At 33.3% G+C, this 71932-nt stretch overlaps 5 protein-coding genes across 7 annotated transcripts; 1 reads left to right on the top strand and 4 right to left on the bottom strand.

Annotated features, from left to right (window-relative positions):
• Positions 1-12: 12 nt before the first annotated feature.
• Positions 13-4737, bottom strand: LOC110636115 (L-ascorbate oxidase homolog). Its single transcript, XM_021785667.2, has 8 exons — positions 4266-4737; positions 4064-4173; positions 2805-3075; positions 1842-1944; positions 1408-1753; positions 876-1241; positions 708-786; positions 13-507 (listed from the first exon to the last, which is right to left on the bottom strand). The coding sequence occupies exons 1-8, from the start codon at positions 4416-4418 to the stop codon at positions 295-297; spliced, it is 1641 nt and encodes a 546-aa protein (XP_021641359.2). The 5' UTR covers positions 4419-4737; the 3' UTR covers positions 13-294.
• Positions 4738-11298: 6561 nt separating this feature from the next.
• On the bottom strand, positions 11299-14102 carry LOC110636118 (uncharacterized). 2 transcript variants are annotated; one of them, XM_021785671.2, is made up of 2 exons: positions 13531-14102; positions 11299-12693 (listed from the first exon to the last, which is right to left on the bottom strand). In XM_021785671.2, the coding sequence occupies exon 1, from the start codon at positions 13887-13889 to the stop codon at positions 13557-13559; it is 333 nt and encodes a 110-aa protein (XP_021641363.2). In that variant the 5' UTR covers positions 13890-14102; the 3' UTR covers positions 11299-12693; positions 13531-13556. The 2 variants fall into 2 exon arrangements, with proteins under 2 accessions (XP_021641363.2, XP_021641364.2); XM_021785672.2 differs by lacking the exon at positions 11299-12693 and adding an exon at positions 12882-13211.
• Positions 14103-14523: 421 nt separating this feature from the next.
• LOC110636107 (ubiquitin-like domain-containing protein CIP73) lies at positions 14524-24065 on the bottom strand. 2 transcript variants are annotated; one of them, XM_058130758.1, is made up of 18 exons: positions 23811-24065; positions 22531-22681; positions 22091-22208; positions 21790-21897; positions 21451-21569; positions 21252-21335; positions 20434-20622; positions 20281-20350; positions 20061-20206; positions 19277-19441; positions 19125-19196; positions 17964-18084; positions 17564-17890; positions 17353-17477; positions 17061-17282; positions 15586-16224; positions 15269-15424; positions 14524-15098 (listed from the first exon to the last, which is right to left on the bottom strand). In XM_058130758.1, exons 2-18 carry the CDS (start codon positions 22657-22659, stop codon positions 15027-15029), a joined length of 2862 nt encoding a protein of 953 aa, XP_057986741.1. In that variant the 5' UTR covers positions 22660-22681; positions 23811-24065; the 3' UTR covers positions 14524-15026. The 2 variants fall into 2 exon arrangements, with proteins under 2 accessions (XP_057986741.1, XP_057986742.1); XM_058130759.1 differs by having other exon boundaries at positions 17564-17857.
• Positions 24066-37037: 12972 nt separating this feature from the next.
• LOC110661325 (alcohol dehydrogenase-like 7) lies at positions 37038-43987 on the top strand. Its single transcript, XM_021819912.2, has 10 exons — positions 37038-37240; positions 37324-37460; positions 37548-37594; positions 38577-38902; positions 39747-39829; positions 39934-40009; positions 40129-40193; positions 41801-41896; positions 43205-43369; positions 43607-43987. Exons 1-10 carry the CDS (start codon positions 37192-37194, stop codon positions 43721-43723), a joined length of 1161 nt encoding a protein of 386 aa, XP_021675604.2. The 5' UTR covers positions 37038-37191; the 3' UTR covers positions 43724-43987.
• A 21074-nt stretch (positions 43988-65061) lies between these two features.
• LOC110661324 (phosphoprotein ECPP44) lies at positions 65062-66429 on the bottom strand. Its single transcript, XM_021819910.2, has 2 exons — positions 65844-66429; positions 65062-65698 (listed from the first exon to the last, which is right to left on the bottom strand). Exons 1-2 carry the CDS (start codon positions 66093-66095, stop codon positions 65330-65332), a joined length of 621 nt encoding a protein of 206 aa, XP_021675602.2. The 5' UTR covers positions 66096-66429; the 3' UTR covers positions 65062-65329.
• Positions 66430-71932: the final 5503 nt, after the last annotated feature.

Here is a 71932-nt window from a genome sequence, read left to right as displayed (position 1 = left end):
TGCCTTATATAATAATAATAATAATAATAATAATAATAATAATAATAATAATGCAAGAAAATATATAGAAGGGAATACAATCATTAGTGGAAAAGAATGTGACCTCGAGCTGAAGTCATTAAAGAGTTCTAATCGTCCGTTCTATATGTTCCTTCGTATTTAGCCTAAAGCGAAGCAGCCAACAAGAAAACAATTGGCAAAAACCTTTCTCTTCATTATCCGGAGCTAGCTAGCTAGACGACAGGCCAGGCTTCCCCGCCTTCAATGATAAACGGTAAACACTGTTTCAGTAGCTTAGAGAGGTCGTGTGCTCCGACCACTTGCTTTACCACAAAGAAGTGCATTCTTTGGAATGGGATATTCATCTCTAAGTGAAGTTGATGTAGTGTAAACTCGCAAATACAGCTGCTGGCCTAGGTATTGGCGAGCCCAAAACTCCGACCTTAAGTTCCACATCCCTACGTTGTCAAGTGGCACGTAAATAGCAGTCCATGAGTTGGGATACACCTGCACTCACCATTCAGCAATCACCACCCATGCATGAGAAGACAGAATATGTATATTTCATTTCTGATATACTGAAAAGTTTTATGGTAGTGAAGTCATTAGTCATCTGAAGATATCGTGAGATTTATAGTTCGAGATCTAATCGGAGCTTAATGAATCAATGAATATTGAAATGACACAGGAGGAGGATTTTATCTCACCTGAGTGGTGCAACGTGCAACTGCATCACGAAGGTTGTATTGGTTCCTGCTATCTGATGTCCATTGTCCTCCGTCCATACTGCATTTCAAAGTTGTTGCTTGTCAAACTCAAAATAAAGAAAGGGTCCTGGAGAACAAACACTTGTAGATTGTTAACTATGCGCTTACCCAGCAACAAAGAAACTGTAACCATCAAGATGCCAGCTCTGGACCATGTCTTCGCTGTTCTCGAACACAATTTCAATAAATGCTCTATAATCAACAGTCAAGATGGATGTGTCAAGATAAATTCCTCCCCCATAAGGTTTGTCTGATATGCTGTTCTCGCGGAAAACTCCCGGAATTTTGAAGTAGTCTGCAAGCTTTAGTGGGGTGTCTGTTGGGACAAAGGACACACTGTTCACTGCATATCTCTGTTTGCCATTGACTTGGCCAGCAGAATTTGCGAACCTGATAGTTCTGGTTGTGTTGATCATACCATAATGGTATGATCCTTGTGGATTTGGTCTTGGTCCACTTGCAGTAAGATTGGTCCTGAAATTATAATTAAGCACGTGCAATATGGACCATTATACACAGGAAATTTTTGTGGCTACTTAGGAAATTATTAAAGGACACTAAATTATCCAATGTACTTGTCGATGGAAGAACAGGCCACGCCCAAAAAGAGCATAGAATGCTGGGAATGATAAGAGCATACCTAATGGAGCGAGCCTGGTTGAGAGACCAGTCAACCTGAATGGTGGGTCCACCAGGGGGTGGGCCAGAGACAGGGCCAGCAGAGTTGCTGTAGTGAAGAACACCAGTGGTGGTGAGGATGGGAGTGGTGAACCGAGAAGAAACCACAATGTAGTAGTCTTGTCCAGGCTGGTCAGCTGTTACTAGAACAGAGTAAGATTGGCCAACATGAACGTCAAGTGAAGAGTAGGTAGTCTGGAGAGTGTGTGTGCCCTCCACTTCTACCAACTTCATTTTATGATTCTGAATGCGAAAGTTGAGTGAATGTTGCAACCCAACATTTGATATTCTGAGCCTGTAAGTTTTTCCTGCAATTGATGCACTTAAACAATTTGAGACTCTTCTTTTTTCAATTTTTATTCCATAAAATTTGGTTGGATGAGGTTGATTATTTACCTTGTTCAACAGCAAGTGAATAACCATTAGGCCCGCGACCATTAATGAGAATTCCATCAGGGAATGGTAGCCTGTTACCACCATCCAAAATAGCCTTCAAATCCTGTATGTCAGAGAATTAGAAAGTGTTTCGTTTGGCTTATAAATGATTAAATTTATTTATAAATATAAAATTTTAAATAAATTAGTATTTGATTTAATTTATAAATTAAAAAAATTATTTAAAATAAATTAAAAATTACAAATAAAAATATTTTATTTATAATTTATTTATATATTTTAAAATTAATTTTTAAATAATTAAAAAATTATATTATTTAAATTATAATTTATTTAAATATATTTTATTAATTTATCATTGCATATAAATCATCCTGCATAAAATAACAGGGCAGCATATGATTTCCCACCAGCCACGAAGTGCAGTTTATACAGACGTTGACTACATTAATTCCTGGACAAGTGGTATTCTCACTGGATTTACTGTGGATTGGACAGAGTGTAAATATAATATAGGCCCATGGGCAAACTGGACAACATCTCACACGATGCACCCCCCACTTTTAATAGATAAATCATATACATATAAATTAGTGATGGAACTAAATTATTATTAAAATTATTAAAATTTTAATTAAATTTTTATTTTTATTTAATTTATACTCACACATTTCATAATTAATGTGAAATTTTGAAAGCCAGCTCTGGCTAAGAAGACATTCAATTAAAAATATTTTAATCATATTAAAATTATTTTTAAATTTATAAAATATTAAATTTAAATCATAATTAAAAATAAATAAGTAAATAATTTAAACAAAAATTAGGGCATTTATACCAACGAATTGTGTTTTTAAAGTCGCCTTAAATAATTTATTTAATTAATGAATAAATAATAGTACATATTTTAAAGCCATATTTTCATAAGCAAGCTAAGAAAAATAGAAAGGCTAAAATGGTTACCGTGTGATTAGACTTGTACCAATCTCCAATAAGAATAGTGTAATCGCCATCGGGATCCGAGAAGGGAACCGGAATTCGTGGGCGGCTAAGGATTCTGATTCCTCCAAAACCACCAGCAGCCTTGTGGAATCCAAGAGAAGGGAAGTAATAGAAGCTCCCTATTTGGTCCTTCACTTGGAGAATGTATGTGAAGTTCTTTCCTGGAGGAATTGGGCATGTGGTTCCATATACACCATCCTCGTATGAGTTTCTCCTTTGTTGAATTCCATTCCTATATTTAAATCACACACACAGATTATAATTAAAAATAGTCATTTGACATGACCCAATATGAGAATCAAGCTTTTTAGTAGGATGGCTGCCTACTTATTCATTGCTTGCCTTAACAAGGCAAGTGTTTTGGAAAAAAATTTTGCTTAAAATAGTCACATCACATAGTTGTATCTAAATTTATAATTAATCAAGTTTAGATATAAAAAATTGATGCAATTAAATAGAAAAAATTAATATATAATAGTGCAATGTGTTATAAGTGTGTAAGAAGCGACTGAGCTCATTAAACTCCCAACTAAAATTGAAACCCAATAGTTAAAGCGCTTGAATGCAAAATAAAAGTCTCAAGATCAAATCAAGAAGACCATGACCAATTAAGTAGTCCATCCCACTTCACCATGGCTATGGCCTATCCTAGGTGGAAGACAGCTAAAACTGACATGGACAGCAGATTTATTTCTGAAGTCTAACAACATCAAACATATCTTCAATTGTCTCCCTTAATGTAAGTGATAACGACACAAATGTTGTGACAATAACAGAGTCTCACATTAAGAAAGAAAACATACACCCATTAATGATGGCGCAAATCCCTGCGCTAGTAGCAAGAAAAAAAAATATAAAAATATTATAGATTATTTTATTTATATTCATATGTATTCACTCATTTAAAATATCATAAAGAATTTCAGATCTACATTACTACTCAAATGAGCATTTCACTGACTCGCAGGAGCTTTTATTAAGCATTTTATTTATCTAAAGAAAAAGAGAGTATAGCATAACTAAAAAAGAGAAAAAGAAAAGATAATGTGAAGCAGACCACTCCTTAGCAATAGCAATCAGGCATTCTGTTAATTAAGCAGGGTAGATTTGTCCTTTGGACGAAGGGCGCGCAAATCATTGCGCATTTTCTGTTGTTCTTTCTAGATAGGGAAAGGGAGGTTCACGGGGAAGAAAAAGAAAGAAAGTGATAGAGATGTTACCAGGAGATAAGAAAAGGCTCATCTAAGCTGTTGAACACATTGATAATAAGATTGTCATTTGTAACTGAGTGAATATCAGGGCCTGGAAATTGTCCATTGATAAGTATACCCTGTGAAAACAAATGTATATGATCAGTAAGAAAAGATCCATATAACCCAGATCAGAAGAAATTAATGAAAGGAAATTGGGATTTGGACACACCCGTTGACGAACGCCGAGTGGGTATATGTCTCCATAAGTAACATTCCAGTTGAAGAATCTGTATGGATCATCAGCTCCAACAACGGCGAAAAGAGAGACGGCGACACATAACAAGGTGCAAACAGCACTTTTTCCCGCTAACCCTAGCGGCATTTTTGTTCTATAGCAAAATCAAAAATTACCAATAGAAACCGGCCTTTTGGCCTCTCAATATTCCCGCGTAGCAAAAATGAAAGGCAGAGAGAAAGGGGCAGATAATGACTTTAAAGAAGAGAAGTGTGAAGTGTAAGGATGGGAGAAGAAGCAAGTGAATGATTAGGGATGGCTCAATATTTAAGTGAGGTACAGAGTATACGTGTGAAAGTGTCTACACTGTAGAGCGTATTGATTTCGACTGTAACTGTGAACTCGGCTTACAGCTCTGAAAACAGTAATAAATAATAATAATAATAATAAAGATACGGAGATTTGAGAAGAAAAGAAAAATAGAAAAATGGGAATGGAGAGTCGGTGGTCGGTCCGCGCAATATATAAGCTTACAAATTGAACTGTATTTCGCGTGTAATTGTCTCCCACATGGGGTAGAGGTTTTGTTTTGATGCATCGCACTGCGTATGCATGTGATGAGGATTAGTAATTCCTTTTCTATTGTTATGTTTTTATGTGAGAAACCTTCGCAACACCAACGCGGGAATATGTCTCAAGAAATGACTCTCTATTAGAAATCCAACGATTTTGGTTTCTAAAATTAGGTCTTAAGTAAGCAAGACGCGGTTGCAGGTTAGTTTCATTCTACTTTTAAATTATAATTAATAGTTTTAGTTTTTTTCTTTAAGTTAAATTGAAACCAATCTTATAGATTTAATTCTATATAGTTTAGTTGTAGAGGATTTTTGTAATATCTCATTTTTTTAAATAATTATTTTATGTATAGTTATATAATTTTTGACTGATTTAACGGGCTCAGAAAATACAATATAAGTGTTGTTTGAGTTGTCTTACAGGTTGGATAGGTCCCATATACAGATAAAATTTTATCAAATTTTTTACATAAATTAAAACGTCTTTTGTCTCTTTAAAATCATGTTTTAAAATTAGTATTGAAAATTTTATAATATAATTATTTAAATGATCAGTGTTAGTTAATTTGTGAATAAATATTAATTTTATTTATAATTTCAATATTATTATACATACAAGGCATGTTCATGCATTCATTTATAATTATATGTATATAGCTATTATAGGCACACTTTGTGTTGCATTATTATTTGATAAAATTGATGTGAGTGTCGCCTTAGGGTAATTTGAAGTCATGTGCACGTGTCGGCGTGCTTGAGGTGTGGTACTGAATATGGGTAGAACAGGCAGATCGGCTTGAGCTAGTGTCGCTTGGGGCCCGATCCTTTTTATGATAAGTCAAGATGAGTACAGCATTAAGTTGATCTCGCTTACAGAGATTGAAATTAAGAGAGTTGTATAGAAGATCAGCCCCCATATATATATATATTTGATTGATGTGACACACGAGTATGTGAATGCTTTAAATTATTTTTTTGTGCGAATATTGTTTGAATTTAGTTAAATTTGTTGATATATAATGCATTTCATCTTTAGGGATGCATTAGCCTTAAATAGTTATAAAAATTGTATTTAAAATCAATATCTGTGACACCCCTTACCCGTGTACAGTATACCCGAGTAAGTAATGCCACACGGTGTACCGGCACACTCTAATATTCCTCAATTAATTTATACAATGCTTTTACATATAATTTATTAAATATAGTTTATTTAACCCATTTATCAAAAGTATTATTCATTTAAGGTTCCGAAAATTTTAAAGAAAATCCGGCGGAGTACCGGCTAAAAATGGAGAAAACCGTTCCTCGGAACCTGTGAAAAATACTTCCAAATAATTTTTCAAACAATTCCAACTTCAATTCATCAACAAAGTCTCAATATCAAAACTCAACAATATTTCTCAATTTCAGTTCTCAATAGCCTTTTCATTTCTCAGAACATCCCTTTCTCAGGGTTCTCATATATAAACAACCATTTAATACTCAAATTAATACCATACATGACCATAAATCTTTATTATTTACATGAACCTCAAAATACATTACATAATCCCAAATACATATGAGAAAATAAAAATTTAATTACAAAATGACAAAATGACACCTAATGCCCTACCGATGCACTGCAGGTAGTGAGGTGACACTGGACACGATCTTGAATCGCCGGATGGACTCACCCAGTCTGTGGTCTACTGGGCTCACGATCAGGATCTCCAGTACCTACGCGTGGCAAAAGCAACGCGCTAAGCAATAATGCTTAGTGGTGCAGTAATAAAATAACAAGAAATAACAGATATAAATATGTATTGCATGTACATGTTTTGTTTGTCATGTATTTGTATATCCATTCATTTATTTCTTCTACATTGCTCATTTTCATTCATTTAGTTGCCCAAGTAACCTACACTAGGCAGTCGGATGGATAACGGTAAATGGCGCTTTGGGTATCTAGTACCTCGGCGTCACACCATCGTCGCATATGCATCACCGGTGTGCAGCAGCGACTACCAAGTGTAAATAATATCGAGCACAAGGCCAAGTCTCAATGCAAAGTCGAATGGCTAAAAGCCATGAAATCAGAATGGCATTTTTGCCATATGCGATCGCTAATCGAACCCTATTGGCATGCCAAACTATCCAAACCAATCTTGTTAGGTATATTAGGGCATTTGAAACTTTTAAATTCTTCAATTTGTGAATTTCAAATTTTTGGTGTCACTATTCATCATTGGTCAACAAAAATGTTGACTTTTAGAATAAAAATGTGTACATTGACTTTGGCACTCCCAACATACCACATTTGGTGTTTAAAACTTGTTGGCATTAAGTGTTAATACCATTCCAAAGTGTAACTCAACACAAGCAGAATTTTCAGTTTTGGTGAGTCAACTTCACTGTTCCATTGGACACTGTTACTGTAGGAATTTGAAGAAATGTAAAACATGAAAGTTGTTCCTTATTTTGTCTAGTTGAATTTCCTTTTTTGAATCACTCCATTTGGAGTTTTATAGCTCTAGATATGGTCTAAAAACCCAAGCTGGCCGGATGTGCATTCTGCAGAAATGACCATATCTACAGTAACAGGAACAGTAACTAGAGTCACTTGGTTGGATGGGTTCTGGCCATAATTTAGGGTAGGTTCCTTCATGAAAGTTGTTTGTCTATGTCTTAACTTGTTGCTGTAAAAATTTCAGGTCAATTGACCAAATCTACAGTGAGTTATGGCCAAATGAACAGTTGGTCAATTCTGCAGAATCAGTTTCAGGGTTCCGGATTGGGGCCAAGTTTTGGTCCTCTTGCTTTGGTCTTTTGGGCATGGTTTCTTCAGCAAAAATGTGCCATTATAAACCTAGTTTCATGTCCAATTGGCCAAACACCAATTGGACTAACACAGCCAAAGTTATGGCTGTGTAATTGGACTGAATTTTCAGTCACCATTCTGCACCCTCTAGGCAGCACACACCTTCCCTTTGCCATGCTTTATTCCAGTCCCAATTAAGGTCAAATTCCTTCAAATGGTCACTAATTGACCATTAGGATGTACTTAAACAATTTCATAAGCCAAGCTAATTTTTACTCCCCAAAACCCTAGCTTCACATTATAATTTATACAAGGTGCCTTAGTTAGCATACCAATTCATCACCTATATATATATATATATATATATATATATATATATATATATATATATATATATATATATATATATATATCCTCAACATCATTTTTAGTCCACTTTAAGACCAACAAAACACTTATTCCTATACCTTCAATAGGGCTGTCGAATTCTATATTGGACATACACATGAGTTTGGTTCATTTCATTCACAAATACTTGTTGGTTTCAAGTCCTTAACATAGAAATTAAAAGTTTTAAATGTATATATGCACTAACCTCAAGTGGCAGAATTTTTCCGCACTCAAAACTTCAATTTCCTTCTTCTTATTGGCTGCCAAAAGCTCATGCAAGGTGCTAGGATGAATTTTAATGAAAGTGACTTAGGGTTTTGAGGTAAAGCTTGAGAGTTTCTTAAGCTTGAATGAAGAGAAGAAATGGGGTTCTCCCTTGGCTATGGTGCGGCTGGTTTTGGGGAAGAAGGAGCTGCTCACGTTTTTTTTTTTTTTTTTTAATTCCTTTAGTCTTTATTTATGTCTTTTATTTGTTAGTCAATTGATGGCTTAATTTGTGATTGGTCAAAATTTTTAAATGATGTCATTTTTGCATTATTTTGCATTTTCTTTTCTTTTCTTTCACTACTCATTTCAAATTTCATTTCTAGTAATGTTTATTCATATTTTATGTTATATTAATTATTTACTCAACTGGACAAGTCGGCTAAAAATCACCTCGGAAGGCGAAATGACCAAAATGCCCTCCATTTGGCTTAACGGGTCAAAATCGTCTGTACTGATTGAAAAATTTTTCTAGGTATTTTCTTGGCATTCTAATGCCATGGGAACCTCAATAACCCTTCTCTGGAGTCCCAAAAATTATTTTATAATTTTTCTCCCGGGTCTAGGGCTCCTAGTTGCGAAAACCGCAACTTCCCTCCGGTTACCCATCTCTTGGGCACCGGCTCGTTTGACTTGGTTGTATTTTATTTCTAAAATTTTTACTAAATTTTTCTTATTAATATTTGAGTTAATTATGGTCCCTGACTTTAGTTTAATTATTTTTTCGGACGTTCTAGCTGTCCGGACCGACACCGGTCACCGGAACAGTAGAATGTACGGAGTGGTTACCGGGAGGGTGTTACAATATCATACTCTATGAATCGAATGCTCACTCCTATTCATCATATTTTTTTAGGTTACAGGATGATCTCCTTCTTGTGATTAACTTATTTCCTTTTTCACAGGTTTTTTAGCAACAATATCAGTATTTCATAGTATTAATTAAAAATATAGGATTCTGCATGTATTATACATATTTTATTTGACTTGTGTTATGTTGATGATGTGAGGATGAGCTGAGTTCCTCAAACTCCTCAAATTGATATATATATATATATATTGTGATGATAGATCGGGTGAGTTAAAAACTTCTCGTTTGATAGTCCAATTTATAACCGGACTCTGATTGTTTGTCTTTTTTGCATTCAACTACAGTAATGTGCCTTAAGTTTTGATTTTAAATAGTTATACTTACTACAGGCTTTGAGAGCTTATACCGATCAAAGTATTAATGTCGGTTCAGCCTATAATTTGAGTCATTGCAATTTTTAACTCAGTTCTAGTGATTTTGGTTCGGCCTTGAATGTAATGTGGCGTGTCTCTAGAGTGTCACTTTTTTTTTTTTAATTTTCTGATTTGAAATTTTATTTTATTTTATTTTTCCCATGAACTTGAGAACTTAATTTTTATAACAACAGCTACAATTAGATGCGAATTAGGTGCGTGGATCTAAGAAACTAGGTTCTGTCTTCTCTGGCAAGCCAGCATGAGTAATTTGAATTATATCAATTGTAGAAGATTAAAGAGACACAGAACAATAATATAAATGAAATGTACATGAATGGCTGTGTTCTGGGTAATGACAAACAGTCAACACGGTTATTTTGTTCAATGTGACAATATATTGTCACATTTGTTATCCTCTTCTCTTCAAGCAATTCAAGCATATTTTGCTTACTATTTTTAATTTTTCCATCCTCAAATAGAACACGGAAACAGGAATTGGCGGGTTCTTCAGCTCTTTTTGGGATGCCACAAACTTGAAATGCATATGCAAAAGGCCAAGGCACTAATACTATGAATTTATTCTCATATAAAATAAATATATAATTAAAATAATAAATATATTAATTACATATAAATGTGATAATAATTAATTAATTAATTAATTTAAGAACTATTGAATTATTTTTTTATATATAAATAGGAATATAATGAAGAGTTAAGAGTAAATTCATTTTTGAGGAGAAGCAAGAAAATGAGTAGGCAATTCGTGGCATGCTTGATGGCTGATGCTTCTTTGAGAAGGTTGCTTTTCATCTATATTCTTTTTTCCTTTTCGCTTTTCATTTCATATTTAAGGACCCGCTAGTTGCAAAGATCAGATTTTTCAACTTTGACTCTCTTAGTTACTTCAATAGTATAGAGGTGCAAACCAAATGATGAAACTATGCCTCTGGTGAGACGAGTTTTGAGAGAGCGATCCATTGGTACCCACCACAGGAGGCCCTTTCCATTGGTAATTTCGACTGCGATGAACTGGAAGCAACCCATAATGTGTCATTATCCTCTTTTTAAGATGAGACCTTATCATTATCCTTTAACCGTACGCCAAACGACAGCTGCGGCTCAGCCTTTGATGTCTTCGATCTTATTCGGGCACTCCACAAAGCAGAATGGCCTAGGTGGCACCAACTACTACCAGGCAGGGCTGCTGGTCGCGTTGAAAACGAAATGGATCAACGTACTTGTTCGGATTGAAATTGCATGGGACACGCAAAGACGAGAACCCATTAAAAAAAACCACTTTGACAATAGATATAAACCAACATCTTCCAGACAGGATAAACTGCCAGGAAATCCCAAAAGCACCACAAATGCTGTGAAGGCTTTCCACGCAAATGCACTCATAAAGGTTTCCAAAGCACATGCCATGATTGCAATCCACGTTCCACGATTAATTTGGTTCCTAATTTTAAATTTACCAAATTCAGGAGTCAAATCACGCATAACCCACCAACTCCAATAGTCCCCACTTATAAAATATTACTTTCTTTACGCGTTTTAGAATCATACTTCAGAATGCAGCCAGAAGCCAAGAAATTTAATTATGGGCGTTTTGGTTTCGTTAGGAAACTCCACGAGCTAATAGGACAATTCAACCACAATTTGCGGGCCAGTCATGCTGAACCTATGGACAAAGGAAAAGTGAAGGTAATGTTTACACAGACACAATTTCCTGGCAATACTTCGTAACAGACTAACAGCATTCCCATTTCACAGAATCACAGTAGCGCATAACCGAATAAGTCGACACAAGTTAGCAAACAGTACATTTCCATTCCAGAAAGCCAGCCATACATGCTTCTTATACATCAAAGTGTTTTACGCTATAAGTGTTTTCCGCTATTTACATCCACTGAAGTGAGTGTCTTTCTATTCAACCAAAGCTTTTCCGGCCACACGTAAAAATCAAACCTTAAAAAATGTGTTACTTGCACCTATAATGATCAACCAACACATGTCAATTGCGATAGAGTCCATGAAAACATTAAGATAGACCAGAATTTAAAATTAAAATAGGAAAGTCCAGGAACACCAACCAAATCAAATTGAATTTCCTATTTTGGTTATTTACTGCAACAACAAAATGATGCTATTCCTTGTCATCTACCTCTCATCTGCAACCACCCTCCTCAGCCTAGGAGCAATGCCTAGAGTGATTGACATTCCCCATCAATTAGAATCATTTTTTCCATTCTAAAATAACTATATCAAACAATTACACAATAGAAAGCCTATAACATTTAAAAAGGCTCTTTGACTCAGAAACTAAAGTGGGAATTTCATTACTCAATTGTTCTGAATAGATGTAACTGACAAGCAATGATCCCACTATAACGGTAATTACCAGGCTTTTATTTCTTTTTCAACACTTCATGAGTTTGTTCTTGGGCTGTAAGGAAGACAGGCAAGGCAGTTTGGATAAGTGGGGCGTCATTAGGTTCTCATTCATTATTTTGAAATTTTAATCTACAGAGTTTTAGCCAAGTTGATGATACATGATGTCAACTTCTAAGATATTCATGAATACAATCACCTTTGTCAATAGCAAGTATTAACATCAAATAACAAAATATAACTCACATCTACCTAGTGATGAAATAAAGACAATTATGAACTCCCTTAATCAAACTGGCAAAAAAAAAAGCTGCTAATTCCAAGCTGGTGAAAACAAGTTAAACTTACACAAAAGCATACTTATCAATGAAAACATCCATTAATCTCAGTGAGAAATTCGTGTAAATGATAGTCTCCCAATTGCTGAGACAACGTGTATGGTGAGATACAATTTAAGGATCATGGAAACCAGCATTGACTTGCCAAATGCAAAGGCTAACCAGACAGCAGACACATAATTTGTTTACCAAAGGATTGATAATGAGCACTGTTAATAATGTTACCTGGACGTCATGCACATCCAAAGATTTAGGAATGTGTCCAGCTGTTGGACTTGTTTATTTCCAAATTTATACTTTCAACTAATTTAAAGAGTCAGAGCATGCCGACATCCAAACATCGCTATCCGACGGCTATACTTTAGGGTAATTGATGAGTCAAAATAACCAAGGGTAGCACAATAGAAGGTCCACTACTGTCAGCCAACAACCTGCTCAATATATGAAGACAAAACACCAATTGTTTCTCCACTCACAATCTCCTCAAAATGAAATCCCACCTTTTCAGAAGGCCTTTATTTTACAATAATTTGAACATACCAAAAAGATTAGATGATAATGATGGAGAAAGAGAGAGAACTGCTAGGAGACACCACTCACATTAGCAATCTAGGCCCACAATCGAAAATTTCCTTCCCTTTGCAATGCAGCCGAATAATCCCTTTATCAACACAAAAACACATCTAACATCTGAGATAAAATACAATCTAGTGCTAACAATTTTAAGTCAGCAACGCTAAAACCAGTAAACCATCAGAATTAAATCCTCAATTCAAAAGACTACGATTGAAACCTATCAGGACATTGGAATTGCAAGATTTTCTAGTGTCAGAAATCATGCACTCAGACAAAGACTACCTCATTAATTCTGTCAGCATGATATGCATATCATAATTAATGTGCTACCTAACTTGCCAAGCATTTCAAGAGAATCACGTATGTCCCAAACCTAAAATCAGAAAACAATCACTTAAATAGAAAGCACATAGCCAAAATCCACAATCTTGCCTCACAAAATTCAAGGAGAAACCCTAAAGAGATACTGTGATACAACAATATATGAGTAGCTGAAACAATAATCTCAATTGATATTGATTCATTTTCGTCCACACTAACAGAAAATAAGCAGAAAACAGCATTATAAGCACTTGTAAGACATACTAAAAGTATGAATTATTCAAAATCATTTAACAAAGCGATATTTTTTTTGCCTCATAGACATGATATTTTTTTTGTCAAATCATAGAAAGAGGTAGAAAAGAACTCACATGGAAAATTAACACCAGCTTTCATTTCAATCTTCCTCGCCGAATAGAACGCGAAGGCGAGATGCGAAGAGGCCGGTAGGGTCGAGAGAGGCTTCGTGGAGTAGGCCACGCTTGATGTTATTCAATCGATCGGTTAGGGTTTGCTGCTCTTGCTTAAGAGCTGAAGTGTCTTCCTGAAGGTCATGGAGACGGTACTTTTGACCTAAGGATCTGATACTCAAAAGCAGTATCCCTGTCATTGCGAAGAACTGGATGAAACTGTCTTTGCGCTTCATTGCGTTTGCTATAAACCCTAACGACTTTCTAGAGCTTTGGGCGGCTGTGGTATTGGCTGAGCCCGGCGGCACTGAGGATGCCATGTCGCCAAAATACGTCTGATAAAGCACTCAATGCAGCGAAACAGAGAGTCAGGAGAGCTGTGGTTCGGCTATAAGCGCCCCACGGTGAAAATAGAAAAACGACGCCGATGAGTGCGACTGTTGAATATATTTTTCTAACGAGACAAAAGCGAAATCGGTCCAATTGGCTTTTTGATTCAAGGGATCAAAATTACAACTGTAAGTCTGCATTCTGTAAGGTCTCATCAGTTCTAATTTTAATTTGATTTGAACTCTAATTCATTTTAATTTGATCTGAACTCTAATTCATTTTAATTTGATCGAATATAATAATTAATTTTTTAAAAAATATAATTATAATTTTAATTAATTGCAACATAATTTCGATTTAATTTAAATCAACCCGGTAAAAGAAAGCTTAAGTTCTCAGATTGCCATGAATAATTTCTCAACATGAATATCAATTTTATTTAAGATGGATAACAAAAATTTTAAATTGTTTTTCTCCTTTCCATAGCCTATATAGCCCACCGACGATGGATCCTTAAAGAAGATAGAAGCTGGAATTTTTATATGCTAGAACACAAAAATAATTTTACCGACCATGTTCATGTTCGAATTAGTAATAAATTCAATAATTTTAAGTGAAATCAAATACCAACCCAAGCAAGATAATTGCTATTAGTTCGAAGCTAGATAACTACATCATTCAATTGGATTGCTATTAGTACAAAGCCGCCTAGGATTTATCCCCTGGATGACTAAAAAGAAACAAAACGAAATACTAAGATCTCATTTGAGTCAAGCTCTTTCTTTACACTTTTTAGGAAGCAACGTATCTTCATGGAGGTAAAATCACCTTTCGGAACGTCACTTCCCAATAAAATATCAACCAAATAAGTTGAATTTGTTAACTTTCTGGGAACTTGCCCCCAATCCCTCGAAACGGGAAACTTAAAATATTGAATTTATATCATAAATACTAATTCACAATAAACCGAAAAATCATATCGATGTTTGCTTATAACATGGAGCGTAGAGCTCCATGCCGATTTGTACAAGCTGAAATCATTTTCAAGGTAAGCCTGGCTGAGATAATAGTCTCTGGCGAACCATTTCTGGACGCTTGAAATCATAAGAAACCGCCTCTCCAAGAAATCAAGACTCATCCTCCCCAGCGTCACTCTGAAGCAGCTGATGTATATCACGCTGTAGCATCTCTATGTAATCCTGCATAAGCCAAATGTAGTCTCAAGTCTATTATATATATATATATATATATATATAAACAAAACATAAATGCGCGATGGTGCTTCAACAAATATCCACTCCATACAGTAAAACTGGTTCGAGTTCAAGGTAGAAGAATAAAAATTATGAAGATCAAAAGTAAAACATACATGGACTAGATCCGCATTGTTGCTCAACTCCTGCACAATATCTAGGGATCCGCTTTCATTCCCATTCAACCTCCCTGCATTTTCAGCTACAGCTCGGAAAATATCTCCAGGTGCATTGAAATGTCCAATTCTCTGAGCCACATCCTGGAGGTCGATCTAAAGACAAAACAGGGAATCAGTCGCATCGGAAACAATGAGCTTCCTAGTCGAAAAATTAATTGCTTCCTGTTCCTAAACATGAGAAGTAGGCTCATAAATAGGATTTTACTTCTATTAAATTCTCATAGTGCTTCATTTTTCTTTTCAAGTGTACAAACCTGAACATTTTGATCATTGGGTTTTTCATTTCCACTTGATCTCCTCTCATTATACTGCTGCTGAGCTTCAGGTTCTACATGAAAGAATGGCTGAGCAGCTGACCCACGACTGAGAACCTGGGAAACTACTGGCATCATCTGTTGGACCATCCTAGAAAGATCAATGCCACTGCCTTGGCCACTTCCCAAACCTGAGAACATATTCCCAAGGTCTTGGCTTTCTACCTGCTGAGCAATTTGGCTGACAGTACTCATTATTTGGGGGTTCTGAGTGAGCTGTTGCAACATATTCCTCAAAACATTGGGAGAGCCAACCCCAGTTTGCTGTGAGACACCTGCCAACAAACCATTCAAGGCAGGACTATCTATCACCTGAGACACAACACTAGAAGTACCAAACTGGGCATCAGAACCTTGTTCTCCCAGTGGACTATGCTCCAAGTTCCTGCAAACAGATGAAGGTATTTGACTTGAATGTATCTCATTTGCACCCACCCTATTTGTACCAGAGCTAAGAGATGCAAGAGATTGTAATGGCTGTTGACCAGTCATTCCAGTGTTCAGGTTCTCACAGACAGGAGTATTGCTCGTTCCAAGATCACCACTCTTCACCACCGATTTTGGCTGCCTGGTTTTCCTCTAGTAACATCAACAACACAGAGACTTAGTTTTTATCTTCTTTTTAATTGCACAACAAACAAAAATAAATTCAAAACTTTCAAGCTGAAGTTTACAAGGATTCTATAATAGCAGTAATCATAATCTCATAGCATTTAAGCATTCGCAACAGATCTCATCATCACTTGGGGAAAAAAAAAGATAAAAGGAAAGAAGAGACGAAGCATATCAAGCACTAATTTGACAGTCAAATGAGGACAAGCAAATCTACCAGACCATAACATCAGATTCTTTTTACTGGCTAGAGGTTACAAATAATCTTAACAGATGGTAAAAATGGATAACAGTTTATGTAGTCCTTAATCTATATTTGTTTTTACAATCAACCGGATAGGACCAAGAACAAAAGATTTTAAAAATATCAGGACTTGATTGTAAAAGAAGATAAAGTTTTGGGACTATAGAAGTTGTTATCCATAATAAAAATCTGGATATATTGGATTTTGTAGCATCTCATGTAATCACATTTCAAAAATATGTGTCTCATCCTCATTCCTTAATCCATTGATAGGTGAATATATTCATTCAGTAGCGATGCACTCCCTCTCTCATGATTAGGCAATTTCAAGAAGTTTATGCAACAAATAATCAATAAAACAAATCCTGTAAAGACCAATAGCACTACCCTCCTGCATATCAAATAGCCTGCTTAATCAACTTCAAAAGGTTTGGGGCTAAATAGAGCCAAAAATGGTCCACATGATGTTTCACAAAATTGGGTCTAAGCAGATAAACAGTGAGATAGTAAGTTTCAATAAAATCAATTAATAAATAAATAATTCCAGGATGAAAAATACCTTGCATTCCAAACTCCCCATCGCTAATCCAAGAGGAACAGCTTCAGCACCTTCTGAAAGATCATGCTTCTCACTGGAACTAGGGGCATTTTCTGAAGTCTCTTCTGGCTTTAGTGAGGTTCCTCCATTTGAACATCCCACCGAGCAAGACGAAACATCTTTTGACCTCAAAAAACTCTCTGTCACCTCACCATTACTTCCTCGGACATGATCATCTTGATTCTGATCATTCCCAATAACTTAGTATTGGCCAAAATCACAAAGCATTTCCCAAACAGTGCACAAAACATACCTTTTGATCATGGCCATCGAACATTAACCCAGATAAGGTCACAGAAGATTCCCCAGCCCCACTGATCATCACCCCTTCAGGCTGTTTGTTGCTTGCACCATTACCTGTACCAGAAGTAACAGAGCCTGCAAATAGAGATAATATTTTTGTAAACATTGTTGGTTTCATATCAAATAAATTTTTAATGTTTTGATATCAAACAGCTAGATACCTGATGTAGGCTGGTTTTCTCCTTGCATGGCACCGACAAGACTTCTTAGTCGTGAATTAACTTCAGCTATTACAGAGGATAATGATGTAGAATCAGATGGAGGCTGTGAAATAGAAACACCTAGACCAGGTTGTGTGGCATTTGAAACAGAAACAGTAACACCAGTAGAATGTGAAGGCACTGCTGCTGCAATGACATTTTGCACTGGTAGCATCCGCACTGGGCCTGAACCACTAAAACCAGTACCATTACCCCGTTCTCCTTGCATCCCCTCCCCATTACTTGCCCGGGCACCTATGGTTGATACAACCGGTGCCAGTGAAGTACCTGATGATAAAAAGCGTCAAAAAGACCCAAAAGTGAAAGTGTGAATGGACATCAATTTGCTTGCTTTGCTTACCAGCATTTATATGGATATTTATGTTCCTTGGGGCACTACCAATGCCAACATGACCAGAACTCATGGGATTTGATTGTACAGAAGAACCACCAAAGAGGGAATTGGTTTGTAGGGGAAAAGGCTGGAAAAAAATAATTAAGAAAGTTGCATGAGGGTCCCACCAAATCAAAGCAAGAACAATCATGATAAATAGAAAGTAGTACAATAGGACTTGACCAAATCACAGCTGATGGAAAATGATAGTTATTTTTGAAATCAAAAAGAGAACCAATTCCTTGTTTTAAAACAAAATGTTAAAATTATAATACAAAACAAACAAGATTCCACAACATGCAGTGTATCACAGTTAATAGTTCCAATATAGTCATTAGCTTAGAAATCAGGAATTTTAAAATAGCCAAGACTTGCCTATCACCATGGTTTTCTGTCTGAACTCTGAAGATCCAAGGCTTACAAAGCCATGAGCTTCCAATTTAACAAATGCACCTATACATACTTTTAAATGATTCATTCAAGGCACAGCCATACCAACTACCCTTTCTTGTTCAAAACTTGGGTATATTTCAACAATACCTTCCAATTTGCACCACATTCCTCAAGGAACGCTATATTTTCAACTATTAGCAAGAAAAGTTTGATACCAAATTAACCTCAACTACTCAACTCAACTAAGCCTTTATCCCAAAAATTTGAGGTCGACTATATGAATTCTCTTTCTCCACTCTAAACGATTTTGGGTTAAATATCGGAAATATGTAATGCTTCTAGGTCATGTTGTACTACTATCCTCCAAGTCAGTTTAGGTCTACCCCTTCTTTTTTTTTCTATCCTCTACCCTAATGTGCTCTACTTGTCTAACTGAAGCCTCCGTATGCCTACGCTTCACATGACCAAACCACTTCAATCTCCCTTCTCTCAACTTATCCTCAATTGATACCACTCCTACCTTTTCTCTAATACTCTCATTACGGACTTTATCTAGTCTAGTATGGTCACTCATCCACCTTAACATTCTCATCTCCGCAACTCTTATCTTAAACACATATGACTCCTTCAGTGCCCAACACCCACTACCATATAACATGGCCGGTCGTATGGCTGTACGGTAAAATTTTCCTTTCAACTTAACCAGATTGACAAATTGTATAATACTTTACAAACCTGGACCATTATAGGATTAGGCCCTGATGGAGATATATAAACAGCAGGTCCGGGATTTACAGAAGAATCAGCCTGCAAGTTGCCACAAAATAATTATAAATAATACCTAATCACAAACTGAACAAATGCAGAGAGTATGCAGTAGGTCATACAGGAGATTGTCCCATTCGCAGTGTCAAGATTGTCCGACCAAGCTCCAAAAGAAGAGCACCTATGTGCTGCATTGCAAGGCCAACTTGAGCTGATTCTGTCTGAATTTGGCCCCTCACAGAAGGATTACTAGAAACTCCCTCTAGTTCCAAGCGTTCTGCAATATGCTACAAAGTTGCAGCATGTTACATGTAACATAGATTATAAGGTTTTCCAAAGGGGAAAAAAAAGGATTTGTTCATTTTAAAATAGATTATAAACAATTCCCTAGTAAGAAATTTAAATGCAAACATTGCCTCACTATAAATTAACAAGGCAGGCAGTTCTTAAGTTAACCTCGTAATAAATTCGTCAAACACTGCACTCAAAGCAGTGGCTTAATATAGAATACATCACTTATAGCATAAGAAAGACGTTACTATCCTACATATTGTTATCACTTAGTGTTAAACAGACTTTATTATCTCTGTAAAATTATCATATCAGCATTCACCAATCATAAAACCAAATGATACAACAATGCAGTAACTTTAAAGCAAATGCATACAAATCACTGTCCCAGATCCATAACCATATAATGGAGTCACATACAGCACCAAAACTATTGATAACTGTTTACACAAAGGCAAATTCAAAAATTCAGTATCAATTGTTTCAAAAAGAGGAAAGGAAATGAAAAGGGAGGGAGGGAGGGATGAGGGGGAGGAGGAGGAGGAGGAGGGGGAGGAGGGAGGGCGCGTGTGGGGGCTTGCAAGGAATTAAAGTTTTTGGGACATAGAGGTTTACAGATAATGCAGTGATCACATGACCACCGAGAAGCCGTTCTGCATGTCGCAGGACAATGTGCAATGCTTGCAATCCCCTTACATTAGAAGGTAACTCTACATTTGGGACATCTCCTGTGTTGTTTGAAGTTGCGATTGGCTGGTACCCTAGATGAAGCAAAATGAGTTATTTTCAGCATTTTAAAGTGCAAAATAAGAGATAATGCCATTTTTATCATCACCATTTTGTGCCAGTGCCTGCTCCATATGCGTCATAAACTCAGAAAGTGTACTCAAAGAATCAGGAATTGGCTGAAACAAAAATGAGAATATGATGTTAAAAAAAGGTATAACAAATCACAAGGAAAACACACATAACTGAATAATTTATTTACCGAATGAAGCGAAGGAAGAGGTACTGCTGCAGTCAGAGGAATTTGCATGACTTGAGGTGGCAATTGAAATGGCTGACCAGGAAATGCCTGACCAGGCTGCATTTGATTTCCTGCTTGACTCTGACCGCTAACATTACTTCGTAAGCCATCTACTGTTTCATTTCCTCGAGTCTGACCACTAACATTTGACTGCAAAAAGCATTATAAACCTCTTAATATGTTCAATAGACATGTACAGAAAAGAATCACTTTATTCCTTTGAGCAATCAAAGTTTCTCCTCAAATGTGTTGCATTCACTATAACATCTTACAAAGATGAAAAATTAAAATATATCAAGGAATTTTATACTCCATCAAATGCTACCTTTGAAGCTTAAGTGCGTGAAATTCAACAGTAAAACAAAATTTAGACCCTCATAATGTTTATCCATGTTTAGCTCACGCACAGATCAATGTAGAAATAGAAGTTTAGCTTATGACTGCAACAACAAAAGATTGCAACAATTACGTGGACAAAAAAAAAAGGTGTTGACCAAGATCATGATCCTGTTGACTGCATGGAAGTCAAGGTATCATATGAAAAGAACAAGAAATCAATTAATTTTGTGCTCATGGTAATCAAAGAATTTCCTTGTTTGTAACACTTGGATGACTGATTTTGTTTCCTCACAATTCTGCTAGAGCAAAGTAAAAGATAGATTCCATATTTAATTTGTTTTTCCCAACCCAATGGGAAATGTCTATGTTAACAGTTAACTCAAATCACTTGTTCAAATTTCATAGACACTTCACCTTCCTTTCAGATAACGAGTACCTACCATGTTAGAGGACTGCATTCCACCAATGCCATTAATTGCAGTCTGACCCCCAATGCCAAAAGAGTTCAGCACCGCGCCAATAACCTATACTACAGATAACAGTAGATTAATAGACTTATATATTTAAGATAGAAATATCAGCACCTTTCACTGCACTTAACCCTGATTGAAGACCTCAATTAAAGAATGAAAAACACACCCGACTGAGGTCTGGAAAAATGCCTTCACCTTGCTCCCCAACATTAAAGGTCCCAAGAACTATACTGTGTGATATTTGCCCAACACGATTTTGGGGGATGCCAGCACTAGGATCATTACCTACCAATTTGAACAGGAACCACTGGTTCATAAAGTTAAAAGAGATAGCTATTTGTTTTAAGAAGGAAAGTATGTAAGAAGACGAAAGGGAGAAAAGAAAGAGAGAAGAGGAGGAAGGAGGAGGAGAGAGGGGGGGAGGGGGGGGGGGGGGGTGCTGGTTAGGGTGGCGGAGCTTCAGTGTCACATTATAGAATAACCAAACTAACTTAAAAATCAGTACCTCGGTTACCATTATTTGCATTTGTGTCACCAGAACTTGCATCAGTTGAAGGTTGCAACTGTGCTGGCTGCCTTGCAACCAAGTGCAAGGTATGCCCATTCTCCACTTCTAAAACTAGTCAAGGAACAAGATGATAATAATAATAATAATAATAATAATAATAATAATAATAAAGTAGCAAATGTATAACCATGTCACATAGTTGCACAAAGAAGATTAAACAGTCTTACTAGTAAAATAATAAAACACATTGACACAAATCTCACAGGCATGAAACTTTATAACCTAGTTGATGGGATACGATATTCAGAAAGGAGATGTTCATCCTTCAAGACCTTTCCCCGGAAAATCAGTCTTTGCTGACCTACTGGAACACCAATATCCTTAGCTATTTTCTCCTTGAATGCTGAAACTAGCGTCTGAAAACATTCAGAATGCAACCGCATTAGCTAGAATTGTATAAACAAAAATATCTATGCAATTCCTAACAGCATGCACTCTTTAAAAATGTTTCCTTTGACATGCTTAAAATTAAAACACATGACATGCTGGATTCTTGAATCCTATTATCAATTCTTGCCTATCCAATGACTTGAGGAGTTTTTCCACAAGATGCACGAGGCATCAACCAAAGATATTATTCAAAACTGTCAACGCTAAAAGTTGAAAAAAAAATATATAAATAAGAACAGTACGTTAGAAATTTTGAGAAGAAAAATAGAAACAAAACCTGATGCTTACATTTTTATCCACCTGAAAATTGTAAATCTGAGAATCTAGAGTCTTGATATTGAGCTCTATTGCTGCATCTGAACTTTCTCCTGATATGTTGCTTGTACTAGATCCATCATTGGAGTACTGATTTGCCATAATACCTCAGTACAGCAAGATTCTAAAACACAAAAATCAAACAAACAAACACTACCCCAGTAAGTAAACTATTCCCCAAAATCTGGGGAATTAATGTCTCTAAACCCTTAGGCAAAGACAGACAGAGACATTAATGATTAACCACCAAAAGAGCAATGCATTCAGTCATTAGGATGAAACACAAAGTTAAAGCAAACACAGTGTTCAGTGAGAGAAAAATGCTTAGGGAGATTTGGTTAAACATTGAACCATGCATGATGTATCTGCAAAATCATTCATCAATCAGTAAAGAAAACAAAATGACCTAGTCATCTTACAATATCTGTAGACTCAATGTATGGTCCAGGTCCACAGAATCTTCTCAGAGAAATTATTCATTTAATGATCTCCACAATCTAGTCACGTGGCCATATATTCATTTTACAAGCAACCATAACATAAGAATTATAGTTAATGTGACATCACAAAAGCCAACAGAAACATTTTAAAAAGCTAAAAAGCTAATGAAGTCAACCTCTGAGTTTCTAGTTTGGTATGTAGCACTTGTTTTATGTCTTAAACAACATGAAGACAAATGTGAAACTGATATGATTTTTTCAAATGAAAATCTTGTAAAAGGAGTAGCCATTTCAAGCATAAATTGATACCATCAAATAGAACAAGGCAATCTAATTTTCTGATCACACGTTTTACACCTCTTTCCCTTTTTTTCTCCCTTTATAAAATCGTTTAAACACACTTTAATAAGCATAACATAAAGTCTGAGCTGCCTAATGATTCATAATGCAAATGAACATTAAAAATCCTAAGTTAGCAAATTTTCTTCGTGTCATTAAAAAGGGTCACAAGTACATCCCAGCTCAAAGTAAAAACAAATGCTTGCCTCTTCCAAAATGCCGCTTGCCCCTAACTCCCTAATGACAAAACGGTACATGCATGGCTAAAATTACATAATCCCCCAAACAAGTGAGATCGATTTTGATTTCAAATCCAAAGCAATCCAGGTAATATTAACTCGGGCAGAATATACTAAGATCGAATTTAAAGAGAGATCGCATTTTGCTGAAATTATTCTAGGATTTATAACAACGAACATTTGTAGATATGTGAGAAGAGAAAACACAGAAAAATAAGCAAACATGAAATCGAACCTTTTCTTTTTCTCTCCTTTTTAGGTGTGGAGAATCTGAAAATGAGGATGAAGATTATATTGTGATTTTTTTTATTTGATCACCTAAACGATCACAGTAGGCGGGATTGAGAGATGACTTTTGGCCGAAGCTAAAGCTAAGATCTTTTCTGGATTCACCGATGTTAGCCTACTTAGCCGGGTTAAGCTTGGGTTTAGATTCCAGTACAATCTAGACCAGGAATCGGTCCATTGACAGGAGTCAACCGTTTTATTGACAATGGTATTAGTTTAAAGTGATTGTGGATTTGGTTTCCGGTCCGCTCCATGACCATTTCCATTCGGATTTCGGATCCGATGCAAGGACAGTGGTCGCGTCAAAATAAAATAGGATTTGGCTTTCTCTAATTCTTTTCTTTTCCTGCTGTTCATCGTAAATTTTTAGTATTTTCAATATTCAACTTAATTTAAGAAAAATAAACATATTGTAATCCGGTTACATTCTTAATAATTTATTTATCTATGATAGAATCTCTGATTTTAATGCATTAATCTCTGATTTTAATGCATTTTCAATATTTAATTAAACTTTATATTTAATTTTATTTCAAACTAATTAACCTAAATTGATCTTATTTTTTATTAATTCAATGCATATTGTACTTAATGATTTGATTTGAAATAAATTATTTATAATAAAATAATTAAAATAAATTCTCATAATTATGCTGGAATTTTATTTTTTAAAATTAAAAATTTTTTAATTAAAAAAATTAAATTATTTTATTTTAAATATAAAAATTAGTAAAAAAATAAAAAATCAATAAATTAAATAGCAGCAAATAGGCTATATATATTTGAGATTATCGATTTTAATTTAAATATCAAATAATTGAATAAATATATAGTTTAAATGGTTTATTTGTACAATAAATTTGTACTAAATACATTTATCAATTTTAAAATTGACCTAGATTGGTTTAGAATCGTGACTAAATGCATAATTTCGTATAATTTTTTTTTTTTTGAATTTTAAGGATTATTTTATTTTTTTTCTAACGGATTTATGAAATAATGAAATCTACTTTTTTTTTTTTCATTTCTATGAAAAACAATAATAAAAAAGTACGGATTGTATGGCCTCTATACGTGTCTTTTACTATTTTGGATCCAAATACCCAAACGGGAGGAAGCTCACCCATTTAAAGATGAATTAAAAAAAAATAAAAATAAAAATAAAAATAACAATAAAAATAAGAAGAAGATTATTTGACAATAATAAAGGTGGACATTATTTGATTTAAATAGGATAAATTAAATTAAATTATATTAATTTAGTAATTCAATTTAAATTTTTATTCATTTAAAGATGAATTAAAACAATAAAAAGAAGAAGAAGACAATTTGTCAATAATAGGGGTTAGGATTATTTGATTTAAATTAAATAAATTGAACTAAATTATCTTAATTTAATAATTCGATTTGATTTTTAAAATAATTCGATTCGATTTGATTTTATATTATAAAAATTTTGGTTAATTCGGTTTGGTTCGATTTTGAAGATAAAAAAATCGATTGATCCCAAACGAACTTAATAGTTTTATTGATTTTTGAATTGATTTATTTTTATGAAAAATTTAAGAATTATATGTAATTTTATATATATAATGTCACGACCCAACCTATGGGCCGGACCGGCACTAGGACCTGGGCCAGCTTAAAGCCCCCGAGGCCCGTAGTAAGCCTAACTATTCCTCAAATTTATAACCAGGCCCACAATTTAGGCCCAATATGCATATAAAATAATTTAAATCAAACTGTTATAATTTCATTTCGAGCCAACTTAGCCCATAAATTTTCAGAAACTAAAATCAGGGGAGCCCAGCTCAACCATGTTACCTCATTTACAAACTGTTTAAATACCATACAAATCTTCATTTATTAATCTTAAAAATTTAAGTTAACACAACCTCTACCAAGGTCCACACTATTTCTAACACATGCGGAGTTCTAGATTTTAAATTTAGAAAAGATAGTAAAACAATTAAATAATCGACATTAAATCTGCGAGGAAGAAAACAGGTTGCTCTGTAAAATAACTCCTCCTGTGGCCTGGAAAAATATTGAACAGGAGTGAGCGTTCGACTCAGAGAGTAAAATATCAATTTTAACCATAATCTCTATAACTATCTAAAACTAATGCACCCTGTGGAGTGAAATATCACATCCGCAATATTATCACATCATAACAGCAAAAAGTAATTTGGAGCACTCACACACCCAGTAATGTCAATCATAATATATGGGAGCTGATCCCCTATATAGCTCTCTTAAATCCAACCTGGTGCCAGCGAAGAACTCAAGCCGGGCTTTCGCTTAATAAACCAAATCGGGGGTCCCAGCGAAGAACTCAAGCCGTGACTACCCCCCGAAGGATCGGGTCCCAACGAAGAACTCAAGCCGTGACTACCCGTCCTATCCATAGTCCACACCACATCACACGCACGCCAACGCACGCACACTGCTCCAAATTACCACAACAACATCCATGGCACTTTAACAGTTATGAATGCAACATAAATCGTGCCTAGAGTTTAACTACATAAATATATGCATATAAGTGATGCATGGGCATGCTTGAACATATAATAATATCGAAATTACAATTAAAATTAATATTTTACTCACAGTACACCGATGACTATTGTGGGCTTTGGATGCGTAAAATAGTGACCTCGATCACCTAATAATTAAATTATAAATTTATTAGTACTAAGTTAAGATAAAACTCTAAAGAGGCAATAGACAGACCTAATTCATGCAGAAAATCAGTGAGTTTCTATACCAGGACCTACCCAACTGCAAAAAGGCTCAAACAACACTTCTAAATTCTCAATTCCCACAATCACATCTCATCAATATCACATGGCCCCTCCTGGGCCCTCCAAATCAGACAATACTCAAAATCTTAAAAATTACGTTTTAGTCCCTATAATTGACATTTTTCAAAAATCCACTCAAACAAGCTCTAAAAATTCTAAAATTTTACCCCGCGGTCCTTAATAATATTATAAGGTTATTGCAAAATGAATTGTAATTTTCTAGTCACCCATGAATATTTTATTCAAGAATTTTACTCAATTCCATAAGTTTCCAACAGCTAACATATTATTAATTCAACCCAATTTAATATTCACATATTTAAACCTCCATCCTCAAGCTTCAACCAATCATATAAAATTTAAACATCTTAATTTCAAACAATCTTATATGCCTATATGCTAAAAATCTAACTAAAATCCATCCATATTTCTCAAAAATATTCTACGATCACCCAAAAATTCAACTAACACCATAGAATATCTCCAATTTTTCCTGTTTAAGAAACACTGTATTTATGCTCCACAGACAGAGAAATAATAGAAATTGTCTTACCCGAAGTTTATCTGTGTCTCAAAAATTCCAAAAATTTATGAGGAAGCCTCTGGAAGTTGAACCATCTCCATAGCTCACCAGACCACGGCCACCGCGCACGGTGGCCGGCCGCCGATCGCCGGCGACATTTGCCGGGTCTGATCATACCACCATGTTCCTCTCCTCTTCCTCAATCCATATGTGGTCTCGGATCGTCGATCCAACGGTCGGATCGTCGTAGATCTGACGAAAAAGCTTGAAAAACCCGAAACTTCTCTCCTCCATATCTCACTCATCCGGCCTCCATTTGCTTCAAAATTGGTATCAAAAGAAAGCTCTCGGAACAAGCTTTCCAACGCCACCGGAATCGCCTCGATCGGACGTCGGATGAAGCCGGAATCGCACCGGAAAGCCGCTGCCCATTGTGCGCGCGTTTTCTCTCTCTTCTCCCTCTCTTGCCGCCGTTTTCTGGTGGTCTGGCCGTCGCGGAGGGTCGCCGGCCGGGTGGGGAACTGCTTGGGACGTCGCTGGTCGGTCACCGGAGAAAGGAAGAAGAAGAAGAGAGGAAAGGAGAGGGAGAGAAGAGAAATGGGGGGGGGGGAGGTTCCTCCTCCCGTTTTTGAAAATTTTTCTTTTTTTTTTTAATTAAAAAGGCTGTTGTGACAGTGGGAAACCCACTGTCACACGCCAAATCCCATCATTCAATCATTTTTTTTTTTTTTTTTTTTGTTTTCTGGGTTGTTACATTCTTCCCCCCTTAAGAAAAATTTGTCCTCGAATTTTCGAATAAACAAGAGATATGGAAAAGAAGATTATTGAAACAAGTGCAATCATTACTCCTCCAGCTATGCAGATATTGGTAAAACATTTATTCTTCGAACTCTTCGTATATTATATATGACATTCTACTGTTCTCTGATTCTACTATAGTGTCCTATTTGTCATCATCTCTTTCTAGAGATGCTTTTATCTCTTGGCTATTCATTGACCATTCTTCTGATACCTCAGGTATTCATTATAACTCTATTACTCTCGACTTGATATCTGATAACTTTAATTAACCTTGGCGCTTACCTCACTTTTATTACGCCCTAACGTGTCTCTTAGTGACTTCAGTCCTCATCCCTTAGTTTCAATAATCTCTGTTTCCCCAAAACATGACTTATGTTCCTTATTTCATGGTATCCTATGAGTAGCTTTCTTGTAGCACCTAATCCAGGCATCTTGTTCGAGATCTTTACTCTTCTTATGACCTCAGTGGTCAATACCTATAAATCTTCTCACTCCCATGATACTTCAAATTCTTAATCTCTTTTGTGTCATTACTAAGGTACTTAGACCAATCCTCTATCCATCTTATGTAACTAGTCAGGTAGAGTCTCCTCCAAGGGCCAAGTGTATCATTTATCAACATTGAAAAGCAAACTGGGTCTCTCCTTCTAGGTAACAAAAGTGTTTACATTCCCTGACAACTCAATCCAATGCGACTTTATCAATTCTTACTCATTCTCTGGAATGGAAATATCTAGACTTCTTCCTATAGCTTCTTAGTATGTGGCCTACTTCTAATACATTGACACTTAGATCGAGGCTTCACTACTCCTTTGATCTATCATCTCATAATAACTTATTTTAAACATTCCTTAGTGTGTTCCTAACATACCTATTTCTCCTTATCCTCATCATTATAACTGGCTCTATCGAGCTCTCTTCCTGTCTTTTGCATCTTATCCACTTCCCTTTTCCTATTTTTGGTATTGTTGATATCTTTTCAACCTGCTGTACTTATTCCTTAATTTTAATCCTATTTCACCCTTACACCTTTTCCTTCAAGAATGTTCATCCCATCATCAACTTTAACTTTCATTTTATTTCTTAGTCTTATCTTGATTACTAGTTCTATTACTCCGGGAATTCTAACCTTACGATTTACTCCTACCAGCACATTCTTCATCTTATGTAACACTTATAATTAGCCATAGAAAATTTTTCTTGTATCCCCTTTTTCCAACTTAACTATCAGAACATTATCATTCCCTACCTCTATTGTTATTCTGTCGTTATTGCTTCACTGCAAAGTGATTCTGTTGATCATACTAACAATGTTTGCCTGACATTCATAACGAATCTCTAACTACCTTCTCACTATCTCAAAAGTCTAAACTAAGTATATGTGTCATTATCTATCATTCTTTTCCTATCATCATACCTATTTGATCCCTTAGATTGACCTTTATTCAACTTACTACTTACTAACTTCTTTTTCTCTACCTAATTAGGTAGTCCGCCATACCATCGTACACCTTCTAGCATTTACTCATTATTATTGTATTCCTCGCCTAATCTTCTTGATACTGTTAACAAGCTAAAAGAATCTTGTCCCATTGCTATCCACTTCTCTTTAGGAATAAGGAATAGATAAAGTATGATCCAATCATGTAACTCCAAGCTCTATATTTTAGCTCCTGTCACAATCTCAACTACATCATGCTATGAGTATCACATTACTAGATTTTATACCTCCATCACTATTCTCACTAATATGGTCCCATTTCGAGTTCTCCATCCTTGTCATTTACCTTGCCAAGAATAACACTTAGCCTACCCTATATCTTAACTTTGTTCCTTTTATTATGAGCTCTTCAGGTTGTCCTTCCGTTTATTTCCTTTGTTTTACCCAAAATAGAACTTGACTATTCTATCCCTGGTTCCATTCTTCTTCCAAACATGACAGCTGTACTTGCTGACTATATCTTTCAGAGTCTCTACCGCGTTATCACATGTCTGTGCCTACTCAGATTTGGTCCTTTGACCACTCTAGCTAGTACTTCCACTAGCATTTAGATTATATTGCACTTGCAATCAATTGTCCAAACCTTCATTCTGCACTTTCTCTATCCATTGGCCTTCTGCGATTTATCTTCGCTAATTTATTACTCTTAACACTATTATAATTAGATTATACTACTGTTTGAACAATATGAAGTCAGAAAGGAACTCAAGAATTTGCAATCATACCTTTATCATATGATTTCTATTCTTATCCTTTAGTTTACATAATACCCTTACTACCTCGAGAACTGATTCTGTAGTAATTTTATTTATTTGTTATTATTATTATTATTATTATTATTATTATTATTATTATTATTATTATTATTATTATTTTCCATGTTTACTCAATTAGCCACAACTTAAGATTCCGGGCACCCAAATCCGTCATCCAATTCAAAGGATTTACATCCCTCGTGATCTGATTATATATGATTCCTATAATGAAACTTGTATCCTTTGCAGGATACCCGAGCCAACTACTCTCTACCACACTCTACAGTCCCATCTGGGACACTATTTTGTTGGTCACCATTATTAGTAATAACCTTCGATCCCTTATGAAAAGATAGGACTATACCCTAACTTACTGCAACAAAGATACTACATTTACCACCTTGCCCAAACCATGTCAAATTAATGACTCTCCTATCATATCATAGCTCTGTGAATCATCAATTCATAGTTTTGACCTTCCCTAGGTAGTAGGGTTGTACTTTATTCCATACTGATACACACAAGGTATACTATTCTCACTAAGCTATAAGCAAAACATCTGCCGTACTACAAAAATGATCCAAGATTCCATACTGAAGACTAGATGATCTCACTCTATAAGTGTCACCTTTACTTTGCAACTAATCCGAAACCTCTGGTCTGATGGCAACTCTTGATGTAACTCTAGCTTATGCTGGGGTAACTGAGTCACTGACTCTAGTTATCACCCAACTGTGACCTTTCAATATTCTAACTCTAGACTCTTAACCAGGAGTTCCCAACTCCTCTGCAAATATAGAACTCTGTTCTGGCATAACTGTACCAAAACAGAAGCCATCTCAAACACCCTCATTATGGAGCACCACGGGGATGCACGCAGCTCTACACAATAATCTCATGTCGATACTGTAATCTGCAGCTTACAGAGCAGACATCGAGAACATTGTATAGTTACTACGATACGTCCTGACAGACCAGGTCTCTTAATCTCTTATCTCTCTTGAATCTTCTATTATCATAAACTTGTTCTGACTGGGTCATCCACTGATGACTGCCAGCAGTGGTATCCTCATCCTTATCTAGGGCAATTGTACTTTCAAGACTCACCTTTATGTACTCGTGCCTTGCACGAAATGGGCACACCATTTAAACCCATACAGACAGAAACATAGTATTTCTTGGAGTACGTATCCTCATGATGGACCTCACATGTCTACTAACTCTATTTCACATTTCTATGTACTCCACGAAAATCAAGATACTAATTGAGGTACTCTTATATTTCCCGAAGTATAACGCAGAATCTAGAAACAAAGAATTACAGAAAAGACAAAACAGAATCCTATACTCCGCATGTAACACCCTAACAAGACTCCTTTTACACTCCCAATTATATTATTTCCCATGAATCTAGAGCTTAAGCTCTGATACCAACTTTGTCACGGCCCATAGGTTGGGTCGTGACATATAAATTATTTAATTTCATTGATTAATGGTTATTAGATTCAAACTAATATCAAAATCAGAATAAATAACTTGAAAATTAAGTTTAAATTAAAAAATAATAAAAAATAAAATCAATTGATTTGAATTAAACCGAATCGAAATAAAATGGTTCGATTTGATTTAATTTTTTATCTATTTCGATTCGGTTCAATTATTAAAATATGTAATTCAATTTTCATAATTTGATTTAATTCGATTTGATTTAATTTAAACTGAATGCTCACCTCAATCGATTGGGGAAAGGAAGAGGAAAGAAAACAACTCCAGGGTATTTATTGTTTCTTCATCGAATGAGGGAGAGAAAAAAAAAATGAAAGAAGAGGAAAACAAAGATTGTAATGCTTTGAATATTTTCTCTTTCATCAAAAGAAAATAATTAAAAAGGAAAAAATATAATGCTTTGAATGTTTTGTTTGCAACAAATTATTTATAAAAAATAAATTTAATTAAATTTTAAATAATTAAATTTAATTTTTATTTTTTTAAATAAAAAATTTTAAAATTAAAAGAATTAGACTCTCTCATTTTAAATATAGATTTAATTAAAAAAAATTAATTACATTAAATTATCATAAAATTTAAAATTTTAATTAGCGTATTAATTTTTTATTTATATTTTTTTATGTCTTCATAAAATTAAAGTAAATTGTAATTAAAGGGTACTAGCTAGTTAGCTCATTGATGGCTCTTTCTCTTTGAAGAAATAAAAAAAAAAAGTCTTTTTTTTATATTTTCTATTTATTTAAAAACAAAAAATAAAAATAAAAAATAATTTTCCTTCAATTATTTCCCTTTTATACCAAATTATTCAATCATTTGGATATTGAAAGAGTGTCTGAATAAAATAATAGAAATATTATGTTGGCTTAAAGCTTAATTATATCTCTTAGTTATTGAAAAAGTTCAATTTAACTTATTTATAATTTTTTGCTTAACTTAAAATTTTTAATTAAGTTTAATATAGCTGAAAAATTTTTTAAAAATGAACTTTTTAATTTTTATGCTTAAATTTAAAAATTTAGTCCCAAAATTAAAAAAATTAAATTTATTTATTTTTTGTTTAATTAAGAAATTAGAAATTTAACTCGTAAATTTTACTTTTTAAATTAAATTGAATTTAAATTAAAAACTTTAAACTAAAATAAATAAATAAAATGAAAATTGACCAAAATTATCTTGCTCAATGAGTAAACATTTTGCTATATAGTATGCTAGCATAATGTCTATACTATGCTAGATAATTTATAATTTTATTTTTTAATTTAATTTTTAATTATATTTTAAATAATGTTAAATTAAAATTTGTCTTTTGTTTAATTTAATTTAATAAAATTTTACTTATTATAATAAAAAAATTTTAATGCATTTATGATATAATTAATTAAAGTACCAATTTAATTATTTTTACACATATATTAATAGTAGTTTTCATAATTATGTTGTTTAAAATATAATAAAAATACTTTATTTGAAAAATGATTTAAATTTTATAAAATTTTATATTTTATATTATAATTTATGTAAATTAATATTTATTTTTTATAAATTACATAAAAATACATTAAATTAATAAAAAAATACTTTAAAATATATAAATATAATATTTTTGTTATTAATATAATAAAAAAATTAAATTGCTAATAATTAATTAAATTATTTAATTTTAATAATAATAAAAATATATAACATTATTATTAATGAAAAATAAAATTCTATTATATTATTTTTTAAAAATATTATATCTAAGTGTAAATTATTTTTTATTAATTTGATTTTTTTTATAAAATAATTCTTTGATAAAAATAATTATAATATAAAATAAATATATTTTATAAAAATTTTAAAATATCGTCATTTTTTATTAACATAATAAATACTAAAAATATTACTATTTTTCAAAAAATATATTTTATAATTTTAATATTGTAACTTTAATTATTTTTAATCATCTTTATTTGTAGTTAATTTTTTGATATAATAATATTTGTAATTTATTTTTGAAATTCTACTTTTATATAAAAATATAGTTAAGAGATAATTTATGCATAAAAATATAAATATTTAACTAAAATTTAAAAATAATTCTATTAAAAAATTAATGATAATAAAATATTAGTTATAATTGCATTCAATATATAATTATAATGAAATAAAATATTTAAAAGTTTAAAAAATATTAAATAAAAAATTTATAAAAAATTAATAATTAAATAAAGATTAATTAAATGTATTTAAATAAATAAATTCTGAGAATGATAACTAATAACTTTTGAAATAAAAAAAATATGAATTAAAAAAAGATTTAAAAGCATTTATGTGAAATGAAAATACTTGATGAGAAGATAGTGTTTAATGTGTATTAAATATCTCATATGACATGTTATATATAGACAAATAAATGAAAACCATTTAAATAAAAAATAAATTTATAATAAAATATAATTTAATTGAAAAGGGCAACAAACATTCAAATTTAATTTTTATAATAGTAAAATATTTTCTATTTACTTGATCATTTCAATTAAATCATCGTAAGTTGTTCATAATAATAATAATAATAACAATAAATATTAATTAATCTTATCAAAGTAAAATAAAAAAAAAATTAAATTATTAGCATAAAAAATAATACGTACTAATTATAAATAAGTTAAATTCCTATATTTTATTTTTATAACTTTTAATGTAAACTACACTCTTTGTCTCTCAAAATTTTTAATAAAAATTTCATAATAAAAATAATAAAAAATATAATAATATAATAAAAATATTTATTAAAGATATAAAATAATTTAAAATTGATTAAACTATATGATAGTTGATTATAAGATTACAAATTAATCATCAATTTTTTTTTTAAATTAGTGGCCATCAATGAACATTTATTATTTTTATTATTATCTTTTAAATTATTTTTTATTTTAAACTATTATTATTATTATTATTATTATTATTATTATTATTATTATTATTATTATTATTGTTGTTATGGAGGGTAACATGTAGCAAATAATATTTTTGCATAAATGAATTTATAAAAAAATAATATAAATAATTTTTAATTTAATTTTAATTATAAAATATCTTAATTTTTTAAAAATTAATTTTTAAATAAAATAATAATTTAAATTATAAATATTAAGGTAATATTATAAATAATAATGATAATTACAAGAGAAATAAAAAAATTAAATAATAATTAGTATTTATAAGATAATATAAATAATTTTTAAATATTATATTTAATTAAAAAGTGCCTAAATTTTTAAAAATTAAATTAAGAAATTAATAATTTAAATAATAAATATTAAGATAATATTGTAAATAACAATGATATTGAAAAGAGAAATAAAAATAATAATAATTAGTATAAAGAAGAATATTTATGATAGGTTATAAAATTATAAATTAATTATTAATTTTATTTAAACTAATGGCTATCAATTATATATTATTGTTATTATTATTATTATTGTTATTATTAACTTTTAAAATATTTTTTTTAAGCTATTATTATTATGATGATGATATATGTTAAATAATATTTTTATATAAATAAATTTATATAAAAATAATATAAATATAAAAATAATATAAATAATATTTAAATACTACATTTAATAATAAATGGTCTTAATATTAAAAAGTAAATTTTTTAAAAAATAATAATTTAAATTATAAATATTAAAATACTATTATAAATAATAATGATAATTAAAAAAGAAATAAAAAATTAAATAATAATTAATATTTATAAAACAATATAAATAATTTTTTCATATTACATTTAATTACAAAAATTCCTAATTTTTAAAAGTTAAAATTAAAAAAATAACAATAATTTAAATCATAAATATTAAGATAGTATTGTAAATAATAATAATAATAATAATAATAATAATTAAAAAATAAATAAAAAATAAATAATAATTAATATAAATGATACTTTCTGTTTATTGACTATTTCAATTAAATGGTCATAATGATAATGATAATAATAATAATAATAATAATAATAATAATAATAATAATAATAATAATAATAATTAATTTTATGAAAGTAAAATAAGAAAATTTAAATTATTAATATAAAAAATATTTATTAATTATAAATAAGTAAAATCTCTATGTAGGCTATACTTTTTATTTTTAAAATTTTTTAATAAAAATTTTATTATAAAAATAATAAAAAAATAACAATATAACAAAAATATTTATTAAAAATATGAAATAATTTGAGGTTTATTAAATTATATGATAGTTGATTATAAGATCATAAATTAATGGTCAATTTTTTTAAACTAATAACCATTAATGACCTATTATTATTATTAATAATAAAATATGATAAATAATATTTTTACATAAATAAATTTATAAAAAATAATATAAATAAATTTTAAATATTACGTTTGTTCATAAAAAGTCTTAATTTTTAAAAATTAAAATAATAATAATAATTTAAATCATAAATATTAATATTGTATTGTAAATAATAATGATAATTAAAAGAGAAATAAAAAATTAAATAATAATTAATATTTATAAAATAATATAAATAATTTTTAAATGTTGTATTTAGTTACAAAATGTTTTTAATTTTTAAAAATTAATTGTTTTTAAAATAATAATTTAAATCATAAATATTAAGATGTATTATAAATAATAATTATAATTAAAAAATTAAAAAATAAATAATAATTAATATAAAGAATAATATTTATAATTGATCAAGAGACTATAAATTAATAATAATTTTTTTAAATTAATAACTATTAATGACTTATTATTATTATTATTATTATTATTATTATTATTAAAGATAACATGTAATAAATAATATTTTTATACAAATAAATTTATTATAAAAAATTTTTAAATATTACATTTAATTATAAAAAATTTTAATTTTTAAAAATTAAAATTTTATTATAAATAATAATAATTAAAAAATAATTAATAATTAATATTTATAAAATAATATAAATAAATTTTTAATATTATATTTAACTATAAAAAATTTTAATTTTAAAAATTAAATTTTAAAAATTATTTAATTTAAATCATAAATATTAAAATAATATTATAAAAAATAATAATAAAAAAATAAAAAAATAATTAATATAAAAAATATTTATAAAAAGTGATATATTATAAATAAAATAAAAAAGTGTCACATCTTATTTCCAAAGGGCGTTTCCTTATTTTAGATATATATATACATCTTATTTCTAAAAGGACGTTTCCTTATTTTAGAGATATATATATAATTTTCAAACCAGACGCCTGTGAAGTTTTCTCAGATGAACTTACAAGGAAATAAAAGATTATAAACGACGGTAGTTCAACGGCAGTGTGGTACTCCCACCATACCAACCAAGCCAAACCGTCAACGAGATACTATTCAGCGAACAGCTTCGATCTCTTTCTTATCAATGGCTAGTGAGAAGCTACCCACTGCTGGAAATCCGATTCGATGCAAAGGTACACAATAATTTCTAACTATAATGGATCTGGTTTTCATGAATATGTAAATAAATACACGTGTATCCGTACAAAAATTGCAGCGGCGGTCTGTCGTAAGCCGGGAGAGCCTCTGGTCTTGGAGGAGATAGTGGTAGCTCCACCATATCGTCACGAAGCTCGAATTCGGATTATTTGCACGTCTCTCTGTCAAAGCGATATTACATTCTGGAAACTGAAGGTCTCTCATCTCGATTATTTAATTTTTTGTTCTTTTTTAAATTACTGATGAATGAATATGACAGTACTCATTTTTTTGTTGTTGAAGGATTTTCCTGCTGTTTTCCCGAGAATTCTCGGCCACGAAGCTATTGGGTAAGCTATAATAGCAAATAATTGAGTTCCTTGATGCGATATGAATCTCATTTTTCTAAATCTAAGATTCGACTGTATGAATATGTTGTGCGCACCAAGTTTATGGTATAATTTGCCATCTATAATATTTCATTCTCGATCTAAATAATCTTTCTACTTACCAAGTCAACGCTTTGTACTTGACACTGGCAAAATGTGGTGCGGATTTAAAAAAAAAAAAAAAAAACTATGGAAATACTACTCATGATACGTTCAACGGGGTATGCTCTTCTTCCTTTTTTTTTTTTTTCTTTTTTTTTTTTAGGTAGAATTCATTATAAAGCCATAAAAATGGCAAAAGGCTGATATGTGCACAATGTAAAGAAGAGTCCTCATGTGATTCTTTCGAGTACATCTGACATTATCCATTACAATTTGCGCCTAACTGTTTCGATGATCTGTGATTAAATTTCTAATTTTCTTTTAGAATAGATTACATGCTAATCGTTTCTTATTCCAAGCTCAAAACACCAAAATTGGTATAATAATGTATCATCGATTTCTCACAATTACTGGGGAATGATTTTTTTCTCCTCTTCGGTCTGGCGATCACGATTATTGAGGGATGATTTTTTGATCCCCTGTGTTTTTGGATTTTGTTCATAAAGAAAATTTAGCTGCTTTAACAGCAGCCGTTAGTCAACCACCTGAGCTTAACCCAAGTGATAAATTGAGGGATAGGTTAGGGATTAGGCGTGGGCAGGGATGGAAGTGGTCATTACCCCCTTTTATAATCTCACTCACTTGAAGTTAGAAGGGGGAAGAAATCAGGAGATGCAAAGGTTTTATCTTTAACCTTTCGTTCTCAAGCCTGGAGTGGTAGCCAACTACCTGTCTGATTTTGCTGATTGTTGGTGCTCTGTCAACTCCACCAAATGTTGGAGTGCCAAATTTAATTACTTTGATAGGTCGTGCCCTTGTGCATTTTGTTGTCATCTTGTAGGGTTGTGGAAAGTGTAGGGGAGGACATAGATGAGGTAAAGGAGGGTGACACAGTCATTCCCACATTCATGTCAGATTGTGGAGATTGTACAGATTGCAGATCAAAGAAGAGCAACCTTTGTTCAAAACTGCCCTTCAAGGTCTCTCCTTGGATGCCAAGATATGAGTCGAGTAGATTCACAGACCTAAATGGAGAGGTTTTATACCATTTCCTCTTTGTGTCCAGCTTTAGTCAGTATACAGTGGTAGACGTTGCCCATCTTACAAAGATCGATCCTTCAATCCCACCAAACAGAGCATGCCTTCTCAGCTGCGGAGTATCAACTGGTAATAACCATTGATTTTCTTAGAGTTGAACGTGCCATATTGATAGTTTACAATTGACATTTTAGTTGACAACTTCCCATTGGCTTGCTTTCTTGCACAGCCTATTCGCATTAAAGTATTATAACTTTTTTTCCCTTAAAATTCTGGTAGATTTCTGAAGGTGAACTTGCTCCATTCCGTTCAGGACTATGGTGATTTTAGTTGCATTATGTAGCCTTTCCACTGATATTGAAACTTTAGCAATTGGATGCTTGGAGAAACATGAGGACTATGGTGATTTTAGTTGCATTATGTAGCCTTTCCACTGATATTGAAACTTTAGCAATTGGATGCTTGGAGAAACATGCACTAGTGGGTCAAATACGTGGTCGGTCCGGAAAATTATTAAATAAAACCAATATATGTAAATGCTTTTATTCTTATTGTTGATCATGGTGGGATATGCATGGTTCTGCCATGATTCATGGTAGAAGTGTTTTATTGTACATATTACTGTTGTTCAGTCTCTTGCCTGTTTATGACTTGCATTTTGTACATCTCCAAGGTATATGTTAGTTGCTGTGTCATCTGTGTGAGTGATTATTACTTAAGAGCATTAGAGTACCAACCTAAATCATTTTCCCTCGAATTTATATGGACCAAAAATAGTTTAAATGTTTCGCTTCCTTATTTTTTAGCAGAAAGACTATAAAAATCCATTTCACCATCTTTTGACGTTGAGTTTGCACTTTACATTAGCAGTTGCCTTGCAAATTTAATACACTCGATTGGAAGCTTGCTTTGGAGTTATTTATATGTTTATGTGTTGAAGGGAAAGTGTTTCAGCATTGAGATGATATTTTAGGTGTTGGTGCTTCTTGGAGAACTGCAAATGTGGAGACTGGATCAACTGTTGCCATATTTGGGCTGGGATCGATTGGTTTAGCAGTATGATCTTAAAGATCTTTCTACATTTTCTTTTCACTTCTTTTTTTCCCATTATTAGATGTGAGGCAGCAGATATACGTTCACGGCTACTGGTTGTTCTGTAGGTTGCGGAGGGTGCAAGATTATGTGGTGCTACTAGAATTATAGGCGTTGATATGAACCCCAACAAGTTTGAAATTGGTAAGCATTAAATGGGACAATTTGGATCTTCCAAGAAATTAGTAACTGTGAAATCATGCTTTATTGTGTTCTAAGCCTTGCTAAATACTGTCTCTCTTTGTTCTTTCTCTCATCCACAGGGAAAAAATTTGGAGTCACAGATTTCATCAGTGCTGGAGATTCTGGGAGCAAATCTGTGAGCCAGGTCTTCCTGTCAATCCATTGTTATTTATACTTATTCATAATCTTTACCAGGAATTTTAATAGTGGAAGTCTCTTGGGGTGGGGTGTTACCCTTAAGAGTTAAGACTCCCTTATGTACACACACACACACACACACACACACACACACACACATATATATTCTTTTAAAAAAATTATTTTAATTATTAGCCTCGCCAAATAATTTTTATTGCTTTATTATGATATAACTAATGTAAAATATTTGATTTTTTATTTTTTATCATATATTTAATAAATCTTGATAACATTGGCGCCCTCAATTTTTTTTTTTAATTTAACTATACCCTATTATGATTGTTTTTAATATATAACATTGATTTCTTTAAAATATACAAACAACGAGTGTAATTGATTACTATAAATGAATTGTATATTTGACATTAACTCATTCGCAGAGTTAAAAATTTTATTTAGTTGAATCATTTATTTACTTAGTCAATTTTAAATATATGAATCAATATACATATCATAACATATTATATTTTTAATAATTGAAATTTGAAAGAATTGTAAATAAAAAAATAATATCAAAAAATAAATTTTAATAATCAAGACATTTTACAATTATTTTAATACATTAAAATATTAAAATGATGGTTGTAAATTAAGAGTATTTTTTTTATTATTTATGCTACCTAATAATATTTAAACATAAAATTTTTATGTATATTTCAAATTTTTATATTCATTTGAAACATTAGCAACAAAATTTTATAAATAAATATTATATATATTTTTTAGAAAAATAATTTTCATAGTTACTTGAACTCTTTTTTTATATATATTAATTTAAAATATAAAATTGACCATACCTTTTTTTTACTAATTTTGATGAACATTTATTGAAAATTATTAGAAGTATTTTATATATTATATATATATTTTTAAATTTTTTTTGTAGGTCATATAAGGAGCACATTACCTCTATTCCAAACTAATGTGGGATCTTAATATATCTCTCTCAAGCCTAAGACCAAATACCTGGAGTGTTGGTCAAATTATAATTTAATTCATTTTAATTTGGATCTATATAAGTTATTAGATTGCTTGACACATCAAGATAACTAATCAAGTCAATGTTGCAACCTAATCACTTATATATTGCTCTTTTACTTTATATTCTTTCGATGTCGGATTCCAATAGATTTCTTAGAAACAAATGATAATTCAAGGTTATTGGTGAGTAAAAGTATGCGTTTATCATGTACCAAAATTAAGATGTATGGATTTGATGGTTTTATTTGACGGAAGAGCTATGGTTGGCCAGGGCCTTTCTTTTGAAACATGGGAACAAAATATAATAAAAAGTATCAAGATGGGACATTTCTGAAGCGTGAAATGCATTTTATCACGTTTGTTTTATCAATTTACTTGGTGAGGCAGCCTAATGGCTACACAGTACTTTGGAAGAACATGGAGATCCCCACCTTTTAATTGGGAACTGGGGTTTGTAGGCAACAAGTTTTGCAAAGAAATTTTTTTTTTTTTTTTTTTTTTTTTTTTTTTAAGTTTTGTTCAATTATTTGCTGGTTGTTCATGCTTCCTCTCCCCCAACCTCCTTCTGAATAGGTGATAAATGAGATGACTGGCGGAGGGGCCGACTACTGCTTCGAATGTGTTGGCTTGGCATCCTTGGTTCGTGAAGCATATTCTTGCTGCCGAAAGGTTACTTTCTGCCAAACCCTCATTTAATCTCTTCTCTCCACGATGCAGTCTGCTAGTTTGTCTTTGATAATTTATTTTCTATGCATGGCTCAATGCTGGGGAACGGGAGTAGTAGGAGCATGTTCTTTTGTTATATTGTTATCTATATGTTGGATATCTTATTATAGGGGTGGCCACGGTCCGGTTTAGAATCGGAACTGAACCGAAACTGTTTCGGTCAAAACCAGATCAAAATCGGAACCGGCTTCGAACCGGACCGAAACCTTCATTCTGCGGTTTGGTTCATGTTCATATTTTTTAAGAACCATGAACCGGCGGTTCCGAACCAGATTGAACTGACGATTTCAAACCGGATTAAACCGGTTATTTAAATATAAAAAAATTCAATAAATATGTTACCTCACTTCTAATTCATTTATATATATCATTAGTTCTCTACATAATTATTCTCTGCATTTTCTTCAATTCTTAATATTTTTTCAATTTTTCTCAAATTCTCTAAATAATTATTTTCTACACTCATTTTAATTTCCAATACTCTCTCAATTTTCCTACTTTATTATTTTATATACTTACTGAAATTTTCAATACTATCTTAATTACTTTGTTATTACTTTAAATCCTCAATAAAATTTTCAATACTCTATATTTTAATTTTTTTTCTCTTTTATACTTTTTAATTATCAATTATTATATAATTTTTAAAAAAAGGCAAGTAATAGAACTAGAAATTTTTATTCCTCTAAATCCTAAAGGGATATTTAGGCAAAATTAAGTTCATACACTTTTTGCTAATTTCTATAAAAAAAAATAATTTCATCACTAGTTTTTTAATCAGGTTCAAGTCTTTATTTATTAAATTTTTCTTAAAGATAAATTATTTTCTTTCTTTTTTTTTCTTATTTTATTTTGATTGAAAGATTTCTAAGAAAAATTAAAATATTTTTATAAATATAACTTAAATTTTGAATCAATAAAATTTTTCTCTAATTTTTTTTGTCTAAGCTACCCTTAAACCATCCCTAAACCACTTCCAAACCATCCTCCAAACTGTCTTGAACCGTTTTTTTTCGAACCGCCCTTCAAACCGTTTTAAACCGGGGCTCAAACCGGAACTGACGGTTCAGGAACCGTCTTCAAAACCGTCCCCTGGCGGTTTGGTTCAGGTTCATAATTTCATTGAACCTAAACCGGCGGTTCAGGAACCGTGGCCACCCCTATCTTATTATATGTAAAACTCTCTCCCTGTTTTTTTTTTCTTATTTTTTATTTTTATTCATTTATCTATTTATTTATTTTGCAACTCAGGGTTGGGGAAAGACAATCGTCCTAGGGGTGGACAAACCAGGAGCACAGCTGAGTCTTAGCTCTTTTGATGTCCTTCATAATGGGAAAATCCTCACAGGATCCTTGTTTGGAGGTCTCAAAGCTAAATCTGATATTCCAGTTCTACTAAAACGCTATATGGACAAGGTGAAGTCAGCGGCACAGTTAGTTTCCCTTTAATTCGGTTGTCTTGCCAGCATTGCTTAATTAAGAAGCTCATGTCGTTTTTATAAATGTAATCCATATAATAATGCATTATGAATTCATATTTACCTTTTTGGTGACTAGGTTGATATGTGTTTAAATAGCATTTGAGTTTGTTGTTTTTGATCATTGAATCTGAGTAAGCTTCATAGGTTTGACCTTACATTTGCCTTTTTTCAGGAACTTCAATTGGATGAGTTTGTCACACATGAGATGAAGTTCGAAGACATCAACAAAGCTTTTGATTTGCTCACTGAAGGAAAGTGTCTCCGATGCGTGATTTGGATGGACCAATGAGTATGTTATCCTGTACGTTCACTGCAAAAATTCTCTTCTGAGGATATGCGGCATTATTTCATAGGTGTGCTGGGCCTGCTGTTCAAATAAATCAAGACACAGTCTATTATTGGCTTCTTGCGTTTTTGAAGCCGCATGTTAGAACCAGCAAGCGTTATATTGTTTTCAATTGAAAGGACATGTATTGGATACTGATTGCTTCTAAGACACTGTAAATGCACTAGCTGCTCGGTAAAATATTTGGCCGGGATCTGTTTTCTTAAATGACCCAAAATGCCGTAGCCAGTAAAACTCTAGAGCTAGTGTCACACCTTACCCTCTGTAAGGCGTAACATGATCTCGTGATATACCTAATGAATAATTGAACTTCACGTACCGATAATACATTAAGTATATTACAAGGAATTTTAAAATCATTTCGACAGAGTGTCGACAGTATTTGCAAAAACTGAAAATTTTCATCTGTGGAAAATACTTTCAAAAATACACTTCATCAAATTACAACCACAATCATAACTCAAATAATCACAATTTCTTCCAAACTCTATAATTCAAAATAATTCTCAATTTAAATATTTTCACAATACACAGTCGTTGAAGAAAAACTAATTTACATACATCTGTCAATTTTTACAACAGAAAATCCAAAATAATATTATTACAAAATCTGTACAAACTGCTCAAAACCATTTTACACATGTACATACAGTTACATATATCAAAATAAATATATACAATCAGGGTATAAAATTTATGCCCGACAAAATATCCAAAAGTAGCACAACAGTCCTTAGCAGCTCACTTAGCTGCTCTACCAGTCTCTTCACCTGCGACAGCAATAAAAAGCTATCACTGAGTACTATGATTCAGTGGTGCATAACATACTAAAATAACATTTTATGCATAAATCAAATCACATTTATTTAAATATGGTACTAAACATGAAAAACAGATACAAAACATAATTTATAAATTTTTAGTCCAAACAGTCTCAATTAAGAAGTCTCAAAACAGATTTCATAAAAACACAAAGTTATATCATACCATCAGAACAATGTTCATCTTAATAGCTGGAGGCTTATTAGGAATCTCAATGCTAGCTAGCTCAATCTATGGATACCTATTCAATTTCTTCCTCTACTGGCACACACCTCAACACTTCAGCCAGAGAGAGAATCAAAATTCAAAACTAATTCCTCCCACTAGTCATTCTAGTGAGGCATTCAGATATATGGTCATGACACTGTAGTTTTAAAACTATCTTAACAATTTACCAAACATTTACTGACAATTAAAACACATATCATTAAATTTTCAACAATTTAGGTCAAAAGCATAGTGTACATTTCAATCACCATTTTGCAATATAAATAAATCACAATTCATTTCATGTACTTTGTAAAAAGAAATTTAAAGAATATTTTATGTTATGCACAAATCTCGTACGAGTAGCTTCTAGGCCTTGACTCAGTGATTCAGATTCTTTCTAGTATTCTTTTCAACTGAAACACACAATTTTATAGTGTTTCAGTATCACAACTTATAATAAATCTAATAAATAAATTTACAATTACTTATGTCTCTCTAATATGCTTAATTTGTTAATTTTGGTTGCCCCCTTTAATTTTTTTAGGTCTCCTAGGCACAATTTCAAATTTTCAGTTTTGATGTCCTATTTTGCACTGTTCCATTGGTCATGTTGTTGTGGGAATTTAGCTAAGTATTGTAGCCCAAGATATGGCCATTTGAACATGGCTGGCCAGATTGGTCTAACCCAGATTTTTGGGCACCTAATTTGTTTCTGATAGTTTTGGACCATTAACTTTGGGTGGCAAAATGACTTAGTTATGGGCAGAATTTGGGTTAGTATTCTTCATGAAAGTTGTAGTGCTATGTCATACCTTTCCAATGCCACAAAAATCAGGTCATTTGGACCTGTATAGCTCAAGTTATGACTAAATGAACAAACACTGTTTATTTGGTCATTTTTGGTACAGTGGCAGTGCATTACACCCGAGTTTGACCTGATTGTTCACTATGTTATGGTCATTTTCTGGGCATGTTTCCTGAATGAAAAATGTGTCTTTATGTGTCTAATTTCATTCCCAATTAGCTTCATACCAATTGGGTTGGTAAACTTTCAGTTTTGGTCCCTGAAAAGGACCTAGGTCAAGCTGCTAGAATATGAACCCTAACCAATCCGAATTGAAATCTCATTCTACCAATTCACACACACTACAAATGGTCCTAATTGACCATTTTCAACCTCCATTAAGGCCATTTACATCATTTGATCATTTCCTCAATTTTTCCCAATTTTCAAGAGGTTAAGAACCCTAATTTTTCAATTCCTTTAACTAATGCAATTCAAGCTCATAATCAATCTTTATACACCTAATTCAACTTAACTACCACTTCACTTCCATCAAATTCATGCAATTTATCCACCCTCATAAGCTGGCCGAAAATCATAACTAATCCCCCAACAATTGTTTTTGTTAGAATTTAAGTTAAAATCTAAGTTAAATTAACTCAAAACATATATTTTAAACTAAAAATTTCAATTTAAATTCTTGCCTCAACTTTGGAGTTCACTCAACCAATTTCTTCTCTCTTTCTTCTTTCTTTCTTCTTTAATCTCCTTCTTAAGTTGAGATAACAAGCTTTTATGAAGTAATTATAGGAAAAATTAAGGTTAAGTGAGGGATTTCAAGCTTGAGTTCAAGCTTTCATGGAGGAGCTATGGGAAAGGGTTAGGCTGAAGTGAGTGGGGAGAGAAGATGAGTGATTTTTCTTTTCTTTTTTGTTATTTTATATGTAATTAACTTTAATTAACTTGGTCAAAAATTATGGGAAAATTAAAATGAGTTTTGACATCATGATGATGCAATAATTCACTTTTTATTTCTTTTCTCTCTTTTTTTTTCCTTTTATTTTCCATTCTTCTTTAATTTAATTTCCTATTCTGAAATTTCATTTCTCTGATTTTATTAGACAGTTAGGTCAGGAGTCACCTCCAGGGGTGAATTATTGTCCCTTGCTGGATTGATTCGGTTTGCAAATAATGTAATGTTTCTTCCGAAACTCTGACCTAATTATTTGACCTACTTATCAATCATTTTCTGTGATTTTCTCTTTTCCACTAGGTTCGCCATAGTCCTTAGGACCGTGACGTCACATTTTCCAGTTCAGAATTCGGGTTAAGACTGACCTCACAGTCACTTCCCGGGAAGGTCATCCATCGCTGTGACTCCCGGCTCATTTAACCTTTTATGTTCTGTTTTTCTTATTTATACTTAACTATCTAGCAATCTCTAATTATTTTGCATTCAGGACTTATCTAGGTGTCTTAGATGTGATTCTAATCTCCTTAATTGTCCGAACTGACACCGGTCACCGGAACTGTAAAATATACTAGGCTATGCAAATAGGAGTGTTACAATTCTCTCCCCCTTAAAATAAATTTCGTCTCGAAATTTTACCTGGTATTAGTCTCTGAACAACTGTGGGTGTTGTCTCCTCATATCCTCCTCTCGTTCCTAAGTAGCTTCTTGGCCCGAATGATGGTTCCATAGCACCTTTTTTCTAAATTATAGTCCATCCAGACAGGCAAAAAGTGAGCAGCCTTGGTCAATTTGTCCACTATGATCCATACTACATCATGACTATTATGTGTCCTCGAAAGTCCCATCACAAAATCCATCGTTATTCTCTCCCATTTCTATTCAGGTACTGGTAATGGATATAACAAACCAGCTGGTACTTGATGTTCTGCCTTCACTTGCTGACAAGTTATGCATTTGAAAACAAATTCAGCTACATCTCTTTTCATACCCATCCACCAGTAGTGCTCTTTCAGCCCTCTATACATTTTTGTGCCACCAGGGTGCATAGCAAAAGGAGACTCATGTGCTTCTTTCAAAATGATCTGTCTCAAGTCAACGTCATTAGGAATGCACATTTTGCCCTGGTGTAGCAATAGGCCATCATCTCTCACTGAGAACTCAGGTTTCTTGCCCTGTCTGACTTCTTCTAACAGCTTCTGATACTTCTGATCATTCTGAGCAGCCATTCTAATATGATCAATCAACACTGGCTGTACATGCCATGCAACTACTGTTTGCCCTTCATCATTAATCTCTAAGCTGGCACGCAATACTCTCAACTCATGTACCATAGACAAAGGAGAAACCCGTAGACTTGCCATAGTCTTGCGACTTAAGGTGTCAGCTACAACATTAGCTTTCCCTGGCTGATAGTTTATCAGACAATCATAGTCTTTTATTAACTCTAACAATCTCCTCTATCTCAAATTCAACTCTTTTTGAGTGCCCAAATACTTCAAACTCTTATGATCTGTGTAGATGTAGCACTTCTTCCCATACAAATAATGTCTCCAGATCTTAAGAGCAAATACAATAGCTACAAGCTCCAAGTCATGTGTCGGATAATTCCTCTCATGCGGTTTCAGCTGGCGTGATGCATATGCAATGATATTTCGATCCTGCATCAATACACAGCCTAATCCATTGTGAGAAGTATCACTGTAAACTGTGTATTCTTTACCCGGTGTAGGTAAAGTAAGGACTGGAGCTTCAGTCAAACATCTCTTCAACTCATCAAAGCTCTGCTGGCATTTGTCCGTCCACTGAAATTTCACATCTTTCCGAAACAACTTGGTCAGTGGAGAAGCTAATATAGAGAAACCCTTCACAAATCGGCAGTAGTACCCAGCTAAACCTAGAAAACTGTGAATTTTTGTGATATTCCTGGGTGGCTTCCAATTAAGGACAGCTTCTATCTTGCTGGGATCTACCTTGATGCCCTCAGCTGATACTATATGCCTCAAGAAAGATATTTCATTTAGCCAAAATTCACACTTAGACAATTTTGCATATAATTGTTTCTCCCTCAAAGTCTGTAGTACAATCCGCAAATGTCTATCATGCTCCTCTGCACTCCTCGAATAAACCAATATATCATCTATGAATACCACCACAAATTGATCAAGGTATGATCTGAAGATAGTGTTCATCAGATCCATAAAAGCAATTGGAGCATTGGTTAACCCGAATGGCATGACCAAGAACTCATAATGGCCATATCGAGTTCTAAAAGAAGTTTTAGGGATACTCTGCTCTTGCACTTTCAACTGATAATAATTCGATCTCAGGTCAATCTTGGAGAACACAGCTGCACCCCTCAACTGATCAAACAAGTTATCAATGTGGGGCAATGGATATCTGTTCTTTATTGTCACCTTATTCAACTACCGATAGTCAATACATAAGTATAGAGTGCCATCTTTCTTCTTAACAAATAGCACTGGCGCTCCCCAAGGTGACACACTAGGGCGAATAAAGCCCTTGTCAAGCAGCTATTGCAATTGCACTTTTAATTCTTTCAGTTCTGCCTGTGCCATTCTGTATGGTGCTATGGAGATTGGGTCCACACCAGGCATGACATTAATCTCAAACTGTACCTCTCTTTCCAAAGGTAATCCTGGCAACTCATCAGGGAATACATCCAGAAAGTCACATACTATAGGGATGTCTCTCAATACTAGACTCCCCACCTGGATGTCTATCACATGTGCTAAGTATGCTTTACACACTTTTCTGATCATCTTCCTGGCTAGTGCAGCCGAAGTGATGTTTGATGGCAATAACTGCCTCTCCCTGTATATTACTACATCACCGTACAAAGAGAGACCAAAAGTGATTGTCTTTAATCTACAGTCAATCATGGCGTGATGCCTGGCTAACCAATTCATGCCCAAGATGATATCATAATCTCTGAAGGGCATTTCAATCAAATCTGATAGAAAAACATGTCTTTGAATCACCAAAGGACAATCTCTATATATTCTGTTGACTCTGACCTCTTGTCCTAACGGACTTATTACTAGCACTTCAAAATCCATTTTGGCACACGGAATAACAAGGGAACTGACTATGTTAGCACTAATATATGAGCGTGGTAGAACCCAAATCAAACAAGACAAAGATATTCTTATCAGAGATAGAGAATGTACCAGCCAAAATATCAGAAGTCTCTGGCTCTTCCCACTGTCTCATAGTATAGACTCTGACCGGGGCACTACCTTGTTCTGATTGGTTAACAGTACCCTGACTGTCTGAAGTGCTGCCCCGACCTCTGCCTCTACCTCTACTAACTGGTTGTGAACCTCTGATAGCAGAACTCTGAATAAACCCTTCTGCAGTAGTAGGGGGTGGCCCAAATCTACGGGCACTGGTACAATCTTTAGCTAAATGCCCCATGCCCCCACAATTAAAACAGGCACTTCCAGCCCAGTAACATATCCAACTATGGGTCTTACCACATGTCTCACAAGGGCGGGGAGGGTGAAAACTCCTAGACGTCTGCTAACCAGACCAAGGGGGTCTCTGCCCAGAAAATCTACCTCTGCCTGACCTTTCACCTCTGCCTGATCCCCTAAATTTCTTTCTTTTTCCAGTATTACCACTGGAACTTTGCTCAACTAATTTTTCACCTTTTTCTTTTTCTAATTTCTCTGTATTCTCTGTCTTCTCTTTCACTGGTGTCCCTTCTGACTCAATTCTTTATAACTCAAGTGCTTGAGAGATGAGCTCAGAGAAGTTATTATGTCTGAATCCAACCACTTGCATCCTCAGATTGGGCTTCAGGCCAGTTTCAAACCTCTTGCACCTTTCTCTGCTGGTAGATAGGAGACTCCCTGCATAGTGGCTTAAGCGGGAGAACTCCCTTTCATACTCTGCCACAGACTGATTCCCTTACTTCAGACTTAAAATTTCTTGCAATTTCTGATCCACATATGCATCTAGGACATATTTCTGTTTGAACTCTCTAATGAAGTCATCCCAGGTCAATACTGGAGGCTCTACCAAGCTGTGGGGGATAGTCTTTCACCAATCATAGGCATCCCCTTGCAGTAAAGACACTGAATACTCAAATTTTAGTTCATCCGGTCAGTGCAGTTTCTTGAATACTCTGTCCATTCTCTCCAGCCACTGCTCTGCCTCTAGAGGGTCTACTATACCCTCGAATTCTGTAGCCCCATATTTCAATAGCTTGTCATATTGTCTGGCTGGAGCTTGAGGTTGCACCGCAGGTGACTGAAGTGGAGCTTGAGCAGGCATACTTCCAGCCATCTGTTGGAATATAGCAGCCATCTGCTGGGTGAATTGTGCAGGAAACTGCGGCATTTGTGGGGTCGGTGCCACTGAACCACTAACATTTTGGAGAGCTGGGGCTTCCCCTTGGGCCTCAGCCTCTACTAACTGCTCAACTGAGCGATCCCCTTCTTCCATTTCAAATTGGGGTTAGGATATCTCCTGAACAAATAACACAAGGATATTTCCCTCCGTTAGTTCATATTTATAATGTAATGTACTGTATATAATAAATAAGGACATTTAGCAGTTGTACTTAGCGAAGAAATAGACAATTCACAAGTAAAAACATACTTTAAAAATTTGCTCTGATACCACTAAAACATGTCACACCTTACCTCTCTGTAAGGCGTAACATGATTCCGTAGTATACCTAATAAACTATCAAACTTCACCTACCGATAACTCATTAAGTATACTACAAGAGATTTTAAAACCATTTTATTACTTTACAAAAGTGGTGAGAATTTTTATTTATTTTTATTTTTCTGCAAATTTTAAAAAATTTCGGCAGAGTGCTGGCAGTATTTGCAAAAACCGAAAATTTTTACCTGTGGAAAACACTTCAAAAAATACACTTCATCAAATCACAACCACCATCATAACTCAAATCATTACAATTTCTTCCAAGCTCCATAATTCAAAGTAATTCTCAAGTTAAATATTTTCACAATACACAGTTATTGAAGAAAAACTAATTTACATACATCAGTCAATTTTTACAACAGAAAATCCAAAATAATATTATTACAAAATCTGTACAAACTGCTCAAGACCATTTTACACATGTACATACAGTTACATATATCAAAATAAATATATACAATCAGAGTATAAAATTTATACCTGACAAAATATCCAAAAGTAGCACAGCAGTCCTTAGCAGCTCACTCAGCTGCTCTACCAGTCTCTTCACTGCGACAACAATAAAAAGCTATCGCTGAGTACTATGACTCAGTGGTGCACAACATACTAAAATAACATTTTATGCATAAATCAAATTACATTTATTCAAATATGGTACTGAACATGAAAAACAGATACAAAACATAATTTATAAATTTTTAGTCCAAACAGTCTCATTTAGGAAGTCTCAAAACAGATTTCATAAAAACACACAGTTATATCATGCCATCAGAATAATGTTCATCTCAATAGCCGGAGGCTTATGAGGAATCTCAAAGCTAGCTAGCTCAATCTATGGGTGCCCATTCAATTTCTTCCTCTACTGGCACACACCTCAACACTTCAACCAGAGAGGGAATCAACATTCAAAACTAATTCCTCCCACTAGTCATTCTAATGAGGCATTCAGATATATAGTCATGACAATGTGGTTTCAAAACTATCTTAACAATTTACCAAATATTTACTGACAATTAAAACACATATCATTAAATTTCCAACAATTTAGATCAAAAGCATAGTGTACATTTCAATCACTATTTTGCAATATAAATAAATCACAATTCATTTCATGTACTTTGCAAAAAGAAATTTAAAGAATATTTTATGTTGTGCACAAACCTCGTACCAGTCGCCTCTAGGCCTTGACTTGGTGATTCAGATTCTTTCCTAGTATTCTTTTCAACTGAAACATACAATTTTACAGTGTTTCAGTATCACAACTTATAATAAATCCAATAAATAAATTTACAATTACTTATGTCTATCTAATATGCTTAATTTGTTAATTTTGGTTGCCCCTTTCAATTTTTTTAGGTCTCCTAGGCACAATTTCAAATTTTCAGTTTTGATGTCCTATTTTGCACTGTTCCATTGGTCATGTTGCTGTGGGAATTTGGCTAAGTGGTCTTCATAGAAATTGTTCTTTATTGTCTTAGCTTTAATTCTCTTTTTGAATCACTCCATTCGGAGATTTGTAGCCCAAGATATGGCCATTTGAACATTGCTGGCCATATTGGTCTAATCCAGATTTCTGGGCACCAAATTTGGTTTTGACAGTTTTATACTATTAACTTTGGGTAGCAAAATGACTTAGTTATTAGTAGAATTTGGATTAGTGTTCTTCATGAAAGTTGTAGTGCTATGTCATACCTTTCCAATGCCACAAAAATCAGGTCATTTGGACCTATATAGCTCAAGTTATGGCCATACTGTTCATTTGGTCATTTTTGGTACAGTGGCAGTGCATTACACCCGAGTTTGACCTAATTATTCACTATGTTATGGTCATTTTCTGGGCATATTTCCTAAATGAAAAATGTGTCTTTATGTGTCTAATTTCATTCCCAATTAGCCTCATACCAATTGGGTTGGTAAATTTTTAGTTTTGGTCCCTAAAAGGGACCTAGGTCAAGCTGTTAGAATATGAACCCTAACCAATCCGAATTGAAATCTCATTCTACCAATTCACAGACACTACAAATGGTCTCAATTGACCATTTTCAACCTCCATTAAGGCCATTTACATCATTTGACCATTTCCTCAATTTTTCCCAATTTTCAAGAGGTTAAGAACCCTAATTTCTCAATTCCTTTAACTAATGCAATTCAAGTTCATAATCAATCTTTATACACCTAATTCAACTTAACTACCACTTCACTTCCATCAAATTCATGCAATTTATCCACCCTCATAAGTTGGCCGAAAATCATAACTAATCCCCCAACAATTGTTTTTGTTAGAATTTAAGTTAAAATCTAAGTTAAATTAACTCAAAACATATGTTTTAAACTAAAAATTTCAATTTAAATTCTTACCTCAACTTTAGAGTTCACTCAAACAATTTCTTCTCTCTTTCTTCTTCAATCTCCTTCTTAAGTTGAGATAACAAGCTTTTATGAAGTAATTATGGGAAAAAATTAAGGTTAAGTGAGGGATTTCAAGCTTGAGTTCAAGCTTTCATGGATGTTGGCAATGGAGGAGCTATGGGAAAGGGTTCAGCTGAAGTGAGTGGGGAGAGAAGATGAGTGATTTTTCTTTTCTTTTTGTTATTTTATATGTAATTAACTTTCATTAACTTGGTCAAAAATTGTGGGAAAATTAAAATGAGTTTTGACATCATGATGATGCAATAATTCACTTTGTATTTCTTTTCTTTTTTTTTTCCTTTTATTTTTCATTTTTCTTTAATTTAATTTCCTGTTCTGAAATTTTATTTCTCCGATTTTATTAGACAGTTAGGTCAGGAGTCACCTCCAGGGGTGAATTGACCAAATTGTCCCTCGCCGGATTAATCCGGTTTGCAAATAATCCAATGTTTCTTCCAGAATCTTGACCTAATTATTTGACCTACTTATCAATCTTTTTCTATGATTTTCTCTTTTCAACTAGGTTCGCCATAGTCCTTAGGACCGCGGTGTCACATTTTTCGGTTCAGAATTCGGGTTAAGACTGACCTCGCAGTCACTTCCCGAGAAGGTCAGTCTTAACTATCTATCAATCCCTAATTATTTGCATTCATGGCTTATCTAGGTGCCTTAGATGTGGTTATAATTTTCTTAATTGTCCGGATCGACACCGATCACCGAAACAGTAAAATATATCAGACTATGTAAATAGGGGTGTTACAGCTAGCTTCCTTTGGCTTCTCCTCAATGGTTGTTAAGCTAGAAAAGGTACTATTAACCAATTTCCACTCGAAACACTGGCTGGAATCATCATCATCCTAAACTGGAACCCACCGCTCCCCTTGAAGCCTCTCTGCAGCCGCAAATGTGCCTTGAGTTAATCGGACAAACCTTCGGTTACCACTCCATTTTTTTTGGTTTATTTAACTTCAAGTGTCAATACCACTAATTTAAAGGCTCATCCTCACTGGCTACAATTTCTCTTTTGGAATACGAATCAGAGTTCTAGTTTTAGACTTAGAAACTTACCTTACCCCTAGTTCTTATAAGATGGGATGCCTGAGCCTGACCACTAATTTTAATTTCTGCTTCCATCTATTGTTGTGTCCTGTATATTTATATACCAAGGTAGGACATTAACCACGACACATGGAATTTGAAGTTCTCATTTTGAATTTATTTGAATTTAATTGATTAGATGACAAGGATTAAGGCTTTTTATTGTCAATTCCTGAACCATGATTAAGGCATTCTCTCAACCGTTAGTTTATCGAGCTTCATGTTTAAAGCCTGAAATTTAGGAAAATATTATATGTAATTATTTAATTTTATTAACATTTATATAAAAATTATTAAATTTTATTTTTTTTATAAAATTTATTAAATTTTAATTTAATTTTATAAAATTTATTATGATTAGAAATAAAAAATTTTTAGATAAACTTATTAGCCTGTTAATAAATAAAATAGAGAAGAAAAGTTAGAGATTTGACGGTGAGAATAATAATTGAATTAATAAAAGAATTAATTTTTAATTATAATAATTTTTATATAATCAAATTAAAATCAATAAATTTTATAAAAAACAAAATAATAACTTTTATAAAAATATAAGCGTATAATAATTATCCATAAAATCCATTCACCAAAATGCTCATTCCTAATATAATCTTTTACCAGCGTATGATAATTTCTCGTATCAAAATGGAAAATCGACGAACGTAGAATAGCTTTATCCTTTGTTCATCAATAACAAGCTAAACCTCGCGTCATAATCATTCTACTTCGACCTTACTCTCTCAATAAGTCTGATAGTGACAGCTGTTAAGCCACGGCCTCATCAAGAATTCAAAATTGACAAAAACAAATCTCGGACCGCAACGATAAATGTCCTAGCCCTTGGCCGGAAATGGACACAAGCTGCATTCTGCTCCAGGCTAGCGTAACCCATCATATTAACCCCAGCGGCAGGGCCAATCATCTTCAGACAATATACATATATATATATAAAGATAATAAAAAAAATTAATCTTTTTATCAAAGAACTAGAAAAAAATAGATCCGAATCTTCTGTGGCATATAAAATATAATTGATTCTATTATAAAATAAATTATTTATTTCTCTCATTCAAAATTGTACATGAAATTTTCATCTTTTACGACTCTTAATTAATAAAAAAGGAGAAGAATATATCATGATATCAGTGGTGTAATACATTTTTATGGGTGCGTTGTCTAGTTCTAGGGTTTAATATCCGTCAATAACAAGAAAATAATAATAATAATAATAACAATAATAGGACTCCTAAATTATTCAGTAGATCTGTGCTTATGTATGATGAAAACATTTTTTTTATACTGAAATTCAATTGTTTTTATACCAATAATGGTGTCAATTATGAATTCATTTAAGTAAATTATTTTCTTTTTTTTTTTTAATTTAATGAGAAGGCATGCTGTTATTATAAGATTTCAACTCCAGCTAATGTCCACCCCTGATTATTATTATTATTATTTATACATAACTAAATATATTTACTTGTTTTCAAATAATTATTTCAATTAATTAAGTTTTGAATTAATGTTATTGAGTCAATAATTTAATAATTAAATATATATTTTATTTTTTTAATATAAAAGAATTATTATTTAAATTTAATAATTTAATTATATTCATCTTCCAAATTGATATGTATTAACTGGTTTAATCTAACAACTAAATGCATATTACTAAATGCATATTACTCAGTTATATAAATTATTTTAAATTTCCACTCGTTTGATACTTGAAAAGAAAAAAAAAAAAAAGGAAGCCTAAAAGAAATCATTTTGGTACCCCAGGCCTAATTAAAGTGTACATAAAATCATGAGTATTTATCACCACAAATTTTTGCACCAATGGAGACAATTATATGTGACCACCATTCTCTTGTCGTAAAGAAAACGAAAGAGAAAAAGGGAAAGTCATACAACGCCAAGCTTTTGGACTTCTTCAGAGTTAAAACCATTGAATGGACTTGTACAAGTTACTGCTAATTAGAAACTAAGGCAGCATGCTTGGACCAAATTATCATATGATTGGGCACCCGTTATCTTTGTCTTGCCATTACCACGCATTATACATATTGTTATTATTTTCAGTACAAATTTAAATCTAATCTAATTTAAATTAAATAATAATAACAACAACAATTCATGCGCAAATCAGATAGGAAAGTGGGTTCCAATGGGTACTAAAATCATCATAATGTTGATGAGCTTGATCAATAAGCATAACAATATTAACCTAGTGTTTGTTTTAAAATAATTAATGCATTTTCAATAAAATTTAATTATAATAATTTATTTGAATACTTTCAACTCAACTGTAACAACCCAGAAAGGGAAAAAAAAAAAAAAAACTGCAGAACTTAAAACGCAACAGCCCCTCACCCTCTCCCCCGCGTCACCTTCTCCCCCTCACCTTCTCCCTCTCGCTTCCGACCAGCACCAGCGCCGGCGAGGCACCGGTGGCACTCCCCCACCTCAGGACGGTGTCAGGCGGCGACAGCCACGGCAGCAGGCGGCAGGGAGGAAGAGAAAGAGAGAGAAGAAAGGGAAGGAAAGAAAGAAGAGAGAGAGAGAGAAGCGGGCCGTTTTCCGGCCGATTCCGGCCACCAACGCCGGCGATCCAAGGTGCCACCAACCCCCCACGAACCCAGCTCCATTTTCCAACCAGCCATGCCCGGAATGGTGGAGTTTCCGGCGAGTTTCGAAGAGAGAGAAATAGGAGAGAGAAAGTGACGGCAGTGGCTTTCTGCCACTTTTCCGGCGATCCGACCGTCGGATCGAAAATCCGAGGCCACCGATGGACTCAGGACGACGAGATATTCGAGATAGGACTGGTCCCGCTCCGATCGGACACCGTTTGAAAAAGGCGATAATCGAACGGTCCAGATTGCTTGGTGAGATTTTTGAACTTTTTCGATTTCTAAAATTTAAAAATAATTTTATGATAATTATTAACAAAATTTGGACTTAATTTAGGTGCGATCGGATTGAGGATAGCTCACCGGCGTCGGGACTGCATTTTCAGCCAGATCCGGCTGCCCGACGGCTAGTCTCAGAACGTGGTCAATATTACAGTCAATCCTAGCATTTTCAGATGTTCTGGACGCGTTCCAGGTATCAGAATTGGCATAGGTAAACCCGAACTCCAAGTTGCTCATTTTCGACTAATATCGATTTAGAATAAAATTCATAAAATATTCGTGGATGATCTAAAAATTATAATTCCTTTTGTAATAGTCTTATAATATTATTAAGGACCGCGGGGCAAAAATTTTAGAATTTTTAGAGCTTGTTTTAGTAGATTTTGACAAAATGTCAATTATAGGGACTAAAACGTAATTTTTAAGATTTTTAGTATTGTCTGATTTGGAGGGCCCAGGAGGGGTCATGTGATATTGATGAGATGTGATTGTGAAAATTGAGAATTTAGAAGTGTTATTTGAGCCTTTTTGCAGGTTGGGTAGGTCCCAGGTAACTCTATCGGATTTCCGGCATGAATTAGGCTGTCTATTGCCTCTTTAGAGTTTTATCTTAACTTAGTACTAATAAATTTATAATTTAATTATTAGGTGATCGAGGTCAGCTATTTTCTGCATCCAGCAGCCACAATAGTCATCGGTGTACTGTGAGTAAAATATTAATTTTAATTGTAATTTCGATATTATTATATGTTCAAGCATGCCCATGCATCACTTATATGCATATATTTATGTAGTTAAACTCTAGGCACGATTTATGTTGCATTCATAACTGTTAAAGTGCCATGGATGTTGTTGTGGAAATTTGGAGCAGTGTGCGTGCGTTGGCGTGCGTGTGATGTGGTGTAGACTATGGATAGGACGGGTAGTCACGGCTTGAGATCTTCGCTGGGACCCGATCCTTCGAGGGGTAGTCACGGCTTGAGTTCTTCGCTGGGACCCCCGATTTGGTTTATTAAGAGAAAGTCCGGCTTGAGTTCTTCGCTGGCACCAGGTTGGATTTAAGAGAGTCAGATAGGGATCACTCCATATATTATGATTGATAATCAGGGTGTGTGAGTGCTCCAAATTACCTTTTTGATGTTATGATGTGAAAATGTTGTTGATGTTGCATTTCACTCTACAGGTTGCATTAGTTCTAGATAGTTATAGAGATTATGGTTAAAATTGATATTTTACTCTCTGAGTCGAACGCTCACTCCTATTCAAAAATTTTTCCAGGCCACAGGAGGATATTTTTGAGGTTAACCTGCTTTCTCCCTCGCAGGTCGATTACTAATGTTTGTATAAACTTGTTAAATCTTAGAATTTCCGCATGTGTTAGAAATGTTTATTTGATTTGGGTCTGTAAACTAAATTATTATTTTGGACCTGTAAACTTAATATTCTATGCATGTTTGATGGATTGGATGAGGGAGCTGAGCTCCCATTTATTTTTATGCTGATGAGTATGTGGAGGGTGAGCTGAGCTCCCCAATTGAGTATTTATTGTGTTTACAGGTCGGGTGAGTCGAAAACTCCCCGTTGAAGAGTCCATTTTATGGCCGGACTCTGTCCGTTTGGTTTCTTGAATTTGGGCCCAAATGGGCCTTAGAGTTGGGTTAATGAACAGTTAGGCTTACTACGGGCCTCGGGGGCTTTAGGCTGGCCCAGGTCCTAGTGGCGGTCCGGCCCATAGGTTGGGTCGTGACAAATGTGGTATCAGAGCTTAGGCTCCAGATTCTTAAGGAATGTTTGTCTAAAATGTTGAGAAGAGTCTAATAGGAGTCACATGCGGAAAGTAGGGTCCACATTCGTCTTGCATTGTCATCTTTGCTTCTAGTCTCTGCTCCATATATTGTGTATAAATATGAGTCTATAGAGCTGTAATGTGCGCTTTGAATTTTGTGGGCTAATGTCTGTGAATTTCGTGAAAATGCGTAGAAGCGGGAGAGCTGCCATCGCACTGTAACTGGATGTGCCTGACGAGGTGTCAGCACAGGATGAGGCGCCTGCCCCGAGGAGACGGGGTAGGAGGCCTAGAGCTGCTCAAGTAGAAGAGCAGCTGCCATTAGTACAGGATCAGTCTTTTATGGCACAGGGTCCCATGGACTCCATGGCAGCTACTCTAGCTGGTCTGCAGAGAACCATCGATATGATGGCGCAGTATATGGTCCACCCTCCACAGCAGCAGCAGTTCACCGCACCAAGAGGAGAACCTTACAAACAGATCATCAACTTCAAGAAGTTGGTGCCTGGTACTTATGATGTGTCAGACGATGTATATCGGTTTTTGGATTCCTGCAGACAGGCAGGAATAGAGTTGCAGTTGACTGATAGGAGACTTATAGAGTGTATACAGCATGTCATGGGGCCTATGCCTAGACAATGGATGAATGACTACGTGTTACCCAAGATGGAGGGTTTGTCGTGGACTCAGTTTGTGGAACTGTTCATCAATCGGTTTGTGCCAGAAAGCTTCAGAGATCAGAAGCAGTGGGCCTTTGAGGCCTTAAGACAGAATGGCAGTGCAGAGATGAATATGCTCTGCACTTCTGGAATTGAGCAGATATGCCCCTACAGTAGTAGCTACAGAAACTATGAAGGTGAAGAGGTTCCTAAAGGGACTTGACAGGAGGTATGCGAACCTGGCCATGATGTCTGATCAGTCTTTTGATGTGGTGGTTGATCGAGCCAGACAGATTGAGATTAGCTATGCTGTGGATGACAGCGGAAGAGCAAAGAAAAACAGAGCAGAGGGTTCTTCAGGTGTTCCCCACATGGGCACTACGGAAAGTGGTGGCCAAACTAATTACAGAGGAAAGAGTAGGAACAAGAAGAGTGGTTTTAGACACAAACCACGAGGATTCGCACGTGGTACGGATCCAAAGAAGTGGTCACGCCGGGTACATGCAGCCTGGTGCAGTTCAGGATCCTCCTTGGCACCTTGTGCACAGTGTGGAAGGGGACATTCAGGACCTTGTTTGATGGGTTCAGGAGTTAAATTGAGTTAGCTACTAAGGCTTGCGACTGTTTTAAACTATGAGCTAGATGAAGTACTATTTATGGATGAGTTTCAGTAGATGAAATTGTTGCTGATGGGTAATTTGAGGTTGAAGTTTAGAAAGCTATGGAAGTATATGTGATTATATTAAGGAGAATGAACACGTAAAGTATCTTGTTTGGAATTAAGGCATGACCCATATTTCCCACAGCCGTGTTAGTTCAGATGGAACTTATAGTTTATGGGGCTCTTATCCATCCAGGATGAGCAATTTCCTACTAAGGCTGGTAGGGAAGGATAATGTTCTGATAGTTAAGTTGGGAAAAGGGGGATACAAGGAAAATTTTCTATGGTTAATTACAAGTGTTACATAAGGTGAAGAATGTGCTGGTAGGAGTAAATCGTAAGGTTAGAATTCCTGAAGTAATAGAACTAGTAATCAAGATAAGACTAAGAAACAAAATGAAAGTTAAAGTTGATGATGGGATAGACATCTTTGAAGGAAAAGGTGTAAGGATGAAATAGGATTAAGATTAAGGAATAAGTGCAGCAGGTTGAAAAGATATCAACAATAGCAGAAATAGGAAAAGGAAATGGATAAGATCCAAAGGATAGGAAGAAAGCTCGGTATAGCTAGTTATAATGATAAGGATAAGGAGGAATAGGTATGCTAGGAACACACTAAGAGATGTTTAAAACAAGTTATTATAAGATAATAGATTAAAGGAGTAGTAGAGCCTCGATCTGAGTGCCAATGTGTCAGAAGTAGGCCACATACTAAGAAGTTTTAGGAAGAAGTCTAGATATTCTCATTCCAGAGGAGGAGTGAGAATTGATAAAGTCGCATGGATTGAGTTGTCAGAGAATATAAACACTTTTGTTACCTAGAAGGAGAGACCCAGTCCACTTTCTAATATTGATAAATGATACACTTGGCCCTTGGAGGGGACTCTACCTGACTAGTTACATAAGATGGATAGAGGTTGGTCTAAGTACCTTAGTAATGACACAAAAGAGATTAAAAATTTGAAGTATCATAGGAGTGAGAAGATTTATAGGTATTGACCACTGAGGTCATAAGAAGAGTGAAGATCTCGAACAAGATGCCTAGATTAGGTGCTACAGGAAAGCTACTCATAGGATACCATGGAATAAGGAACATAAGTTATGTCATTGGGGAAACAGAGATTATTAAAACAAAGGAATGATGACTGAAGTCACTAAGAGACATGTTGGGGCATAATAAAAGTGAGGTAAGCACCAAAGTTGATTGAAGTTATGAGACATCAAGTCTAGAATAGTGAGGTATAGCGAATACTTGAAATGTCAGAAAAATGATCAATAAATAGTTACAAGATAAAAGCCCTCTAGAAAGAGATGATGACAAATAGGACACTGTTGTAGAATCAGCGAGCGGTAGAATGTCATATATAATATACGAAGATTTTGAAGAATAAATGTTTTATCAATCTCTGCATAGCTGGAGGAGTAATGATTGTGCTTGTCCTAATAATCTTCTTTTCCTTATTTCTTTATTTATTCGAAAATTCGAGGACGAATTTTTTTTAAGGGGGGAAGAATGTAACAACCCAGAAAGAAAAAAAAAAAAACTGCAGAACTTAAAACGCAACAGCCCCTCACCCTCTCCCCCGCGTCACCTTCTCCCCCTCACCTTCTCCCTCTCGCTTCCGACCAGCACCAGCACCGGCGAGGCACCGGTGGCACTCCCCCACCTCAGGACGGTGTCAGGCGGCGACAGCCACGGCAGCAGGCGGCAGGGAGGAAGAGAAAGAGAGAGAAGAAAGGGAAGGAAAGAAAGAAGAGAGACAGAGAGAAGCGGGCCGTTTTCCGGCTGATTCCGGCCACCAACGTCGGCGATCCAAGGTGCCACCAACCCCCCACGAACCCAGCTCCATTTTCCAACCAGCCATGCCCGGAATGGTGGAGTTTCCGGCGAGTTTCGAAGAGAGAGAAATAGGAGAGAGAAAGTGACGGCAGTGGCTTTCCGGCCACTTTTCCGGCGATCCGACCGTCGGATCGAAAATCCGAGGCCACCGATGGACTCAGGACGACGAGATCTTCGAGATAGGACTGGTCCCGCTCCGATCGGACACCGTTTGAAAAAGGCAATAATCGAACGGTCCAGATCGCTTGGTGAGATTTTTGAACTTTTTCGATTTCTAAAATTTAAAAATAATTTTATGATAATTATTAACAAAATTTGGACTTAATTTAGGTGCGATCGGATCGAGGATAGCTCACCGGCGTCGGGACTGCATTTTCAGCCAGATCCGGCTGCCCGACGGCCAGTCTCAGAACGTGGTCAATATTACAGTCAATCCTAGCATTTTCAGATGTTCTGGACGCGTTTCAGGTATCAGAATTGGCATAGGTAAACCCGAACTCCAAGTTGCTCATTTTCGACTAATATCGATTTAGAATAAAATTCATAAAATATTCGTGGATGATCTAAAAATTATAATTCCTTTTGCAATAGTCTTATAATATTATTAAGGACCGTGGGGCAAAAATTTTAGAATTTTTAGAGCTTGTTTGAGTAGATTTTGACAAAATGTCAATTATAGGGACTAAAACGTAATTTTTAAGATTTTTAGTATTGTCTGATTTGGAGGGCCCAGGAGGGGTCATGTGATATTGATGAGATGTGATTGTGAAAATTGAGAATTTAGAAGTGTTATTTGAGCCTTTTTGCAGGTTGGGTAAGTCCCAGGTAACTCTGCCGGATTTCCGGCATGAATTAGACTGTCTATTGCCTCTTTAGAGTTTTATCTTAACTTAGTACTAATAAATTTATAATTTAATTATTAGGTGATCGAGGTCAGCTATTTTCTGCATCCAGCAGCCACAATAGTCATCGGTGTACTGTGAGTAAAATATTAATTTTAATTGTAATTTCGATATTATTATATGTTCAAGCATGCCCATGCATCACTTATATGCATATATTTATGTAGTTAAACTCTAGGCACGATTTATGTTGCATTCATAACTGTTAAAGTGCCATGGATGTTGTTGTGGAAATTTGGAGCAGTGTGCGTGCGTTGGCGTGCGTGTGATGTGATGTAGACTATGGATAGGACGGGTAGTCACGGCTTGAGATCTTCGCTGGGACCCGATCCTTCAGGGGGTAGTCACGGCTTGAGTTCTTCGCTGGGACCCCCGATTTGGTTTATTAAGAGAAAGTCCGGCTTGAGTTCTTCGCTGGCACCAGGTTGGATTTAAGAGAGCTGTATAGGGGATCAGCTCCCATATATTATGATTGATAATCAGGGTGTGTGAGTGCTCCAAATTACCTTTTTGATGTTATGATGTGAAAATGTTGTTGATGTTGCATTTCACTCCACAGGTTACATTAGTTCTAGATAGTTATAGAGATTATGGTTAAAATTGATATTTTACTCTCTGAGTCGAACGCTCACTCAATATTCTATGCATGTTTGATGGATTGGATGAGGGAGCTGAGCTCCCATTTATTTTTATGCTGATGAGTATGTGGAGGGTGAGCTGAGCTCCCCAATTGAGTAGTTATTGTGTTTACAGGTCAGATGAGTCGAAAACTCCCCGTTGGAAAGTTCATTTTATGGCCGGACTCTGTCCGTTTGGTTTCTTGAATTTGGGCCCAAATGGGCCTTAGAGTTGGGTTAATGAACAGTTAGACTTACTACGGGCCTCGGGGGCTTTAGGCTGGCCCAGGTCCTAGTGCCGGTCCGGCCCATAGGTTGGGTCGTGACATCAACTAAGCCTTTATTCCAAAAATTTGGAGTCGACTATATAGATTTGCTTTCTTCACTCTAAATGATTTTAGGTTAAATCCTCAGAAATGTGTAATACTTATAGATTGTGTTGTACTATTCTCCTACAAGTCAATTTAGGTCTATCCCTTTTTTTATTTCTATCATCTAGCTTAATGTGCTCTACTTATCTAACTGGAGACTCCGTATGTTTACGCTTCATATAACCAAACTACCTCAAATCTCCTTTTCTCAACTTATCAGAATAAATTTTAATTATAGTAATTCATTTGAAGGTTTTTAAAAAATACAATTCATTTGAAAATAATACATAATTTAATTAAATTTTACAAATTTTATAAAATTCATTTTTTAAATAAATTATGTAATCGGATATTTGAATTTAATAAAGATACATGTTTTATTTAATTAACAAGAATCAAGCACATACAGAAGTCACAGAGAACATCATATTTTAGTGTAGATCTGTAAGGAGTATTAATTTTATTTTTTTTTATCTATTTTAAATATAATAAATATTTATATAGAAAATAATTAAACAAAAAAAAAGATAAAAATAAAGATGTAGTATAAGATAAAACAAATAATAATTCATTAAAGAAAAGGAAATACATTAAGTATATAATTATATATCTTTTTTAATAACATACATAATAATAAACAAACCCACAGACAAGCAAAAAAAAAAGAAAAAAAGCTCTTACAGATGATCAAGCTTTTTTTTTTCCCCACATAATCAAGCTTAATTAAAAACCAAATAACATATAAAACAAACGCAGCAAAATCACCACACATTTATCATCAACATTTTGATGCTTTTGCACAAAATACTGCTATTCCTCTGTCTTCGGATGATACCCAGGAATCTTCTCCTTGATCTTCTCTAAAATACCCTTCTTTTCCTTAGCATCTCCTTCATGAGAGGCTGCCTCTGCATGAGCATTCTCAGCTGGGGGTGGTGCAGGTAGGGTTTCCTCTTCAGCCTTCTTCTGCTGTCCTGGCAGTTTCTCTTTGATTTTCTCAAGGAAACCCTTCTTTTCCTCTGCTTCTTCGTCTTTCTCAACCTTCTCAATAGGAATAGTGGTATCCTCTTCCTTCTTTTCTTCCTTGTCTCCTGTTATCTTATTCTTGATCTTCTCCTTCAATCCCTTGTTTTTCTTCTTATTCTTCTCCACTCCCTCGCCTTCTTCCTCATCACTGGACTGCATTATATTAGGAACAGAAAAAATCCGAACTTAAATAATTTATCGCAAATGTGAATAATCCAATGGGCCAGAAGAAATCGCGACTCAACAAGGGTTTATACGATATTATATATACATACATATGATCAAAATTTATACTTACAGAGCTAGTGCTGCTATCTGATCGATGAAGCTTCTCCAAGAGACCATGCTTATTCTCCTCCTCCTTGGGTTCAGGGTCAGATACCTGAACCTTTTCTTCAAACTCTGTGACGATCACCTCTTCTTGAGGCTTCTCTTCCTCTTTCTTCCCCATGAAATCAAAAAGCCCACGATCCTTGGTCTCCACAGCTGCACCCCCACCAACGACAGGGGTCTCAGACTCATGGCTCTTGTGGTGATCCTGTTCCGCCATTCAGATCAAGAATCACAGAAAACTTAGGGGGAAAAAATAAAAACAAGTGAAAAGCTGGTTTAACGAAAGTAAGTTAAGAACTGAATAGCTTCTTCGAGCTCGTAAAAGCGTTGCTTGCTTTGTAACTGATGGTTTTGCTCACAGAGAGTGGTGGGTTTTATAGCGCTATCACTATCCCACGACACGGATCTAACGCGATTAATAAAATATGAAATAAAGCTTTTTAAGCTAGCCAATCAAGCTCTCCTCTGCTTCTGTAACCGACGTGAACGTAAAAACAAAGGGGGAATTCAGAAACGTACTCTTCGACGTTTGGTAAATTATACTCTACTCGGTTTCCCATCTGTGTGAGTAACAGCTGTCATCTCGAAAGAGCGCCTGCTACCATTTGAATACTCGAGCGATTGAGGAAAGTAACAGTCAAATGAGAAAAAGCAAAAAAAGGAAGAAAATTATGGAAAGACACGTTGTAATAGAACAGTGCATGCAACCAATAGGATTTTGACACGTTTAAGGAGAACGTGAAGGGTTTCCGTTAGGACCCGTAACTGACGGTACGAGAGGACTAATGTGAGAGGGCGGTGAAGGGCCCACACGAAAGAAAGTTTTTTTATCGGTATTAAATATTATTTATATATATAAATAATTAATTTCAAATTTATTAAATGTAATTTTATATAAATTTAATTTATATTAAATACAATTTAATTAAAAACGTACTTTTAGGACTTTTAATTGAAGTTTTAAATAATTTGATTATAATATTAAATTATGATATATATTTTTATATTTTAATAAAATTATTAAAATAATTTTCTTTAAAAATATTTAATTTATTTGATTAAAGAATATTTATCATTTATTTTTTTAAGTATTTAAAAATTAAAAAATATGAAAATTATTTTTTTAAAAAATATATTTTTTATAAAATAAATAAAAAATGTTAATTAAGTTTTTTTACATAAATTTTAATAATGTCACATGGCAGTTCGTCGGTAAGAAGAAAGCAGGAATAGTGCATTGAGATTTGACATAGGTAGTTTCCGTACATGTAATGCGTGGTGAGTCTGAGGGTGATGAATTAATTTAAAGTTGGATAATTGGACATCGATGTTGTCACCTCATAAATATACGATACTGTGGTGGACAGATGGTCGGTCGAGTCATCAGTGCTTGCTAAGTCCTGTTCCCGAAAATAAAATCTTCCGAATTTCTTACTAATCGATTTCTAAGTGCCATGTTACGTCGGACAAAAAGTGCCATGTTTTGCCATGTTACTTTAGCTTTATATGGGTTTGATTTAAAGGTTCTTTGACTAATTTTGTGGAAATTACTTTATACACATTGTGTTTAACACTAATTTAATTTTGATTAATTACTCTATAAATTTAATTAAAGTGTTTATAAAATATTAATAAATATTTATTTCGTTCACTTTATTTATATAGTTAATAAAATAATTAAATTATTTAAATTATAATAATATATTTTTTAATTTAATTAAATTATTCATTATCTCATTTGAGTAATTAAAATAAAAATATAGAAGTGATAAAATAGTTTAAGAAAATTATAAAAATAGTTACTCACTTTATTTATTTTTATCTGTGGTTTAAAGAATTTGTATTGTGATTAAAAAAATAACAAAATCATATAAATTTTAATAAAATTTTCTTTAATTTGATTAAATTATTTTTTTTAATTGAGAGAGGGAGATTATAGGATGAGTTATAAAAATTTGTAGAAATAATTATTATACTTAATAAAAAATTATAAAATTAAAAAAAATTAATTAATATATCCTAATTTTATTAAAATACCAAATAATTTTAGACAAAATAATTTTTAAAAAGTAACAGATAAAGTGGACAGATGTAGTTATATATTTAGTAGAAATAAGAATAAAATTGGAAAAAACTAATTAATAATTCTTAATCTTCTTAAAATAACATATAATTTGGGATAAAATAATTTCTAAAAAGTGATAGATAAAATTGTATAGTTAAAGTAATTAACATATAAAAAAATAACTTATAAATATATTTATTATTTAAATTATTATTTTTTTAAGCATTAAGTACGCTATATGATATAATTTTAAAAATTAATGTAATATGATAAAGTGTTTGGTTAAGTTAGCTTATAAAACAAAATATCAGCGCTGAAATAAAAAAAGTAATCTTCTTACTTTATTTTAAAAGAGAAAAGTTTATAAATTAAAAAATATTATAAACAAGCATGTAGATTATTTTTAAAGTTTATAAATTAATTTTATTTTTTTACAAATTAAAATAAACATCCTCATTGTTTTGAATGTAAAATTTTATAAGAATTCAATTCAATTGATTTTTTTAGCTAATTCTTAAATTTAGAATGAAATAATTTATTTTTTTTTAATTTTAAAATTTTTTCATTTTAAAATAAATAAAATTTATGCATAATTGTGTGAGATTTATTATTTTTTTTATAAATAATTTATTCAAAATGAACTCAATGTATTATGTTAAATAAAAATTATTATTTTTATACTTGTATACATTCTTATAACCAACGCCCCACTCCTCCGCTTCCCCGCGCACCACGACCACCCCCCCTCTCCAATAGCTATTGCTACAGTACATCAGTAGTTAGCATGATGGGGGACAGTGTCGATCACAACATTTGAGACCTCATGATTCATGATAGGGGTTAATTTCTCCACTTGAAGAGTTTCCAACACAAACATCATCAAAGCATAGGGTGGCCACCAATTTAATTCAAATAAAAATTAACAATTGTAATTAAAAAAATTTGAGATAAAATTATAGGGTCCCTCTCTCTCAATTGTAATTTTAATTAAAATTAATATTCGTTAATTAATTTTTTAAATGTTTACTTTAAAAAAATTGATTTTGATTTGAAATTAAATGAATCCATACTTAACTTATGAAAATTAGTTTAAGAACATTAGTTTGGGTTTATATACATTTAAAATTTTAACAAGTTTACGTGTTTGTTTGGAGCATTTATAAGTGACTGATAAGTAATTAACTTATTTGGTAAAAATTAGTTTACAAGCACATTTATGACTAAAATAATATTAAATGAAATTTATGATAACATTTTAAAAATAAAATGAGAATAATATAGTAAAATACTTAATTAAACTAATTTATAAGTATTAAAATAAAAAGTTGTCTCTCCGGCTTTTTTTTTTTTAGCTTATAAAATTAATTTATAAACTAAAAAATTATTATAAACAAATAAGTCAGCCTATATTTAGAGTATATAAGCTTATTTCATCAGCTTATAAGTTAAGACAAACATCCTTTTAATTCGTTTCAAAATCAATTTTAATAGTTTCAATTTTATTTAAATTTTAAATTAAATAATCTTGTTGCAAACAAAAGGGTTAGTATTTGACTGAATTCAACTACATTAGTTATTCCATGTCGGATAGCCTACATAGAATATTAAATTAATGGTAAACAAATATGTATATATGATGAGTCACAATAAAATTATAACTATCAGGTAGTTATAGTGGTGGCCATGGTCCAGTTTGGAATCGGAATCGAACCGAAACTGGACCGATCAAAACCGAAACCGTTATTAAACTGAACCTAAATCGTTCCTCCATAGTTTGGTTCAGGTTCAAGATATTATAAAACCGTTAAACTGTCGGTTTGATTCGAATTAAAACCGTCGGTTTAATTCGAATTAAAACTATCGGTTTGATTCGAATTAAAACTGTCTGTTTGAAATCGAATCGAACAGGTAGTTCGATTAAAATGTGCACAGTACACATTGCAACAGTGCAGCCCAGCCGCCTACCTACTCCTGCGCAGGCCCAGCACTCCACAGCAGCCTACCCCTGCAGCCTGCAAATGTCCATTTAAATGTCATTTCTTTTTTTTTTTGTTATTTATAATCATTTATTAAATTTCAAAATCAATTGTTTTTATTTTTTTAATCTCAAACGGTAAAAATATTTACTGTTACAGTTTTTTTTTATTTTAATTGTAAAATTACCCTTTAATCCTTAATAACAATAAAAAATAGTTACTTTTAGGAGATAATTTTAGAAATAAAAAATTTATAAAAACTCTATAAATACCCCAATTCATCCATTTAATTTATTCACACAACTCTTAAATTCTCTCCAATCTCTCAAATTCTCTACACAATTATTCTCAAATCTCTCTTTAATTCTCAATATTCTCTAAATTTTTATACTTTATTTTTTTTACACTCATAAAAATTTCTTATATCCCATTATTTTATTCAATAACTCTATTGTTATTTTTTTATACTGTCATTAAAATTTAATATTTTCTTTATTACGCTATTTTTTTATATACTCATAAAAATTTCCACTATCTCAACTTTTTAATTTAAAATTTTACACTATTTTTTTTGTTTGCAAATTTCTAATTTTTTTTTTGTCATCTTCTACACTTCTTTTTTCAAATTTCTAGTACCTTCTATTTTTTGTTATCTCTACACTATTTTTTTTTTCAAATTTTATCATAGTATCATAGCTTTTTGTTTTTGAGAAAATGGCAAATAGTGGATTTGGAAGTTCATCAAGTAGCAAGGGGAAAAGTAAGGTTGGTGAATCAACATATCCAAATCCAAATGAGCTTACTGCAATTGATTTAGACAACATAATGGAGCAAAATGGGGATGGTGATAATGATGTTGAAGTTCAAAAGTTATTCCACCACACTCAAGAAAGCCAAAATCAACAAGCCGATATTTTCAAAGTCCACTTTACAAAAAAACGAAGATCTGAAAATACATTTAACATAATTTGCAATTACTGTGGCAAAGTCTACAAGTTCAAAATGGGAGATGGATATGGCACATTCAAGAGGCATTTGGAGCAAAAGCATCCGACCAAATTTGGGTATGATAAGTCTCAAACTCAAATATCCGAGTACACAAATTCTAAATCTCAATCTTTATTTCAATATTCTGATCAAAAAAATAAAGAGGAATTAGCAAAAATGATTGTGTTGAGCATTTATCATTTAATTTTGGTGAAAAACTTAGTTTATTTAATTAAATCCTAATGCAAAACGTATTCCTATAAATACTTTGAAACGGAATGTTTTTTCTTTATTTAAAAAAGGAAAAAAAGAATTACAATAAATTTTTTTAAATATGAGTGCATAATTTTCTATTTGTAGTGATATTTAGAGTGATCATTGGCAAATGCATTCATTAATGGGCATAACATGTCATTGAATTAGTGATGATTGGATCATGCAAAAAAGAATAATTGCATTTCATGTTTTTGATGAGAGACATACTGCTGATAATATTTATAGGATGATTAAAAATATTTTAGAAGAATATAGATTAGTTTATAAAATTTTTTCAATTGGTTTTGATAATGCTGCTGCAAATTCTGCATCAATTAATGACCTTAAAAAAATTTGCCAACCCAATTTTGGGGGAAAATTTTTTCATATTAGGTGTGCATGTCATGTATTAAATTTGTGTGTGCAAGATGGTTTAAGAACCCTAGATGAATTTATTTCTCCCATCAAAAAAGCAATTTCATTTTTATGGGGACATCCCCAAATTATGAAAAGAATGGGCTAAATTTTATAAAATAAATAATAAAAGACCAAAAAGATTTCCAAGAGATGTTCATACTCGTTGGAATTCAACATATGAATTACTAAACGAGTCATTTGGATATAGAGATTTATTGTGCACATTTATTAGCAATAATGTGCCACAAGTTCAACTATATCCACAAAATTGGGACATTTGTACAAAACTTTTGGATATTTTAAAAGTTTTTAATGATGCTGCATACACATTGAGTGGTGTTTATTATCCTACAT

This window comes from Hevea brasiliensis, chromosome 12, assembly GCF_030052815.1.
Source record: "Hevea brasiliensis isolate MT/VB/25A 57/8 chromosome 12, ASM3005281v1, whole genome shotgun sequence".
In the NCBI taxonomy this organism is placed as follows: Eukaryota; Viridiplantae; Streptophyta; class Magnoliopsida; order Malpighiales; family Euphorbiaceae; genus Hevea; species Hevea brasiliensis.
The sequence above is the reverse complement of the archived record's forward strand: the minus strand, read 5'-3'. Positions and strand labels throughout refer to the sequence as shown.

Bases quoted from the DNA above. Each gene is read 5' to 3' on its own strand.
- LOC110636118 (XM_021785671.2), bottom strand. From the start codon at position 13,889: ATGGCATCCTCAGTGCCGCCGGGCTCAGCCAATACCACAGCCGCCCAA.
- LOC110661324 (XM_021819910.2), bottom strand. From the start codon at position 66,095: ATGGCGGAACAGGATCACCACAAGAGCCATGAGTCTGAGACCCCTGTC. The intron at 65,699-65,843 runs GTAAGTATAAAT...AATATAATGCAG, and splicing joins CAGATAGCAGCACTAGCTCT to TCCAGTGATGAGGAAGAAGG.
- LOC110661325 (XM_021819912.2), top strand. From the start codon at position 37,192: ATGGCTAGTGAGAAGCTACCCACTGCTGGAAATCCGATTCGATGCAAA. The intron at 37,461-37,547 runs GTCTCTCATCTC...TTGTTGTTGAAG, and splicing joins TTACATTCTGGAAACTGAAG to GATTTTCCTGCTGTTTTCCC. The intron at 40,010-40,128 runs GTAAGCATTAAA...TCTCATCCACAG, and splicing joins CCCCAACAAGTTTGAAATTG to GGAAAAAATTTGGAGTCACA.
- LOC110636107 (XM_058130758.1), bottom strand. From the start codon at position 22,659: ATGGCAAATCAGTACTCCAATGATGGATCTAGTACAAGCAACATATCA. The intron at 20,351-20,433 runs GTAAATAAATTA...TTTTTGTTTCAG, and splicing joins CTCTTCCTTCGCTTCATTCG to CCAATTCCTGATTCTTTGAG. The intron at 17,891-17,963 runs GTAAGCAAAGCA...TTTTATCATCAG, and splicing joins AAATATCCATATAAATGCTG to GTACTTCACTGGCACCGGTT.
- LOC110636115 (XM_021785667.2), bottom strand. From the start codon at position 4,418: ATGCCGCTAGGGTTAGCGGGAAAAAGTGCTGTTTGCACCTTGTTATGT. The intron at 3,076-4,063 runs GTAACATCTCTA...ATTTAAATATAG, and splicing joins GAGCCTTTTCTTATCTCCTG to GAATGGAATTCAACAAAGGA. The intron at 1,945-2,804 runs GTAACCATTTTA...TCTGACATACAG, and splicing joins GGTACAAGTCTAATCACACG to GATTTGAAGGCTATTTTGGA.